The sequence below is a fragment of the Lactuca saligna genome, chromosome 9, assembly GCF_052625555.1.
Source record: "Lactuca saligna cultivar CGN05327 chromosome 9, ASM5262555v1, whole genome shotgun sequence".
Classification (NCBI taxonomy): Eukaryota; Viridiplantae; Streptophyta; class Magnoliopsida; order Asterales; family Asteraceae; genus Lactuca; species Lactuca saligna.
Window position 1 is genome coordinate 135,272,860 of NC_136425.1, and position 72,089 is coordinate 135,344,948.

The 72,089-nt window shown below is 39.3% G+C and overlaps 1 protein-coding gene across 1 annotated transcript; it reads left to right on the forward strand.

Moving 5' to 3' along the window:
- The first annotated feature begins 35,072 nt into the window (after positions 1 to 35,072).
- On the forward strand, positions 35,073 to 35,978 carry LOC145016734 (uncharacterized). Its single transcript, XM_078974965.1, has one exon. The coding sequence runs from the start codon at positions 35,073 to 35,075 to the stop codon at positions 35,976 to 35,978; it is 906 nt and encodes a 301-aa protein (XP_078831091.1).
- The last annotated feature ends 36,111 nt before the right edge of the window (positions 35,979 to 72,089 follow it).

Here is a 72,089-nt window from a genome sequence, read left to right on the forward strand (position 1 = left end):
GGATCCTTTGTCAATGAACAGCCAGAGGTTTTCAGTATGGTTTGACATTGTGAGGTGAGTTTTCCTCACTATACGTAGAGGTCGATGGCACCAAGGCATGTCCATTGGGTTGATAACCTGATATTGTTGATATGCTGAGTTTGGAATACATATGCGTGCAAGTCTTGATATGCTAATATGGTATATTTGTAGCACTACTTGTCTTGTTGTCTGTTTATTTGTAAATGATATTATCTATTATATGTTGACATATTGTGTGGGTTGGGTTGAGGTTGTACTGCTCCATGTTGTTGCCAACAAACCCTAGAGCATACAAAATATAAGCTGAGGTCCAGCGACAACATTACAGACTCATACTAAGGGTTCATGAGAAATGTAGATACGAGTTGAGGGCCAGGAAGCGCATGCCATACTCATGCTTAGGGCTAAGTGGTATTCAGACAAATGACTAATCAGGCAGGGTACCAAGCCCGACATAAGTTGTGGACCTATTCCATGCTGTTATTATACTTGTGTTATTTGTTTTGTATTGGTATTTTGGCGGAACTCATTAAGCTTTGGTCTTATAGTTTTGGATTATGTTTCAGGTACCTTAGAGGATCGCGGGAAGGCGAAGGCGTGATCATGCACCTCCTCATGTTTTTTGTTCTATGATTTTGGGATTTCTCTGATATTAAATTTATTTTGAAAACAATTTCTAGACAATGATGGGTTTGGAATTATTTAAAAAAGTTTAAAATTTTCAAGAATTTTATGAATGTTAGACTTTGTACAATCTCGCCTTCACCTTCCCATTATCCTTGGAAGTATCTGAAACCATAAACCAAAACTGTAACCCAAATCTTAGTGAGTTTCCCCCCAAAATACCATACATAACCAAACGGATAAACGAGAAATGGGCTTAATCAGTCATCAACTAGAATGCCAAACTATACCAGGTTTGTTGGATTGACCGCCTTAACCTAACTTCTTATCTCAAGCCTCCATGCCTACAACATATAGCCGGCCCGTACCAGGTATATTGTCCTACAGCACAAAGCATGACCGCTTCAACCCAAACAAAACACAACATGTCGACTTGAAAATAATCAAGGATCATGTATGCACATAACACAGACAAACATCAATCATATAGCTCACTACCGCCCACTAGTCCTCACATAGCATACAATCCTGCTACCAACTAAACTCCATGAAATGTGTAACCATAGGTAACCTTAGTTGAGATAGGCACCTGAACATGTGATCCTAATCTTTACCCACAATCAAACAAGGAACAGGAAAGAATGCCTAGCTCAAGAGGTCTTTAGCTATCCTACATGACCATAGATAGTCCCTAGGTACTCCACTATATGATAACCATCAAGTACAAATAGCATATAGTTCTACAAATCACTACAGCAATGAAACATACTCGATATCAAGATATAGATCTAATAGATGACCACAACATAACTACATACAAAATATCAACAATCCATGGAATACATGACCGTATATAATTAGAGGTGAGATAGACACCCAGACATGTGATTCTACTCTAAAACCACAACCAAAAAAGGAACAGGTAAAAGAGCCTAAATCAAGAGTCCTCAATTTATCTGACATGACTATATAAAGCCACTAGGCGTCCCTCTACTAACATATAACCAAACTAATGGGCCGACATTGATTCCTTTGACCCACGGGTATAGTAAGGCGAAACTCACCTCGATATGCGTGTAGGTCACCACCATTTTAATGAAACACTCTACCAACTTCAACTCACTTCCAATTACATATAGGAAGATACTTGATTCAATACCCAATCACAGGTCATAGTTATTTGTAACAGTGACTACCTCACATGAAATGATGATTAGTGTTCCATATAAAATGATGATTAGGGTTAAATAAGGACACTTCACCCATTAAGGACTTATACACCTAAGAGTAGGACAAATTAAGGTTTGACCTAGTCATTCTCAGGTATAATAATAATCCAAGTAATAGCCCAAACAGGTGCATTTAGTTAATTCATTAAGTCCAATACTACATTTAGTTAATCATAAGGAATTATCGAGTACAAATTAAAGTCCAACTGACAATTCAACATGGGTCCCGTAAAAACTCCAAAACTAGGGTGTCTTGCCACGATGCATTCCTTCAATTTTTTTGGGCTTAAGTCTAACTACCACCACGGTCAGTGGTGGTCAACGACGATGGTACCGCTACAGCGACCACCTCATTGTGATAGTAGTGGTTTTCGAGTGATAAATCCATAAACCAAACACACACACACACACACTAGCACCTAAAAACACACAAAGACACCCAATACAACCACCCCATGGTGGTGGTGGTGGTTTTCTTTAGTTTTTCTGGGTAAGTAACACCCCTATACAACATACAACTGAAAACACAAACTCATGTGAAATACCCACAAAGACATCCACCCTTGTAGTGGAATGCGTCTTTCGGATAAACAACAGCAAAAGGGACAACCGTTCGGAGCGGCGATGGAGGCGGGATGCAGTGTGGCAACAAAAGAAAATAGAGAAGGTGGGAGGGTGTTGCGCCTTAATTGGAGAAAGGAAATAGAGGCCACAAGGTTTCTATTCTTCCCACCTCCCTAACTGTCACAAAGTGGGGCATCTTCTTCGTCAGCAGTAGGAACATCAGTGGTCGCTCGGTGGTTCTAAGCAGTATCGAATGGTGATGGTAGTGGTTGGAGATAGGTGGGATAAGGTGGCGTCTGATAAAACATTAGGTTTAGGGTTGTAGTGATCTAAAAGACGAGAGGGCAAGGACAGGGTTGTTGGGTTTTAGTCTCGCCTCCATCTTTCAAACTTAATTTTTTTTATTAACTTTTAGCCCCCCCCCCCCACACACACACACACACATAGACACACCACCACCACAAAACATTTTCAGATCAAACCCAATAATTACCAAAAAAAAAACCACAAATTCCACGATTCTATTCATATCTAGTTTGAAAGTTACACTTTAACCCCTAGTTTCTAGAATTTATAACATTTAATTTCTGACAGTGAACACCCCATCGAATTAATACGACATTAGGGATAAATTAAAAATTATATAAATATGTATCGAGGTTTAAAGTTAATTTTTGAAACCGGATGTTACAATTCTTCCCCACGTAAACTCGATTTAGTCTTTGAAACCTATCTCGATCTGACCATTAAAATAACACAAGTACATTTCATATGCTCCCAGGATTAATATAACCTAGTAGATTATACCAAACACTCCGAAGAAAACGTTTACAATATGGCCAACTCTAGTCTCTCTTACAAACACGCCACTAATGACTATATATATATATATATATATATATATATATATATATATATATATATATATATATATACGAACCAAAAACCCAAGGCCCAAACCCGATACCCAGACCGAAATCACATGAGATTTAGGTCTAAGCTACAAATAAATCCATGGGTTTTATGGCCTTAGACCGAAAACTAAAAAAGCTATGAAAAACAAAGTATGAACCAATATTCTAGACCCAACACACTAGCTTGGCCTCAAATTGGGTTTAACCAGGTTCTAACTAGGCCAAGCTTGGTGTTAGTTTGAATTCTACTTTTTTTATGTTCTCCGTGATGGGTATGCTAACAAGTCCCTTAGGCTCTTAGGCGTATGCGTCGGCTTGGTAGTGTTGCCATTTGAGCTTATATTACAACATGTGTATGTTTGAGAATATCTCTATCATTTGATAGACTTTAGGCAACATTGTCAATGTGTGTCAGATCCATCGCGAGACGGTTCATGACGCCAATTTTACCTTTAAAATCCCTATTTTCCCAAGACCTTTCACCTTTACCTCCTTTCTTTTCTTTCTTTGTATCGACCCATGCATTTTATGAAAAAAAATTCAACCATTCATTTATTCTTGACGATGAACCGTTGTGGTAGAGTCCCTACGGTAAAGGAATTCCAACTTCCGCTATATCGATTTGCTTTCGCACCGGAGCATAGTGTGATGATTCCAGTGAAGGGGTCATCAATCTATGACCATCCTCATGGGAAAGTGGGGGTCCTTATTTCTTTATTTGAAGCGGGGTTACTCCTTCCGACATCTAACTTTTTCGATATGATCGTCTAGCACTACAACTTTACTGTTGACGAATTAACCCCAAGTGCTTTCAATAAGCTAGTAGGTTTTGAACTGATATGTCAGTCTCTAGGTTGTATACCCACTTTTTGGGATTTCAGTTACTTTTTATGTTCAACTACGAACTTCGGTGTTTGCACTCTAGCGAAAAGGAGGGGCATTCGTCAATTGATCTCTGAATAGGATACTACGAAGAAAAATTAGCAAAGGAAATGGCTTTGGTTAACCGAAACCTTATAGGGCATGGATTTCGTAAAAGACGAGACTTTCCATACCATTTTCAAAAACTGTTCGGGGATAACCGAACTCTTGGAAAATGGCTAACAAACATTACTGTCATTGGGGAGAACTGAGAAGATTTCATTCTTGACGCAGTCGGTATGAGTGCCTCATGGAGAGCACATAGGAAGATGGTGCAATTGTTCATCATAAGATGCGCTATTCACTCATCTCCTTCTCCCCCCCCCCCTTTTGTTTTTAAAAAATAAGAACAAAGTATCTTACTGGTTAGTCAATTCTCATACTTAGTGTTTGTGTTCGCAGGAGCTGAATCCAAGATTTCCTTGGCGAAGGCCCTGCACGTTAACTATTGGGGTAAGCTTTTCCACCGAGAGATTGATCTTGTGGAGGCTCTTCCCCCTCCGGTATCTAAAAAACGCATGCGGGGGATCATTGGATTTCTCTCAGGATAAAAAATGTTGGTTCTGGCGGACCCGCATCACCTTCCCAGCCGGTTGTTGGAGTCGTTTCCCTAGTTTGTTTTCCTCCCTATGCTTCTTTTGATTTTCCTATAAGAGTGCAAGCGGGAAACGGTACTACCCTTTTTAACAAAAAACAAAGTTTGCGTGTGGTGCAATCAACGGACGAAGAGACTGTATCCGATGATGCAAGCCTTCGTCCTCGCAAGATGCGAAAGATGGTGTCTATGCCCAAGCTTCTTGGTGGTATTAGGGATATTATTAGTGATAAATTTGTTGTGCCTGGGCAGAAACAGATAGCGGTGGTGCCTAGTTCTTTAAAGGAATCACCTTCACCGTTTACTAGCATCTTCTCATTTAATCTTGGTTCCAACTCTGTGCTTGGGGGTGCACTGGGAGCATCGGGATATTCTTCCCCATCGGAAAAGCCTTCCATGGTTGATGAAATGAGAACTGTGTCTCACACCATGGTTTTCAGGCTTATGCTCCAAGTTGGGTTATTACTAAGGATTCCTTACCGTTGGGAGACATCACTGCTAAAGAGTGGAGTAGCTGTGCTCATCCCCCGACAAAAATGAAGTTGTATGCGGGCAAATCGGGCACCCACATGGCTGGTGACCTTCGATATCCTATGGCCCAGGCTTCTGCCTTTATGCTGCTGACCGGGTTTGTCGTTTTAGCATAAATGAAGTATAGTTAAAAATTTTGCAAGGTGCCATTTATGGCTTAAGATAGGAACTCCATGATTCAGAGGCCCAACGCTGAGTACTGTGAGAGAAAAATTGCATCATGGCCTGTGAGAAGGACACTATGGAAGATCATGTGACAACTTTGATGGCCAAATGGAGCGGCTTGAAAATCAAGCGAGTTCTCTCACTCGAGAGAAGGGTGTGCTAGCGAGTGAGTTGGCCAGGTACCAACGTCGACTGGCTCATTCCTAGGTTGATGGTGCTATTGCCCAAGGCAGTTTGCAATGGATGTTGGAAAAGGGGGTGGTTTGAGTAATTTATAAAGTTATTTAGAGCGCGGAATTTACCAGCGGGATCCAAGGTGTTTGTAAAGAGTGTGAGGCCCTTGGGTTTGAAAATGGGAAACAACTAGGTGGTTGTTCCATAATTTCTGGGGAACCTGAAGCGTCGAATCCTTGCCGTGTCGCGAGTAGAACCAAAGAGGTGGATATTGCTCTTTCATCCCTTGCTGAGACGGATTTTGTGGGCCTCTTTCGACTGGGGGAGCTGGATTAAGACAGCCTCTACCAATTTTGTCGTAGGCCAGGTCCAAGAAGCTGTTCCTCGGACTCTGATGACTAATTTTAGTTTTTCCCTTCTTTTTATCATGTAATGTATTTACATTCCCATGTATTATATGTGTAGTGAAAGATAATGGTTGTTGACAACCAACAACTGTGTATTTTGCTTTGTATTTGGCATTGACATGTTCTCTTGTATATATATATATATATATATATATATATATATATATATATATATATATATATATATATATTGAATTGACTTGTGGCATCTTTAGGCTAGGGCTATTCGACATTTCTACTATAATTCTTTTATGCACACTCCCTTGTTCTAGGGTTCGTGTTAAGCGGTTAATGTGCGCTTCAGAAGTTGTATAACCGCTACTATTAACTTATATTTCACTTGTGTGTATGTTTTAATCAAGATTTTTATGAATCTTTTGGAACCCTGTTTTCTGTGCCATTACTTAAGATTTATACATTCTCAGCTCTGAGATGGTATTGGCAAATTATAGCTAAAGATTATAATTCTTTAAGACCAATGGTTACATCTTTGCATAGATTTTTCTCAAGTAGCATAGGTGATCAGCCGTTGTTGATACTTGGAAAATATACACAACCCCTTTACCGTTTGTTTGTGCAATTGGTTAAACAATATTCTGGAAAGCTCTTTCAAAGATGAAAATTATATTAAATCTTAAAAAAGAATGACATAAAACAATGGACTCTGAATGTCTAAGTATCAGGGGCATGCCCGGTCTTCGTGTCGGCACCTGGAGTATGGTTTTCCTGTGCGGAGTTTGACCATACTCCTTTTTCTCAACCCTCGCTTTATTTTTGGTTGAGTGTTCTGCTATGACTACCATGCCGTGATTTTGCATCTTTTCCTCATCTCATAAAAGTATTTCTTGATAAGTTCGGGTTTCCTTTTGTTTCCACCACTAGGTCTCCACGTGAGAGAGTTGAATTTCTTCTTTCATGCTCTACAGCCACTTGCACTTACCCTTCTTTTGGACCCAACGCAAGCTGCGACCATGGGAAGCGCCTATTCTTGGACGGGTGAGAATACCACCTGCGCTTTTATGCACGCCTGCAATCTTGTTTTTTACACTATCATTTGGGGTGTCGTTTCGCTCATCAGAGGCCCTGGTTGGTTCTCTTCTATAGGAAAACTTGTGTGTTAGATGGAGTAGCACCCCGCCTCTATATTTGTTGTTCTTGGAACTTAGCTCTTTCATCCCAGGGGGTTTTGTTTCATCTTTGACACTGGTGAAGATATGGTTTGGGTCCCACGTCCCTCTTTGGCTTGGCATAGCTTAGCCATCGATTGTGGGCTAGATTGGTGCCCTTACCCGCGAGTAGGCATTTCCTTGCTTTGTGGTTTTCTTTATGTACTTTGGCTGGGCCATCTTTGGGTTATTGTTTGTTTCTTTCTGTGGAAGAGATGTTGAGAGAAATCTGAATACATCTCTTTGCCTTTTCCAAGACTCATGGACCAACATTTCATCTGATGCATACCTCCGCTGTGGATTCCCCACCTTCTTGTAACCTTCAATTTGACACAATTGTGTTTCTTGCTTTGTTTCCCATCGGGTACTACATCCATTATGTGTCCTGGTTGCTATAACTGTTACCGATCTGTCACTCGTGCTGAATTTGAGAATACCATGGAGAGTAGATGAAATCTCCTTTAGCTAAAAAGAGAAGACCTGTATAGTAGAATATTGTGTTCAGATGGATGGGTAACACCTGAGAATTCGAGTACCCTTGTTATCTGTTTTGCACCCATCATAACTGAACAATGTAAATGGGAGCATAATTGTTCCTACTTTCCAGATGCCATGACCAGTGAACCCAATTAGCGGGCACTAGTGCGGTGGCTGGAAGTGTTTTTTCCATTCAATTGGTAACCGTTGAAGAAAGTGTTCATAGATCATGTTGACCCTGCTTCCGTTATCAATGTACACATGCTTAACACGGTTTTGGCTAATGAAATCGATGATGTGAAATGGGTCATTTAGATCCTAATGTTTTGGCTTGGGGTAACTCATTGAAAAGGCTATGTTGAGTATGTTTTGATGGTATACCTTCACGCCTTCGTGTTGGCTCAGGTGATTGTAGCATGGGTAGGGCTCGGTGATGGTAAGCATCCCTGTCCTCTTTTCATGGTCCTTTTTGCCATCCTTTTGAATTTTAGGCTGGTGTTTATCCTCATCAAATTTTGCTCTAAGCTCTTTTGTTATGTCAACTATGTTTCCAACTAGTTGTTTCTCATCGATCTCCCACTTCAATACCATGCATTCGGTGGTATCATGAGTTTTGCTCATATGATAATCACAAAACTTGGTCTTGTCCTTACTCTCTTTTGTTAGAGTTTTGTTGATTTCATGAACATCTGTATTACCATTCCTGTTTTCATATTTGTTGAACGGTCTATACCTCCTTGACATGTGTCTGGAGTTGCGATTGTGCCTCTGTTAGTTTCCATCTTGCCTCCCTTGTTGGGTTGAGCTCGGTCAGGACGCCTCTTCCTCTTGTTTGATGTATGTGTTGGCTACAACTGTGATATTAGCCTCCTTTCGCTCTTCCCATCAATTTGTCTCGGGTATTTTTCCACAAGGAACTTGAGCTCGTCCTTGGATCTGGGGACTGTCCCTTGCATCTTCTTGGATAAGGGTCCAGGAAGCAAACCTTGGGCGAAGGCGTCCGCCACCACAAACTCTTCATGCCCTAGAACATTCAAATTAGCTAGTGTGAATGAATCGTAATAGTCACAAATAGACTCTCCTTCTTTTTTCTTACATGCCATTATATAGTTAGCATCCCCTTTTCCTTTCCTTAATTGTATGAAGTTTTTAAGGAAAAGGCATTTCAGTTGCTCAAAACTCGAGATACTACCTGGCCTCAGAGACTTGAACCACTTGCATGTGTTTCATGTTAAGGTGCATGGGAATTAAGTGTAGGTGAAGCGATGATCCATCTTAAGAGATGTCATCGTCCACTCATAGTTATCGATGTGGTCATCTGGGTCTATAGTATCGTCCTACTTTGGCATGTTCGGTATCATCGCAGTGTGTTGAATCTCGTATTGAAGATGTTCATGGCTGAAATTGGAGCTTGCGCTTTGCATAGGGTTGTCCATATATGAGTACGACATGCCACCATAGGCCATGTGTTGTTGCGTCTGGGTAGGGTTCGCGTACATCTGGTTATGGATGGCCGCCAGTGAGATGTATAGTTGATATTGTTTTAGGTTTAGTGGCAAACCGAATTATTGGAATGTGTATTGCCTTGTTGCGACTTTGTATGGGTTTACTCTTGTGTACTGTTGCGTGGACAAATTGAACAGCTGAGTGGCCTCCAGGAAAGGGTCAAATTCATGTTCTACTAAGAATTGAACGTTGGATCCCTGATTGGTCGAGGTATGTATGCATGTAACTTGCGGCTGAGGCATTTCTGGGAATGAAACCAGGGTCTGTTGTATGAATGGGTTGAAGATCAGTGGTTGCTATACGAATAGCGGCACGTGAGGCAAGCCTGCCATGGTGGCGTGTGGATAGACAATTAGGGAATATTGTGGCTACGGTTGAAAATTGTGAGGGATCCAAGTTCTGGTGCCCAAAGTGTATGGAATGGTTTGTTGCTGCGAAACAGGTATCTCTGCTTGTTGTGTTGCGATAGTCTGTGGAGTTCTTGTTACGATTGCTAGTTGAGGAGTTGGGTTAGCTATTGGGTATCATAGACTGCCTATGTAGGTTGCCACTATTTCAGCTGTAGAGATGGATGGTGTCTATGAGACTGATGTGCGATTTGAAGCATGTTCTTCGTGGATGGAAGTTTTCCCTCCATCTAACAGTTGCATTGGATGTAGCAGACTTGGGATCTCACCTGCCATCGTTGCTCTTTGGGTTTACTTTGTGGATGTATCGTTCTAGAGATACGTCTAGATTGTGCCAAATGTTGTGATATGTTGGAGATGCTTGAATTGAGATTGTGGGTGAGATTCAAGCTAGTTCCTTCTCCTAGTATTAGTTTACAAAATATAAAGATTATTGTTAGTCAACATCCAGGAGGAATCCCCGGGACGAAGCTCTGATGATCAAGTTAGAATGCATTCTGAGAGAAATAAGAGTAAATTTTAGGAAAAAAGAGTTGTGACCCCTTTTTGTGAGGAAGATGGATTCTTTTATACCTGGTCGTGAGGCGTGTGCCTCCTATATGTTAAACATTCCCTCGTGAGGTGTGACGTGGCGGACCCGTATTGAAGGATCCCCCGTCACACCTTTTTCACTCGTCCCCTCATTGGCTAGAGGGGAATCTTTGATATTATTATGATTGTGGCTATTGTTAGTTAGGTAAGTGGAACTCTCTGATTGGTCCACATTTGTTGGTGTGTTATTCTCAAGAGAAGAGGGTAAGGCATAGTTTTGCTCCTTAAACATCATACCAGTGACTCCGCGTTGGCGAAGGCCTGACCTTGGCCTCAGATTGGGTTTAACCAGGTTTTGACCATGCCAAGCTTGGCGTTAGTTTGACTTCTCTTTTTTTGACGTTATCCCTAACGGATACGTTAACATCCATCTTGAACATGCTGAAGTACTAGGTCATTTTAGGTTTCTCTGAAGTAGCAAACTTCGGGAAAAATAGTGCTCTCTCAGTGAACAACTTTGTCATCTAAGTCACCAACTCTGTCCCTTGCCTCAGGTCCAGATACCCCTGGGATAATCTCTCTCTCTTTTAACCAAAGGAACATATATCGAGAGAAGCATATCAAAAAACTGTTCCCATGGCACATCAGCTCTCTAATCTAGAGTGTATAAACCAGTAACCAGTCTCTACCAATTCTTCGCTATAGACTGAAGAAGGTTCACAGCGCACTTGACCTTCTGGTCAGCTAGGAAGGAACAAGTAAAGAAACATCCCTCAACATCGGACAGTCACCTCATGGAAATGTTTGGGTCTTGGACTCTATCAAATGTCGAGGGCTTGGTATTATCAAAGTCCCGATACAGGAAGGCTCTCCTCCCGCCAATCCCCGCAGTAGAGACGGTCGCGGTAGCAGCAGCAACAACCTCTGAAAGTTCGCCATATCGGTCATTAAAGAAGTCCATCATGGAAGTCTTGATAGACCTAAACAACTCTGGTATCTTCCCCAATCAACAAAACCCTAGGGTTTATGACTTCCATGTTACGCGTATAGGTCCTATGCCTCTAGTACTACTGACCCACACTACCTTCCGTACCTACCCATATTTGTCTCAAGAGATCATCACAAAAAGAACTAACAACACAAACTAGAATACACATACATCCTATTCTCACTTCCTACAGAAAGGCTAGACGTTCCTCAACTAGTCGGCTGCTTGCATATATCTAGTTATATAAAGTAAAAGATGTGACAAAGCATGCATTGCTTTTAAGTTATTTAATAATCTACACCATGCTTGTAAGAGACATGTTCTTTGCTTTTTTTATTATTTGATTCATGCATGTAATAGACATGCTTTTACTTTTTCTCTTTTTTCTACATTAGATGGAGGATAAAAAGAGAATACTTTCAAGAATTTGGAGTTAACATTATGTGTCTTTTCCTTCTTCATTTGTGAAGCAAAACAAAGAGCTTCTTGAGCTCCCAATGCTACCAAATTTTCATGGTTTAAGCCCTCCCTCTCCTTTTTTCTTTTGCAATTTGGTGCTACAACCGAAGGCATAAAGTGTTAGTTCTCTAGAGACATATTTTGGAAACCTAATAAATTTCCTCTAGATAGAATGAGGTTCTCGTTGGGAGATCCATTATTGATTTGCACACCCCTCCTGGCTAAGAAAGAAACGTAGGTTCAGGCTATTGATCAAAATATATGTCTTAAAGCTTAAGAACAATATTTTAAAAGTGTTATACTAGCATATATGATGGTTTTACTCTTGCTTGGTGGATACTTCTAGAGAGCTTCTATTTTAGAGTTTAAATCCATCGTCCTCAACTTCCTACCAACCAAAAGGAATCAAAGTCTTCAAAGTTTGTAACGCTTTCCTTTCTATGGTTCTTTTTATCTTTCAAGGTCTTAAAAAATGATCATTTCGTAGGAATAAACCTAGTCTGATTTTTATTTAAATCTCAAGTCTTTTGTTGCTATGTTTATGTTTTTGAAACAATTTTTTGAATAAAAACCCAGAAATTGGTATCAGAGTCATTTGTGCACGATTAGTTAGATTATTTTTTAAGTTGATGAAATCCTTATTTTTTGAAACATTGATTGTTTTCTCTTTGTAAGAAAGGTTCATACATATTTTCTATGACAACTTTAAAACCTTTATAATTGTTATTTTTTGACAAAATATATAGATACATCTTTTTAGTCATAAAAGTAGTCTGAGAAAAACAAAGAATTGTTTTATATAATTTTGAGTATATAAATGTGTATGATGCACATAAACTAGCCAATTGCCTTTGTATTGATGTTTTTGTTGATTTGTAGAAAACCCGGTTGTAATATTTATTTATTCATATAGTATATAATAATTAAATAGATTAGTTTTTTTTCATTTATTTTTTGTAAGTAATAGAATAGTTTTTAGAAATAGTTTGTTTCTAAAAAATGTAATAAAAAATGAAGATTGAGCCATTTTTTGAAAAACAAAAGCTAATTTTCACAATTGTGAAGTGTGCGCGGAAAATGTAACCTTTCTGCAAACTATTGCAAAAGGCGTTGCTATTGGCAATTTCCATTGGAGTTGTTGGGCCTAATACAACCTTTTTTGCAACGTTTTTTGAAATGTGTTGCATGCTATTGAATTATTACTTTCGTGAAGCTTTTTCAACCTTTTGCAAGCAATAGGTGTTTTCTCAAGTAGTAGCTTCTACAACAACATTACGAGAAGATTTTTGGTCCTATAAATATCTCTTTTTGAATGGGCTAGGCATTTTGTGATGCCTCACCAAATGTAAAATTTTGTTAACTTATCAAAATCCAAATCTTATTTTATAAAATGAAGTTTTATTGAAATGTTTACAAATGTACTGAAGTTCTCAAATCTAAGACTTAATAATAGCTATTAATATTTGATCGTGTCAATTTTATAAAATGAGATTTAATAAAACAACATTTGTAAAATTTGAGTTTTTTTTTCATAAAAGAAGACTTTATAAAGTATACCATGGTTTATTGGCTGCATGCAATAACCATGATATAATATCTTTTTTAAAATAGAATTATCAAAACATCAAAGGCCACTTACAAACCTCAAATCTATGCAATTATTTTTAAAGAACACTCACACATCTCTTGTCTGTAATAGCAGGATAAAGGATACCTAACCGCTTAGTTATATCTTTTGATGGTCGGGGTGTTTTTGAGATTTCTATAACTAGGTTATAGGTTGATTACACAAGTTTTTCAAATTAGATGATATGATCGGAAATCTTTTTGTGATAAATGATACCATAGAAAGAGAGTTTCAAGGGAGAGATGGTATTAAACATGTCTAATTAAATTTTTTATTATCCATCCCATAAATGTAGGAATTATATAGTTAGATATATTGATAATCGACTCTCTTTATTTGTTTTGCAACTTGAATGGGATAAAGGATACCTAACCATTTATTTGTTTTGTACATTGGATCCTAGACTTTGATAATCAATGTTTTTGGAAACTACAAACGTATTATTTATTAAATATTAAATATTAAAAATAATAATGAATTTTGTTAAAATTTTGTAGATAAAAATAATCCACTCTCGTTACCATGAATAATCTATGCATACGAGTCACGTACTTCTAGTAGTACTGGCCCATACTATCTTCAGTACCTACCCGTATTTGTCTCAGGATATCATCAAAAAATCCCTAACAACACACACCAGAATACACATACATCCTGTTCTCACTTCCTACAAAAGGCTAGACAATCTTCAACTAGCCGGCTACTTACATAAGATGGAGGATAAAAAGAGAAGACTTGCGAGATTTTGGAGCTGTCATTTACGTGTCTTTTCCTTCTACATTTGTGAAGCAAAACAAAGAGCTCCTTGAGCTCCAAGGGCTACCAGATTTTAATGGTTTAATCCCTCCCTTTCCTATTTTCTTTTGAAATTTGGTGCTACAAGTGAATGCATAAAGTGTTGGTTCTCTTGAGACATATTTTAGAAACCTAATAAATTTCCTCTAGATAGAAAGATGCTCTCGTTGAGATATCCATTAGTGATTTGACCACACCTCCTTGCTAAGAATGAAAGGTAGGTTTAGGCGATTGATCAAATTATATGTATTAAAGTTGAAGAATAATATTTTACAAGTGTTATAATAGCATATATGATGGTTCCATTCTTGCTTGGTAGATACTTCTAGTGAGCTTCTATTTTAGACTTTAAAGCCATTGTCCTCAACTTCCTACCAGCCAAAAGGAACCAAAGTCTTCAAAGTTTGTAGCACTTTCCTTTTTATGGTTGTTTTTATCTTTCAATGTCATGCAAGATGATCTTTTGGTGGGAATAAACCTAGTTTGATTTATATTCAAATCTCAAGTCTTTCATTACTATGTTTATGTTTTTCAAACAATTTTTGAATAAAAAACCCAAAAACTGGTATCAGATCCATTTTTGCACGATTAGTTAGATTATTTGTTAAGTTGATAAAATCTTTATTTTTTTTAAACAAGGATTGTTTTCTATTTGTAACAAAAATTTATATATATTTTTTATGAAAATTTTAAAATGTTTATAATTATTATTTTTCGACGAAATGTTTAGATACATCTTTTTAGTCATAAAAGTAGTTTGAAAAAAACAAAGAGTTGTTTTTATATAATTTTGAGTATATAAATATGTATCATGTGCATAAAGTCTTTGTATTGTTGTTTGTGTTGATTTGTTGATAAAGTGGATGTAACATTTATTTATTCATATAGTATATATAATAATTAAATAGATTAGTTTTCTTCATTTTTTTTTAAGTTATAGATTAGTTTTTAGAAATAGTTTATTTGTAAAAAATATAATAAAAAATGAAGATTGAGCCATTTTTTGAAAAACAAAAGGTAAATTTCACAACTTTGAAGTGTGCGCGGAAAATGCAACATTTTTACAAACTGTTGCAAAAGGTGTTATTGTTAACAGTTTCCATTGGAGTTGTTGGGCTTAATGCAACCTTTTTTGCAGCCTTTTATGAAAAGTGTTGCATGTTGTTGAATTATTACTTTCATGAAGCTTTTTAACCTTTTGCAAGCAATGGGTGTTTTCTCAAGAAGCAGCTTCTACAACAACGTTACTAGAAGATTTTGGTCCCTTTAAATATCTCTTTAGGAATGAGCAAGACATTTTGTGATGCCTCAGCAAACATAAAATTTTGTTAACTTATCAAAATCCAAATCTCATTTTATAAAATGAAGTTTTATTGAAATGTTTACAAATGTACCAAAGTTCTCAAATGTAAGACTTAATACTAGCTAATAATGTTTGACGATGTCAATTTTATAAAACAACATAGTTAAAATGTGATATTTTTTCATAAAAGAAGATTTTTTAAAATATATCATGGTTTATTGGTTGCATGTAATAACAAGGATATAATATGTTTTTTAAAATAGAATTATAAAAACATCAAAGGCCCCTTACAAACCTCAAATCCATGTAATCATTGTTGAAGAACACTCACAGAACTGTTGTCTGTAATAGCGGGATAAAGGATACCTAACCGCTTAGTTTTATCTTTTGATGGTCGGTGTGTTTTTGAGATTTCTATAACCAAGTGATAGGTTCATTACACAAGTTTTTGAAATTAAATGGTATGATCGGAAATCTTTTGTTATAAAGGATACCATAGCAAGAGAGTTTTGAGGTAGAGATGGTATTAAACATGTCTAATTAAATTTGTTAGTAGCCATCCCATAAATATAGGAATTATATAGTTCGATATATTGATAATCGACTCTCATTATTTGTTTTGGAACTTGGATAGGATAAGGGATATCTACCTATTTATTTTTTTTGCTACTTGGATCCTAGATTTGATAATTAATGTTTTTGGAAATTACAAGCGTATTATTTATTAAAAATTAAACATTAATAATACTAAACGAATTTTGTTAAAATTTTGTAGATATAAATAATCCACTCTTGTTACCATGAATAATCATTTCTTTGAATGACTTGATAAACCAATAACATTGAATAGATACAACTTAATTGAGTGGGTTCATGTATTGAGAGAAATCCGTGAGAGGTGTGAAATTGTAGACACTTAAAGGTAAAAGGTCCTTGTCGTAAACAATTTTCCTTGAGCAATAGATCTGAACGTGATACCAAGTAAAGGCATCATTGTCATGTTCAAGTTACTTCAAACATAATACAAGAAATAGTGATTCCTGTCCTCCAGGAAGTCTTGGATAATTTAGTTCTATATTTGATGATATAAAAAGTTAAGTAATATTCCAATAAATAAAGTGATATTTGTTTTAAACTTTTTCAAACATAATGCAAGATAGAAAACAGTCACTGTGTGTGATCTAAGAAGCCTATGTTTTATGGACTAAATATATTTAAGCCCATGAAATCCAATAATAACCACATAGATGGATCTTGTTTTATTTGTAGAGAAATTGGATACCAGAAGAGAAGAAGCAATGCTTCTCTTATTTGAAAAAACAATGTTTAAAAGAGACTAGTAGTTCATGTATCTAAAAGATAGTACTTGTACTTTTCATATAACTCTCAAATACTTGGTATTGAAATGTTAATCTAATTGTAACACTCTAAAAATTCAAGCCAATTTAAAATTTTCAAAAACATCCCAATTTCATTAATTTGTTACAAAAAAGTTTTCAATACATTTATTAACAGAGTATTCCAAGAACCAAAAGCATAAACATGAGGAGCGGTATGATCACGCTTTCGCCTTGTCACGGTCTCCTGAAGCACCTGAAAAACATTAAACCACAACTTTAAGCCCGAAAGCTTAGTGAGATACCCCCAAAATACCAACCACATATACCACGCATAACAGATCATAACCGAACAGAACATCCATGCATTTCGAGTCTACTGTGTGACTGATCCGCTACACCGGGCCTTCAGTCCACCTAGTCCACCCTCCGAGTCTAGCCATGTCCCTTGAGTCTGTAGTGTGGTTGGTCCGCCTGCACCGGACCTTCAATCCTCCTGGTCCACTCTCTAAGTCTACAGTATGACTGGTCCGCCAGTACCGGGCCTTCATTCAGCCTGGTCCACTCTCCGAGCGTCGGCACGTTTGCTCCACCCTCGTGGGGCCTACAGCCTATCCAGACTGCTCGTTGGGCCTTCGGGATAACCGGTCCACCCTGGGTATGTTGGCCTATAGCACAAAGCAGGACCCGCCTCAACCCAACCCCAGTCAAACAAGCATGCACATAAACATACAAACATATAAGAATTCACATCCAATCAAACCGATCTAGCAGATCACATAACATAACATACTCTAAACAGACTACCGACTTAACCGGTCACTAGCATAGCATCATCCTATATACCAGGATACCGACCTTAACTAGGTCTCTAACATATACCATCCTAACTACCAGGATGCAAACATAGAAAAGCAACAACATAACACGATACCCGAATTATAATCCGATAAAGGGCCGGCCTTGCTGCCTTAGACCCTATTGATATAGTGAGGATAACTCACCTTGCAACTGCTGATTGAAAAGATAAGATCATGCTGCTCCAACCTCCAACATGAACTCCACCCCTGATAATACAAAAAGATTGAACCCAATAAACACCAATAATTACTAAAATGCCCTTGGAAGTCAACTGGTCAACTCTCGGTCAAAGTCAAAGTCCTCAGTGAAGGTCAAACTTCCTGACTGACTCTGCTCGCCGAGTCAGCCTGGTGACTCGCCGAGTCCCCCAACACTGAAAAATCCCATCTCAACTCACTGAGTCATCCCTTGACTCACGGATTCTCAGCTTAACCAGAAAAGGCTTGAACCTCAAGACCAGACTCGCCGAGTCCAAGAACAGACTCACCAAGTCCAAGGCTATCTTCAACCAACTCGCCGAGTTGTTCTTCCAACTCGTTGAGTTCCTGCCCACCTTCATGCAACTCGCCGAGTACACCCTTGTGACTCGCCGAGTACCCCTAGATCTTAATCCATAAAGAAGCTTTCTAGGCCATGCAGACGATCCAAACCATATATCTACCCTTCTACAACCATCCATCACGTAAAGTGGCAAACTTTACGTGAATCCAAAGAGATCTAAGCATATAATACTTTACAGTTAGGGTTTGGGACAAAATGCCTTCACCAATCACTCAAGAACAGGGACTTTAATGCACTCTAGACCTTCTCCAGTCCAGATCTGAGGTAGCAACCCCATATCTAACCTCCAAACTCGAAATATCACAATCTATTCTTTCCAAATAATCCAAAATGATGAATCTAGATGCATAACAGCCCAAGCTACAAAATAATACCTCAAAAGGAAGATCCAATAGAAGAGAAATTTGAATCCTAGAAAAGCCCCTTTCTCCAAGCCTCTTAACTCTCCAATATCTCTTCCAATATCTCTTTTCCAAGGTTCAAATGCTCTCAAATCACTTAAAAACGCGCATTAGGGTTTTCTGGACTTCAAGAGAGGGTAAAGAGGCTGGGGAGAGGGTATAATGTCCTTTATATAGGGATCTTCCTCCGACATTAGGGTTTTCTCCACACAACACCAACTCGTCGAGTCCAGCCGCCGACTCGCCGAGTTGGCCACTTAACACGCAACCAGAATCGTGACCCTACTCGCCGAGTTGCTTTTTCACATTTACACTTTCAACCCTGAACATGCACTCCTGAACTGGGGATGTTACACTAATATTCGTAACTTGCTTGTAGATATTTATATAAGAGTAACTAGTTGAGCACAACCAAGTTGAAACTACACTCTCGGAGTTTAGTTCATTGTTTATGCTTAGAGCATAAATTACTTGTAATATAAAAAAAATGTCTGTTTTGGAACATGTATAATTTAAATTTAGCATGTCAATATATATATATATATATATATATATATATATATATATATATATAGATCCGGTAAGAAATTTTTTTTGGTAGGAAGGTAAGAAATTTTTTTTCGACTTATTTTCTTGGTAAACAAAATAAATGAATCATTAGATGAATCAATAAAAACATGATTCACAAAAAAAAAAACCACGAAAAAAACATTTCGATGATTCATTTTTATGATGATTTTGTTGATATTCACTAAAATTATCATAAAAGTGATTTTTTCTAGATTTACCTAAAAGTGAATCATAAAAGTGTTTTTTCCGGATTTTTTTTATTGTGAATCATCTTACTTTTGAATCATCTAATATTTATTTCATTTTTTCCTAAGAAAATATGTATATAAAAAATTTCTTACCTTCGTACCAAAAAATTTCTTCTTATTTGATCTTGAATATATATATATATATATATATATATATATATATATATATATATATATATATATATATATATATTGATTTATTTAAATGTTCGCTTATAAAGTAAATATCAATATTTTAATAAATAAAATTAGGTTCTATATGCAAGCACTTTTGACTTAAACCTGTTTTAAATTGAACTTATCTATAACACTATTATCTTTATTATATAAATGAAATATACATATGCCAACTTCAAGAAAGGTATCTTTGAAGTCAAATAACATAGTTTATTTGACATATGTGAATCTTATTTATATATAAAGGATTTCTAATCACATTTTCACTAAATTACAAAGAAAATAATTATTAAGGAACTATACACTATGGTGTATGACTTCGTTTCTAATGAATGTCTAAGATTTAATACAAGATACCAAATCAACTTTACTGACAACTACAGTAGTTATAATTATATTTACATGGGCAAGATGTGACAAAGAGCTTGCCATGTCGTGGGGTGCTCAAATGATCAATTGTTTGTCCTTAGGTGGCCATGATGTGGACAAGAGCTTTCCATGTTGTGGGGGCCATTGAGCTATTGAACATTGACTTCTGTTGACGTTGACAGTTGACATTTTGACCAGTTTGAATTTAGGTCAAAATTGTAGGAATTGGGTCATTGATAAAGGTTTCATCTTGTTTTAGCACTAGTCGGTTTACGGGAGCGATCAACACAGGGAGTGAATGGTTTTTGTGTTTCCTTGTGTTTTCGATTTAGGTGAGTTTCCTCACTATACTATGTATTATAGTATATGTCCTTGTATGTTAGGGTATAGTAGAAGTGGTGTGCTGGTTACAATACTAGTAGGTTATAATCATCTACTAGAGTGCCCTAAAGGTTGTATGTAGTCACGTAGGATAGCTTGAAAACTCTTGATTTAGGCTTTCTTTCATGTTCCTTATTTGGATGTGGTTCTAGAGTGGGATCTCCTGTTCAATTGTCTATCTCACCTCTGGTTAGATATAGCTATGAATTCATTAGAGATCTGCTAGTAGTCGCTTAGTGTGTTGTATGAGGCCTAGTATGCGGTGGAAAGATGTTAGACATATAGACTAGGGTAGATAGTTTTCTATGCATATATGTTTACTTGATTGTATGTTTGTTTCATATGTCGTCATACTGTGGTGGGGTGGGTTGAGGCGATCTTGCTTTGTGTTGAGGGCCAACATACTCAGGCGGGACAGCGGTGTGCAGTAGGACTGTGGTGGGTCTATTGTATGCTGAGAGAAAGTAAGAGATATAGGAGTCCAGGTAATTATAGGCCTTACCAAGTGGGCCGGTCATATTGTAGGCTCAAGAGTTATCCAGGCATGTTATAGTGCTTATGAGGCGGGATAGAAAAACTAAAGGCTCATGTTTGTGAAAGCATTGTATGTATATTGTGGTGTGTGGTATTTTCGGGGAACTCACTAATCATTAGATTAAAGTTGTGGATTAAATATTTTTCAGTTACCAAAGGTGATCGTGGGAAGGTAAAGGTGTGACTTTACACATTCATCCGCAGCCATGGAGATTCCGTGTTTATTATATTACTCTGATTTTTAAAAAAATTTCTCTTGGAACAAATGTTTTTTTTTTAATTCGGATTTTATAAATGTGAAGTTTTACCTACATTTAAAATGAGAATTTTGTTCTGAAAATTGGATGTTAGAAGTTGGTATCAGAGCCCTAGTTTTAGGGCTTTGGAGGAACACGTGTGTGAATCAAAAATCAAACTAGGATTTGAAAATTTTTACAAAATGCTTTTGAAAAATAAATTTTAATAAAATGGTTAGGTCACAGACATGGGCTTGGTCTCTTATAATGTTCATGATTGATTGTTGGCTTGGGATTGTTAACATGGATCTCTCACTCGTCCTCGATTTTAAAAAGAGATATGATGTGTACAGTCAACCAGAGCCCAAAAAGGAAATCTATTCCCAAAAAAAAACCTACTTGTTATTTATGTTGAATTTGAACTTGTTGATATGTAAATTTGTTAGTGGTTCAATCAAGCACACAAGACACAATATTTACGTGGTTCAGTCAAGCACACAATTTGTTTGGAGGGGAGTATTCTTTATTTTAGAGCTCTAAACGCAGGGGTTACAAGTACAATTACATAGCGATTCGCCTATCACTCTAGAATTCAAGATACAAAAATGACCTAGCATGCATCTATATTTATACTTGAGGGATCAAACCTAAAAACCCTAATAGGCTAAGCCCATTGTACCATAGGCCCATGAAGGCTGTCAAGCAATCACAATTTGCCATGCATCGTCTTCTGGAATATTCTTGAGCATTATCATCTTCTATGCATACTTTGATCGACATGGCACAACAAAGGAATCAATATGGCGCATCTTGTACCAAGATGGTCCATGAAGGCACGACACTTTATTCATGGCTCAACAGCAACCCTAGTTAGTGCAACAGGGATGTGGTACAAGAGCAACAAGTATGGCGCACAACATCAATCTTGGAGCAACAACATCACCACGAGCAGCAGGCACATGCATGGCTCAACAAGAAAACTGTTGGATAAGGTGTCTAAGTCCATAACTTATTTGGTATATACTTGACCCGACCGGCATGGTCCATTTGGGTTGCATCTCATCCAAACTATTATGGATAATTTTATGAGAGTTATACACATATGTTTATTAATATATTATGAGTTATAATATATTAATATGAAGTTACGTTATTTAATTAGTTTTAGTCTTAAATTAATTATGAATTAATTTAGAGATTAAAAGGAATACTAATTAAATTATGGGCTATTTGTTTTATATAGTGTGGGCTAATACTTATTTGTTAATGGGCTAGGCTTATGTGGAAGTCCATGGATGATCCATGGAGCTTTTAACCCATGGATCCTTGGAAAAGGAAAAGACATGGGTTATTAGGGTTTCACCCTAACCATGCACACTATATAAGCATGCTTATGGAGCATGAAATGAAGCCTAAAAGGGAAAACTAGTGAACTAGTGTGTGTGTGCATGTGTGTGGCCGATAATACAAGAGTGTGTATACTCTCTCAAAGTTTTCCAAGAGTTTGTGGTGTTTGTGATTCCATTTGAGGCATTCACACTATTGGTGCTTGGCCCTCAAACTCCTAAGAACCCAACTCACCAAAAGGTATGTAATCTCTTCTAACTCTTTTATGTTGAAATGTTCCCCATACCATGTTAGATAGGTTATAAACCTTGGAAAATTATTATTTTGCATGTATTTAGACAAACATAGATCCAAGGTTTATTAGGGTTGCATGCACACTTAGGAAGTGTTAGATTGCTCAAAACCCAACAGTGGTATCAGAGCCTAGGCTTGCTTGTTTGATACTTGATGCAAAATAGTGAAAAAAGTCGAAATCGTTGCTGTCTGCATGGTGGACTCGCCGAGTCCATTGGGGGGACTCGGCGAGTCCAAGGCAAAATTCAACCTACTCGACGAGTCAGTTCATGCACTCGACGAGTAGGATTGAAAGAATGTAGAATCTCGACTTTTGCTGCTGGAAATGGACTAGAAACATTACCCTAAACTGTTTTGGTGTTATAAAACTTATTTTAGTTGGTGTAATGGTTGTTCTAATCCATTTACAATAGCATATATCAAAATTCCATGATTTTATGTGTTCATATAATTCTTGAATTTTTGATGATCATGTTCATGTTCTTATGAATTTAGAAAATGATAGGAATTATTTGCTGAATTGTTTAGGATTAATTCTTTATCATTTATGTGTTTTAATGGAGTCCATAATTTGTCCTCAAGTTATGGATTACCAAAGGTCACTTTCATTTAACACACACTTAAAACACATAAGTTACATGAAAATGAAGAGTCTTCATTTTTATGAACCTTTAATTCATAAGTTATGAAATGAAGAGTTTTGCAAAGTTACAAAACTTGCCCTCAAGTTTTGGAATTTGTAAAGTTTCACACACTTTAATAAACTTTAATTCCAAACCTTAGAGTTTTAATAGTTAAAATTCAACCCTTATACTATTTATAACATAAATGGTTAATTATTATATATATGTATAAGAATAAGTCGTTTTACCGTTAGTAGGCCTCATTCACGAAGCCGGTCTATAAGGTGGGTATAAGGTTGTTGCCTATAAAATGGCGACTTAATGGGTGTATACTCTCACCCACCGCTTGCTTGATCGGTGGAGGGTCGTTAGCCGAACGGGTAGAACAATGACTTTAAATCCTCATTAAAAGTATAATGAATATTATAAAATAACTAAACTTTTTTTAATTCCCAATCTTAGTTATTTTAGGAAAATGTGAACATGGTGCTAGTCCATGGAATTCATACTTTGTACCTTACCAAGTCGTTGGTGGAGCGTGTGTGGTTAACCGGCACACTAACTAGGACTAGTAAGGATCACGAAGGGTGACTTAATGTTTGTCATAGATCAATGGAGCGTGTGCGGTTAACCGGCACATTGATTAGGTGATAATATTAAGAGTACCAAGTGAATTAGCATGGTTATTCACACCTTGTTTTGTGATCCTCGGCATCCCAGTCACAAAACTTGAAGGGCACAATCGAGATTGAAACATGCCATTGAAAAGTTCAATGAATCTCAAAAGAATCTAGGAATTTCAAATCCAATTAAACCTAATAAATCATTTCATTTTCATGGTGGAAATTGGTGAATCGTCATTCACCTACCTTTCAAATATATTATTACTTAGATTACGATATCCCTCTTCTAAGTGTAATATATTGTGATTGGATCCTAGCCTTAATATTACATTTGGGTGTCTTATTAAGGATCCTAAATATCTAATCTAAACTACTCTCTTCTTTCAGATGTCTTCCAACACTAATGCTTCAGGCTCTAACCCAACTGGTTCTTTCTCTCTCATGAATCTTTGTGGGAGGGTCATCTTTGATGGTTCCAACTTCATGGATTGGATTAGGAACATCAGGATGGTTACTCATTACGAGGACAAGGAATATGTCCTCGATAAGGAGTTAAAGGAACTTGATGAGTCTACTGCTACTCCTGAGGAGATCGTTGAATTCAGGACTCATGAGAGAGATGCTACTAAGGTGGCATGTATCATGATGGCCACGATGACAGCCGAGCTCCAAAAGTCGTATGAAGATTTCTACCCTTTTGAGATGCACCAAGACCTGATGGAAAGGTACCATCAGAGTGCTCGTCAGGAGCGGTATGAAATAATCTCCTCCATAATAACTACCCGCATGAAGGACGGTGAATCCGTCACGGGCCACATGCAAAAGATGCAAAGGTATGTGGACCGTTTGCTGAAGCTGAATGTTAACATCCCCGAGGAGTTGGCAATTGACATCATTTTGCACTCCTTGCCTTCTTGTTATGATCATTTTCGAATGACATATCATATGAACAAGGAGGAAGTTACCCTCAGCAAGCTTCAAGGACTCTTGAAGACCGCTGAAAGCGGTCTTAAGGGTAAAGCGGTTGTTACCTCTACTACTCCTACTCCAACATCTACCCCTGTTTTAGCTATTGGGCAAGGCAAAGGGAAAAAGAGGAAGCACCCTTCGAAGGCTACCAAGGGAAAGTCTCTTGAAGGCTCCTCATCAAAGACTAAGAACGGTTCTGTCACTCCTTCTGCCATTCCCAAGGATGCTGAATGCTTTTATTGCCATGAAAAGGCACACTGGAAGTGAAACTGCCCTAAGTACTTGCAGGATCTAAAGGATGGGAAAGTGAAACCCACCTATGCAGGTATTTACACTATATTGTCTAATTACTCAACATATTCTAACTCTTGGGTGCTTGATACAGGATGTGGTATTCACATATGTTCTGATTTGCAGGGCCTAAGAAGAAGTGATGATGTGGAGCAAGGGAAGATAAACCTAATTATGGGGAATAGGAAGGCTTCACCTGTTTCCAAGATTGGAGTTTATACTTTGTTGCTTAACAATGGGTTAAAATTAGATTTGAATAAATGTGTGTACTCATCTGAAATGGCGAGGAATATTATTTCTTTTCATGCTTTGTACAAACAAGGTTTTACCTTTTCGTTTGATAATGAATGTGGTGGTATTAATGTTTTCTTTAATAATGTGTTTTATTTTAAAGAATTACCTTGTGATGACGTGTATGAAACTGTGTCGATTGTAGACAACTTAGGAAATAATGTGTTGTATATTGATTCTTCTACTAGCCTAGATAAAGCATCATTGTGGAATTGTCGTCTTGGACATGTAAACAAGAAACGCATAGGCCAACTCCAAAAGAGTGGAGTCTTGGAATCATTTGACCTTAAATCAGATGATAGTTGTGAATCTTGTCTACTTGGAAAAATGACAAAATCACCCTTCACTGGAACTTGTGAGAGGGGTGAGGGTTTGTTGGACCTAATACATACTGATGTATGTGGGCCATTCAAAACCGCCACAAGGGATGCTAATCGGTATTATGTGACTTTTATTGATGATTTTAGTAGATATGGGTATGTCTACTTAATCAAACATAAGTCCGAAACCTTTGAAAGGTTTAAGGAATTCAAGAAGGAAGTAGAAAATCAATTGGGCAGGAACATTAAGATGCTTCGATCCGATCGAGGTGGTGAGTATCTTAGTACCGAGTTCCTTGACTATCTTAAGGAGTGTGGGATTGTCTCACAATTGACTCCTCCCAGGACACCACAGCTGAATGGTGTAGCTGAGAGGCGTAATCGAACCTTGTTGGACATGGTTCGCTCTATGATGAGTCGAGTTTCGTTACCAATCTCTTTTTGGGGGTATGCCTTAGAGACTGCCGCCCATATCCTTAATCTAGTCCCTACAAAGAAGGTTACCAAAACACCTCATGAGATGTGGACTGGGAAGGTTCCCAATTTGGACCACATCAAAATTTGGGGTTGCGAAGTCTTCGTGAGGCGCGAAACTCATGATAAGCTTGAACCCTGAAGTGAAAGGTGTATTTTCATCGGCTACCCACAGAAATCCTTCGGTTACCTCTTCTACAGACCCAGTGAGAATGTGGTCTTTGTAGCACGAAGAGGGATCTTTCACGAGAAAGAATTTATAAGCCAAGGAGACAGTGGGAGGCAGATTGATCTTGAAGAAATTCAAGAATCAATTGGTGAAGGAACCTCAGACACTAGCAATCAACCTGAGGAGGAAACTCCTGTTGATCCAGCTGACGAGTCTGTACCTCCGAGGCGTTCCACACGGGTTAGGAACACACCTTCGTTTTATTATGGTTTTTATATTACTACGGAAGGTGATACGTTTATTAGTGATAGTACACTAGTAAATTTGGATGAACCTAGCAGTGTTAAGGAAGCCATGGCAGGCCCGAAGTCTGCTAAATGGAAGGAGGCTATGGACAGCGAGATACAGTCCATGTATGACAATCAAGTTTGGAACTTGGTTGACAATGTACCAGGCCGTAAAACAGTCGGGTGCAAATGGATCTTCAAAAAGAAGACAAACATGGAAGGAAAAGTGCATACTTATAAGGCTCGACTGGTTGCGAAGGGTTTTACTCAAACTCAAGGTGTTGATTATGATGAAACCTTTTCGCCGGTAGCAAAGATTAAGTCTATTAGGGTTGTGTTAGCCATTGCAGCATTTCATGATTCTGAAATATGGCAAATGGATGTCAAAACCGCTTTCCTTAATGGAAAGTTGGCTGAGGATGTGTACATGAATCAGCCAGAGGGTTTTGTCAATGCAGAGTACCCTAATAGAGTATGCAAGCTTGAGAAATCCATTTATGGATTAAAACAAGCATCTCGTAGCTGGAATCTTTGTTTTGAAGAGAAGGTAAAAGAGTTTGGCTTCTTGAGAAGCGAAGATGAGTCTTGCGTGTATGTCAGAGCTAGTGGGAGTATAGTTAGCTTCTTGGTACTGTATGTGGATGACATACTACTCATAGGAAATGACATGCCAACCTTGCAGGAGGTTAAGTCCTAGCTTGGGAAGTGCTTTGCTATGAAGGACCTAGGGGAGGCTACCTATATCCTAGGGATAAGGATATTAAGAGAAAGGAGTAGAAGACTAATTGGACTTAGTCAGAGTATCTACTTGGATAAGGTGTTGAAAAGGTTCAACATGGAGAATTCCAAGAAAGGAGATTTACCGATCCAAAGCAATACCAAACTGAGTAAGACTCAGAGTCCGAGTATAGAGGCAGAGATAGCTGAGATGAGCCAATTACCATATGCTTCCGCAGTTGGCTCGATCATGTATGCTATGACTTGTACCCGTCCTGATGTGGCATTTGCTTTGAGCATGGTCAGCAGGTTTCAAGGGAACCCTGGCAAGGCTCATTGGACCGCGGTAAAGAACATTCTCAAGTACCTACGGAGGACTAAGGATTGGATCCTTACCCTTGGTGGTTGTGATGACTTGAAAATATTAGGGTATAGTGATGCTGGTTTTCAGACTGATAGGGATAATTTCCGCTCTCAGTCGGGCTGGATCTTTACCTTAAATGGAGGGGAAATTTCTTGGAAGAGTTCCAAGCAGGAGACGGTGGCTGATTCGACTTGTGAATTAGAGTATATAGCAGCGAGTGAAGCAGCGAAGGAGGCGATATGGCTAAAGAACTTCATCGGAGACCTTGGAGTTGTACCAGCTATTAAGGAACCTATAGAGATTTTCTGTGACAACAATAGTGCGGTTACCTTAGCCAAGGAACCAAGAGATCATGGCAGATCCCGGCACATTGACAGAAAATATCACTTCATAAGACACAAGATTGAAGAAGGACTCCTTGTGACAAGGAGGATATCGTCGGATGAGAATCCTGCAGATCCCCTTACGAAGGGACTGACGAGGGTTACGCATTTTCAGCATGCGAGACGCATCGGGCTGAGGGACGATATTAGTTTTACAGATTAGATAGTTTTCCTGAAACTTGTAAAATGTAATCGACGTTTGATGATGAATAAAATTTGTGATTTATTTATGAGTAAAGTGTTACTATCATTGTCAATTATTTACTATTGTTTCAGGTTTGCATGTTTTGACTTCCAGAATAATTAATTTATTCAAACCTCCACAATCGATCATACATCGGAAGTAGGTATGAATCAAGATTGTCATGAATTGGGTTTGTAGATGCCTTAAAGGTGTTTAGACATGGCAAGGGTTGCTACAACATTCATGAGTACTCATAAGTTATGAGTATTGGTATAAACCCACGCTCACTTGTATCACTTCATGGAATTTATCTCGAGTGATCGTGAGACGATAACATCATATAAATCTTTAAACCTAGAGATATGAGTTGTTACCTATGAGTTGGTTGTGCATTGATTGCAAGTAAACACATCAGTAACTTGATGTTATAAAACGTGCCTTTGTGTACAATTCAATAAGTAGTAGAACAAGCATATCAGTCAAAGTTTATCTGTTCCTTCTAGAAATAGAAGCGATATCTGGGCCCCTCGATGATTTTGTGTTGACCCATGTACCAGACCTGGTCAAAACTAAACCGATGTGTTCAGTGAAGTTCTTCGTCAAACAAATCGGAAAATCGAGAAACAACTGCTAGACAATAAGCAAGACATAGTTCCATGTGTTTGTCCGGCTGATATCATGAGAACAGAGGATTATGTGATCACTTATCTAAAATGGCGCTTCATAGTTCAACAGAGTCTTCATTGTTCGAGGGAGTATTCGAGAGCTACGATTGTTGGTTGGTTCCTGAAGTTATAGGCAAATATAGTTATTAGACTTATCCAAGTGGGAGTCTGTTGGATAAGGTGTCTAAGTCCATAACTTATTTGGTATATACTTGACCCGACCGGCATGGTCCATTTGGGTTGCATCTCATCCAAACTATTATGGATAATTTTATGAGAGTTATACACATATGTTTATTAATATATTATGAGTTATAATATATTAATATGAAGTTACGTTATTTAATTAGTTTTAGTCTTAAATTAATTATGAATTAATTTAGAGATTAAAAGGAATACTAATTAAATTATGGGCTATTTGTTTTATATAGTGTGGGCTAATACTCATTTGTTAATGGGCTAGGCTTATGTGGAAGTCCATGGATGATCCATGGAGCTTTTAACCCATGGATCCTTGGAAAAGGAAAAGACATGGGTTATTAGGGTTTCACCCTAACCATGCACACTATATAAGCATGCTTATGGAGCATGAAATGAAGCCTAAAAGGGAAAACTAGTGAACTAGTGTGTGTGTGCATGTGTGTGGCCGATAATACAAGAGTGTGTATACTCTCTCAAAGTTTTCCAAGAGTTTGTGGTGTTTGTGATTCCATTTGAGGCATTCACACTATTGGTGCTTGGCCCTCAAACTCCTAAGAACCCAACTCACCAAAAGGTATGTAATCTCTTCTAACTCTTTTATGTTGAAATGTTCCCCATGCCATGTTAGATAGGTTATAAACCTTGGAAAATTATTATTTTGCATGTATTTAGACAAACATAGATCCAAGGTTTATTAGGGTTGCATGCACACTTAGGAAGTGTTAGATTGCTCAAAACCCAACAAAAACAAGATGGGTAAAGAGGATAACAAGATGGCTGGAGAGCATCACTTTTGACCCATCTCTTCATCATGTGGCTCAACAAGGACCCCTTATTGATCCAAACCTCTTCCAAGTGCTCCAAACTCCTTGTAGGTGCTCCAAACCCTCTTGTACACGATCCATCCCTTTGGCACGTGATCAGTTCCCTTGTATTATGATCCATTCCTCTCTTAGAAGATTCGTTCCTTTTTCACATGCTTCATGAACTCTAAGTTCTCCATTGAGGTTCTAGTACACCAAATGCTTCATGAACACGATAGAAAATGCACCGAATGCTCGAGTCACATTTAACAATCTCCACCTTGACTTGAGCATCCTCTGAACTGCACCTTGAATAAGAACTTCCTCTCCCTTCCTGCGATTTGTCCTTGAAGGGACCTGCCTTCAGTGAACACCAACCAAGTCCAGGAAAAGCTTGAATTTATTCGTGGGCAATGAATTTGTCAACATATCTGTTGTGTTAACCTCAATATCAATTTTCAGTATTGAAAACTTGTATACTTCCAAAATACCCCAAATGAAATTCAGCCTGACATCAATGTGCTTCGTCTTCTCATGATACACAGGGTTCTTTGCAAGACTCAAAGAGCTTTGACTATCACAATACAAGACTGGTTTCTCCACCTTCTGACCAACACACTGAATAAGCCCTTTCAACCATATCTCCTCCATTATTCCTTCCATCATAGACATGTATTCGGATTCAGTTGTAGATAAAGCAACGGTATCTTGTAACATTGACTCCCAACTGATGGCACATTTAAATAAAGTGAATATGTAGCAAGTCCATGATCTACGCTTCAATAAGTCACCAACATAATCAGAGTCATCATATCCCACCAAGTCACTCTTCGTATTTGCTCCATACACAAGGCAAACATCCGTCATTCCCTTCAAGTATCGCAAGATCCACTTTACAGCTTCCCAATGAGTCTTCCCTAGATTACTCGTAAACCTGCTAACCATACTAATTGCATGAGCCAAATCCGGTCTAGTACAGACCATAGCATACATGAGACTTCCAACAATACTAGAGTAAGGAACCCTGGTCATGTACTTCCTTTCTTCATTAGTAGTGTGTATAGTGCTTATACCAAGTTTAAAGTGAACCGCCAAAGGAGTTCCAACTGGCATGGACTGATCACAGTTGAAGGATTGCAGAACTTTCTCAATGTACTTTTGTTGAGAAATATACAACCTTCGTACTTTTCTATCCCTTTGTATCACCATCACTAGTATATTCTTTGCTGCTCCCAAATCCTTCATCTCAAACTCATTCTTCAGGGTTTCCTTGAAGTCATTTATACCAGCCATGTCTTTGGCTGCGATAAGCATATCATCAACATATAACATCAACTATATGAAGGAATCTGGTGACAATTCCTTTGAGTAAACACAATTGTCAAGCTGGTTCCGAGTGTAGCCATTCTAGATCATGGAGGAATCAAATCTCTTGTACCATTTTCGTGGAGACTGCTTCAAACACACAAGCATTTCTTGAGCAAACATATATTGTCCTTCTTAGCATCAAGGAACCCTTCTAACTAGGACATATAAATCTTCTCTTCTAAATTTCCATGAAGAAATGCATTTTTCACATCAAGTTATTGAAGCTCTAGATCAAAAGCACTCATCATGGCCAAAAGAACCTGAATTGTCTTGTGCTTCACGACCGTTGAGAACACCTTGTGATAATTAATTCTTTCTTTTGAGAGAAACCTTTTGCCACCAACCTTACCTTGAACCTACTGATAGCTTATTTTATTTCCTTATTTTTATTAGTTTATTTTAGATTTTTAGATCTTTTTATCATTATTGCATTGTATTTTATTTATTTTTCTTTTAGTATGGATCGTACCGGGTGCTTGTTATGTTGCATAAGATATTTTGTAGGTTTTTCGGTGCTTCTTGCGGTTGCGGGTTGATTAGAGACGGGCTTACTGGGCTCCCGAGGCATTATTGGGCTTGGCGGAATCAAAGAGGAGGAATTGGGTTTTGAAAGTTATTGGTTTAGATTATTTGGGCTTGTGAAGATGGATCATAAAATTCAAATTTTGGGCTTGGAGCATCCATTTGGTGGCTAAATGGTGATTGGTGCATTTCAAATTACATGGACAAGGAGGGGGGACCAAAGGAATCTTTGGTAGTGGAAGGGTGGAGTGGCTTGGTGGACCAATAGCATTACAGCAACATTTGCGCGGGTGGCATTTTCGTCGCGCGGGTACTCGCGCAACTGCCCAGTTTGGGCATTTTGGTCATTTGGCTTTCCATAACCCATGGGGATCAGATCTAGAAGCTCATTCACGATTTTCCACCATTAGAGACCTGCAAGAGGCGATTTTGGGAGCTAGAGATCATTTCCTTTCATCTTTCCAAATCTTAGGTAGTTTCTTTATGCAATTAGTTTATTGTTCCTGTTACTTGGTTGCCATGAGTGGCTAATACTCTTATTTGGTTAACTTTGGCTGAAAACCAATGAATGTTTGTGGGTTTTGAAGGATTTATGTTGATTATCAATTTATTCCATGTTTATGATTCTAGTTTGCAATTCTTATGCTTATTTGATACTTTGATCATGAGCTTAGTGTTTGATTGAGCAATAGTTGATTTATTTCATTGATTTTGCATTGGATCATTGAATTCATCTAGAACAAAGGCTTTATGATGGTAGAAATCATCTCTAGCTTATGAATCATATCTCCTTTATGGATGTGTAAGCATTTGACATCCTCTAGAAATTGGGGATTCCTTCATTCTTAAGGCTCATTGATTTCTTGGGATTAATTGCTTCAATTGACCCTTGATCTTAATTAAGAAGGTGTGTTGTGGGCTTCCCCAACCTCCATACTACATATGAGGAATCTTGGCATATCATGCTTCATGATTGCTATAACCAATTTGGGATGAAGGATAAGCTTTGTATTAGATCCTAATGATAAACACAAAAATGTTCATTGTGTTGAATTGCCTAAGTTAACCAATTATTCCCAACCTTTGAGCATCTCATCAACTTGCTTAATTGCAAGGTTTTTAGTTATTCAAATATCTTAGTTTTCAAGTAATCAAACACCCCCCTTTTATTTTAATTGTAGTTAGTTAGTTTAATTTCACTAGTTTTATTAAATTGCATTGGTGATTGAATACAACCATTTCCCCGAAGATCGATACCCCTTTTTACAATTATATTACGTTTATTTAGCAATCAAAGGGTGTAATTTGCTTGGTGGGCTCGACATCCCAACCAAGTTTGGCGTCGTTGCTGGGGAAATTGGTTTTTGTTATTTGATTGTTTATGCCTAGGTCTACAAGAACCGGTGAACTACTCTACAATCCGGAAATTGAAAGAGAAGCAAAAAGGTTGAAAAAGTTAGCCAAATAAGCAAAGCAACAACAACTACTTCAAGCTTCTTCCTCTTCTCCACTAATCAACATAGAAGATCAACCAAGTTTGGCGTCATTCCTTTGAATACATTCCGTTTGAAAACCATATAGCCATGAATCACACTCCACCTCATAATCACAACCCAAACCTAATCAATCAAGATGCCAATACCCCACCCCATCAACCAAGACAACAACCACAAGAACCTCTCATTGATATGCCACCTTGGAATCAAGCCCCTCCTCAAAACCAACCCAATTATCAACCACCACCACAACTACAAAACCAACACTTCCACCAAAACAACCAACCTCAAAACAATGCTTTTCAAGTTCAACAAGTACATTACCCAAATCAACCCAATTACCAACCCCCTCCAATGTACCAAATCCCAATGTACCCACATCAACAACCTCCTTACAACCAATACCCTAACTACCAACCCTATCCACCACCAATCTACAATCCCCAACAATACCCATATCCACCTTACCAACAACCACCCAATTACTTGCAAAAATATCCCAATAACCCCAATCCGCCCAATCCTCCTCAAGAGTTGACACTTAGACAAATGATGGAAACGGATGTTACTCATACACCTCTTGCTATTGTTTATCCCGCAAACCGCCGAGGGATTGAATTGAAGTCAAGTTTCATCCATCAACTTACCAAGTTCCATAGGTTGGATAGAGAAGATCCTCAAAATCATTTGAAGTTCTTTCATTTGAGATGTGTTAGCATGTTGCCCGACAATGTGACATTGGATGATTTCAAGTTAACCGCATTCCCGCTCACCTTGGAAGACAAAGCTAGAGAGTGGTTATTCAACCTACCACCGGGATCTATTCACACATGGGAAGAGTTACTCAAGGCCTTCAATAGAAAATTCTATCCCACCTCCCGGATATCAAGCCAACGAAGTGAGATTTTGGGGATTCGTCAAGGGGAAAATGAAACATTTCATGATTTTTGGGAGCGCTTCAATAATTTGTGTACAAGTTGTCCTCAACACAATATACCCGAACAACTACTTCTTCAACAATTTTATGAGGGTATGAATGAAAAAGATCGGAGGATGATTGATGCTTCAAGTGGTGGTGACATCTTCAACAAAACCCCTCACGAGATCCGATTACCTTTTGGTACCATTTCTCAAAATCAAAGGAATTTTGGGACTCGAAATGACATGAAGAGAAATTCTACACAAGTGGTTGGTGAAGTTAGCAACACTCAACATTTGGAATCAAAGCTCTTGGATTTGACTAATGTGCTAAGTAAAATGGTGGTGGGAAGTGGTCAACAATTGATGGTATGTGGTATTTGTGCAATGACGGGTCATTATACGGATAAGTGTCCCACACTTGGAAGTGAACCGGAAGATGTGAATGCAATGGGCGGATATCATAGTCAACCAAGACCCATGGGATTTCAAAATAACTTCAACCCAAATTGGAGGAATACCCAAAACAACCCTTATCCACCAAAGCAAAATCCACCAAATCTTTTGATGAGACCCCAACATCCACAATACCAATCCCAAAAACCTCCATATCCACAAAATTCTTATAACCCTCCACATTACCAACACCCTCCACAACAAGGTCAATCAAGTGGTAACCATTAAATGAGCCTTCAAGAACTTGTTACTTCTCTTGCTCAAAGTCAAACCCAATTTCAACAAGAAACCAAGAATACTTTCTCCAACATTCAAGCACAAATTGGAGACTTGGCAACCGCTCTCAACAAGATAGAACAAAGGGGTAAACTTCCATCACAAACCGAGAAGAACCCCAATGTGAATGCCATCACCTTGCGAAGTGGGAAAACACTTGGAGAAAGTCAACCTAAAAGAGTTTCAAGAGAAGAAGAAGATGAAGTGATCATAGTGGAACCTCCAAAAGTTGTGGTTCCTCCAAAAGAACCGGTTGTGCCAAATGTTGATCAACCCGACCCTTCCAACAAATCCATCAAACCATTGGTCATACCACCACCTTTTCCATCCCGTTTGGCTTCCTCAAAGAAACAAGAGGAAGAGAAAGCGTTTCTTGAGACTTTCCGAAAGGTTCAACTCAACATTTCACTATTGGATGCCATTAAGCTAATCCCACGTTACGCCAAATTTCTTAAGGATTTGTGCACCAACAAGAGAAAATTCAAGACAAATGAGAATATTCAAGTAAATGCAAATGTATCCGCGGTCATCCAAAAGAAGCTTCCACCCAAATGCAAAGACCCGGGAATGTTTGCTATACCTTGTACCATTGGTGTTTTACATGTTGAAAGTGCCATGCTAGATCTTGGAGCCTCAATCAATGTCATGCCACACTCAGTTTTTCAATCTCTCAATGTTGGACCTTTGGAAGAAACTGGAGTCATTATCCAATTAGCGGACAAGTCAAGTGTATTTCCAAGAGGCGTGTTGGAGGATGTACTCATTCAAGTTAATCAACTAGTATTTCCTGCGGATTTCTATGTCATTGACCTTGAAGAAAAGACTCCTTCCAAGTCATCTATGATTCTCCTTGGATGACCCTTCATGAATACCGCTCACACGATTATTGATGTCCACAATGGGAAGATCACCATGGAGTTTGATGGAGAGACCATTCACCTCAACATCTTCGAAGCAATAAGATATCCTATCAATATATCTCCAGTGTATCGAGTTGATGTGATTGAGCCAATCACCCAACAATTATTCGAGTTATCAAATGGGAATCTTTTGAAAATGGTCCTTAACATGAGTCTTGAAGGTGAAAGTTTGAACAATACCTTGGATATGTATACATTGGATTCCGAAGTCGAAAATATTGTGAAGGCTTTAGAAATTACTACTTCCACAAGGAGGGATGTTTCTCAAGTTGCCTTATCTCATTCTCCAATCAAGATGCCACCTTCCATAATCCAACCACCCACACTTGAATTGAAAGCTTTACCTAGCCATTTGAAATATGCTTATCTAGGTCAAGATGGGACTCTACCGGTGATTATCTCTCCTCACTTGAAAGACTTTGAAGAAAACCAATTGATTGAAGTCTTGAAAGAGCATAAAGAGGCCATGGGGTGGACCATAGCGGACATCAAGGGGATAAGTCCTAATGTATGCACTCACAAGATACTCATGGAAGATGATTACAAACCTAGGAGGGAAGCCCAACGGCGATTAAACCCTCTCATGATGGAAGTTGTCAAGAAGGAGATAGTCAAGCTACTTGATGCAGATATGATTTATCCAATTTCTAACTCCAAATGGGTTAGTCCGGTGCAAGTGGTTCCCAAGAAAACGGGAATCACGGTTGTGGAGAATAACAAAGGTGTAATGGTACCCACTCGAGTTCAAAATGGATGGAGGGTGTGCATTGATTATAGAAAGTTGAATTCAAGCACGCGGAAAGATCACTTCCCTCTTCCTTTCATTGATCAAATGCTCGAGCGATTGGCGGGGAAATCGCATTATTGATGCCTTGATGGATACTCGGGTTTTCACCAAATACCCGTTGCCCCCGAAGATCAAGACAAATCAACTTTTACATGCCCCTTTGGCACATTTGCTTACAAGCGGATGCCATTTGGATTATGCAATGCTCCCGCCACATTTCAAAGATGCATGGTGAGTATCTTCTCCGAGTATGTTGAAAGTATAATCGAAGTGTTTATGGGTGATTTCACCGTGTATGGCAATTTGTTTGATGAATGTTTGGGTAACCTTAAGAAGATTTTGAAAAGGTGCATAGAGAAAAAGTTGGTGTTAAACTTTGAGAAATGTCGCTTCATGGTTAATCAAGGAATCATTTTGGGACACATCGTCTCCAAAAAGGGCATTGAAGTTGATAAAGCCAAAATTGATGTCATCCAAACCCTACCTTACCTAACATGTGTTAGAGAAGTGAGATCTTTCTTGGGTCATGAGGGATTCTATAGAAGATTCATCAAAGATTTCTCTAAGATTACACGACCAATGTGCCTTCTTCTTCAAAAAGATATTGATTTTGACTTCAATGTTGCATGCCAAGAAGCCTTTGGCAAACTTAAATACTTGCTCACTTCCGCACCAATAATCCAACCTCCAAATTGGGAGCTTCCATTTGAAATAATGTGTGATGCAAGAAATTTTGCTATTGGAGCGATCTTAGGTCAAAAAGAGGGCAAAGCATCACATGTCATCTACTATGCTTCTAAAACATTGGATAATGCTCAAGCCAACTATTCCTCCACTGAGAAGGAACTTGTAGCCATTGTATTCGCCTTGGAAAAATTCCGGCAATACCTTCTTGGGACAAAATTAATTGTATATTCCGACTATGTCGCATTAAAGTATCTCATGACCAAGAAAGATGCCAAACCACAGTTGATTCGTTGGATTCTTCTTTTACAAGAATTCGACCTTGAGATAAAGGATAAAAGTGGTGCCGAAAACCTAGTTGCGGATCACTTAAGTCGGTTGAATATTGGTGATTCTTCTTCTCCTATCCTTGATGAATTCCCGGATGAGCACCTCTTCCATATCTCAAATTCCATTCCATGGTATACGGATAATTTCAATTACTTGGTTACTAAAGAAATTCCTCACGCCTTTACCAAGCACCAAAAGGCCAAGTTGAAGAGTGATTCCAAATACTACGTATGGGACAACCCTTATCTTTGGAAACATTGTCCGGATCAACTAATACGGAGGTGTGTTCATCAAAATGAGGTCGAGATTTTGAAATTTTGCCATGAATATGCATGTGGGGGACATTTTGGTCAAAACAAAACCATGCGAAAGGTGCTTGAATGCGGACTCTATTGGCCAACAATGTCAAGAGATACCTATCTATTTTGCAAGAGTTGTGATAGATTTCAAAGAACGGGTACCATATCCATGAGGCATGAGATGATTCAAAGTCCTATCCTTATTTGTGAAATCTTTGATGTGTGGGGAATCGACTTCATGGGTCCCTTCCCCGTTTCGTTTGGTTATACTTATATACTCTTGGCAGTTGATTACGTTTCAAAGTGGGTTGAAGCAAAGGCTACACGACATGATGATTCAAAAACTGTAATTGACTTCTTGAAGTCAAATATTTTCGCAAGATATGGTGTACCGAGAGCCTTGGTGAGTGATAGGGGCACTCATTTTTGCAATAAAATGATGGAATCAATGACAAAGAGATATGGTGTCACACACCGGATATCAACCACTTACCATCCACAAACAAATGGCCAAGCCGAAGTGTCAAAAAGAGAAGTCAAACAAATTCTTGAAAAGACCGTCAACACTACCCGAAAAGATTGGAGCTTAAAGTTAGAAGATGCTTTATGGGCGTATTGGACCGCCTACAAAACTCCAATTGGTATGTCTCCATTCCGCCTTGTTTATGGAAAATCTTGTCATTTACCGGTGGAATTGGAACACAAGGCATATTGGGTGGTTAAAAAGTGCAATTTCAATCTTGAAGAAAGTGGAAAGCACCGAAAAATGCAACTTCAAGAAATCGAGGAGTTGAGAAATGAGTCTTACGAAAACGGAAGCATCTACAAAGATAAGACGAAAGCATTTCATGACAAGCACATCACTCGAAAACACTTTATTTCGGGCCTAAAAGTTCTTCTTTATCATTCACGCTTAAAGCTATCCCTGGGAAAATTGCGATCTCGATTGCACGGACCTTTTATTGTCATAAAAGTGTTTGATCATGGTGCGGTTGAAATTAAGAGTTTAGAAACAAATCAAATATTCAAAGTGAATGGGCACCGCTTGAAACCATTTTATGAAGACTTTGATACGGGAGAATTCGACAACATAACATTGGAAATACCAAATTACGAAAGTTGATGGAAGCGGAACTATGTCTTGGCAAAGACGTTAAATAAATGCAATGTAAATCAATAATGTCCGTTTGAAGTTTTGGGTGTTTCTACATTTGAAGTTGGCCATAAAAATAAGCATATAGAAGCCTTCCAGTGATTTTGGTGAAGTTTGAAAAATTCCAAAAATTTGACTTTTGCGCGGGTGCCCGCGCAGTCTTTGCGCGACCAACCCCAGCCGCGCAGGTCCCGAGTTCCAAATTACACAAACAAGGGGTGCAAACTGATTGTTGCGTGCGGCCAATACCCACCCGTGCAGGACGTTTGCGCGGCCAAGACTAAATCACTTTATTTATTGTGCGGCCACCTAATTGAACCCAAATTGCTCATCCCACCCGGATAGCCGCCCCACGTCCTCTCCATGTACGATAACCCGACCCATTTATCACCCACCCTTATAACCCCTTTAACCAGTCGGACCCTTCTTTCACCCTTTTGCCTCCCATCAACGAACAGTCCCTGCTACTCCCTCCACCATCGACTCCGCCGTCCACCACCGATCAGTGCTACCAGCCGAGCACCACCAAAAGCCACCGCGCACGTCTTCCGCGTCCACCCAGCTTCTTCCACCGGCCAGCATTCTACTCCAGCGCAGTCGTCCTCCCCGTTCGCGTTTACTTTTCGTCGCCGGAAAAGCGAAGCTCCACCGCTGTCACCTCCCCGCTACTCCTTACGCCGGCGCTCCACCAGCACCACCTTCCCCACCTAATTCCGCCTAAACCCCACCCTTTTCAACTCTGAAACCGTCACTGGCCGCCACCCTTCTCTTCCTCGCCGGAAAACCGAAAAACTGTAGATCCCGACACAACCTTCCATCCAATTCCAAAAATTCTTGGGGCAACCTGTACCAAACACTCCACCACATACCGATCTACTCTTAATTTGGGAAAATCTTATCAACGGAAAACCAAGCCCCACCACCGGCCGCCACCACCAATTTTCTCCAGAAATTTCAAAATTTTTGCTTCTCACCGGAGATTCAAAAGACTTAATTTGTGGGCCAAAAATTCAAGCTTGGGGTGCGGATTTTTGCGGAATTCTTTCGGACTTCAACACACAAAGTTGGTAATCCCTTTTAATTTATTGCATTCAATTTCTAATTTTACCAGACTTGCGCTATGCATTAGGTTAAATAGAATTAGTCTTAGCTTGCCTTGAATTGATTGAATTGAATTGCATTGTGCCAAATTGCCAATTTGGAATGTTACCCGATTTTAATTATTTGATTTGAGTGGATTGGTGTGAGGCGAGTGTGAGGGATAATCTTGTTTAAGTTTTTGTCTTTGCTAGGTTTATTCGCAGGTACATTGGCAAGGGATAAGACCATTCACGCATCTCATGGTTCTTCGTGTGAAGCTCAATCCTCGGGGCCATCCAAGAAATTGTCCACCGACCATGTTGATCGTGATGGGAACCTTACCCTCACGAGTTCCCAAAGCCGAGAGTTCAAATCCAACCTTCAAAAGCGTGCAATCCGCGCCACAAAATTTTACCACCAAGATTCTATGATCAACTCGGCCTTGACCACCACTTGCGACAACTATTTTTCCACATTGGTTGGCACCAGTTTCTCGATCTTTCTGCACGTACCTACAAGCAGCCCACAATCGAATTCCTCTCCACCTATGCCCGCAATGACACGGCGAGGGTACTCACTTTCAAACCCCAGGTTCGGCAGCACCAACTCAAGTACAAAAAACTCAAAAAGATCATGGGCACATATGAAATCTACAACTCCAACATCTACAGCTACCAATGGACTCAATTCAAAAGCTTGCCCAACGTAGACTTTTGGACCCAAATCACGAGCCTGCCCAAGTTCAATCCCAGTCGCCAAAAAGACCCGTTTATAGTACATCCTTGCTGGAGAATTGCCCACCGGATCCTATCCACATTTATCTTTGCTCATCACGAGCCGGGACAAATCAACACCGTTGAGTTGTATTTTCTCTATTGCATGTTGTGCCACCGTTAGTCTTTACCCGATTTCGCCACCTTCTTTTTAGACAAATGTGACAGCCTCAGGATGAAGATCACTGGTGACATTTGTATTGGAGGTCTCATTACCCTCATTGGTTTGGGTATGGGCCTTCAATTTTTAGCATCTGAATATGAACCAGTGGATGATCCACCTCTTTACCTTCTCGATTGCATTACTCTCATGCAGATGGAATTAATTCTACCTCATCCTAATCCTCTTGGACATTTCTCTTGGCTAAACCATGTCAAGGACCCAGTTTACATCTTACCCAATCCAGGTATCTCCACCTTCACCACCAATGACCCCGAAACATGGTTTTTGCCTCAAGACTTGCCAGAAGATGATGACGCAACCGCACATGATGACATGCAGGTGGATCCTGACAATGCTGATAGCCCATTCGAGGTCGAAGACCATTATGATCTCCCAATCCGCCAGCTACCTCGACCTCATCCAACTCAAGCCTCCGGGTCACACTTTCAGCCCTCGCGAGAACACTCCCAGCCACAGCATGACTACCACTCATACCAGCAACCCAATGAGCCCGACCCTGCACACGAATTTCCTCTTGATATTTACAGCCAGCTTGCTTCCTTGCGCCTCCAGGGAAATAGAAACACCGCAGCCATCCATCGCATAGAGGAACAACAAGCACGCACCCACACTTACATGAAGGACCTATGGTATCATTTTCGGCCCGAGGACAGTTATCCTCCTCACGGGCCTCCTCCATCTTGATCCCAGTATAATCCTTCCTTACTCTCATCCTAAGCATTAAGGACAATGCTTAATTTTAAGCTTGGGGTGAGGTAATCTAATCTTTTATTTTTATTGCATTTAGGTTGTATATAGTTGCATTTAGAGTTAGTCATTTAGGGAATTCATAAAAATTGTATAAAAAATTCAAAAATATTGCATATTTTTTTTTCTTTCTATTCTAATTTTCATACTTTTTAGATGCATTCTAGTTTAAGTTCATGCATTTTTGTTCTCTCTTGTCTTCTCATCCCTACAGGTACCATAGCGTCGAGTCATAAGTATTGAATCATAGATTGGTCCTGGGTCTTGATATGGAATTCCTTGTATTTGATGAATGGGGCACGTTGTGAGCCTCATAGACCACTTTGAGACCGCTTGTGTGGGGGTCAGGTGCAGGTAGCTTGATTGGGTCTTGTGCGGAGGGATGTGGTTGGTCATGCCAATGTGTGCGAGCAAAGACTAGCCCGGTAAGGTATTTTGAAGACATTGAAGATCTTGAAGACTCGCATCTTGGTTTTGGAGGGAGTACCCCTTAGTACTCCCGAGTCTCGTCAGAGCCTTGTTTAGTTAGATTCTCACCGCCTTTTTAGGATAGGTTATCATTCTTCTAGGGGTCTAGAGTAGATAGTTAGATAGATTTTCTTTATCACACCTTGCATTGAGGTGCTTGATGAACTTTGAAATGGGTCCCCCAGTTCACATCTTTTGGGACCAAGTCTTTTCGGTAACACCCAATTTTAAGTCATTTCCCACCCTTTTTAGTTGATCTTGGCACATTGTCAATGATCATTAGGTGTTTATATTGGCCTCCATCTATCACTCAATTTTCACTATTGGAGTCCTATGTTACTTGGTGAAAATCGTTAGACCTTCCAAGAAGCAACACAAAGAATGAAGAAATTTGAAAAAGTGAAGAAAATAAGAGCCTATTAAAGATGATTCAAGAAAAGCAACAAAAACAAAGAAGAAAAAAAATGAAGAAAAAGAGCAACACAAAAGAAGAACAAGATTCCAAGTTCAAGACTTATGTTTTATATCTAGTTTGAAAAAAAAAAAAAAAAAAAAAAAAAAAAAAAAAAAAAAGTAAAAGTGGATGTCAAGCAGCAAATGTGATTGAAGACCCAATAACAGAAGTTCAAGATTGAAGATTTAGGTTGTTAGGTTTAGATTTAGGTTAAGTATAATTTTTATTATTTTATTTTATTTTTGATTTTTGGTGAGAAAAGGCCCCGACGATGAGACGGTAGACTGTAAAGGACAGTACAAGGGAGAAGCCTCTGAAACCGGATGTTTTCCCGGAGGCCGTGCTGCAAAACCCTATTTCGTTATTATACACTTTGGCCTGACAAATGTAGGAATCATAGTGTGTGAAGAGGCGCCTTTCCTTCGTGCACTATGGTCTACATTGGTGATTTAAAGTGCTCCCACTAGGCGCATGTCTGTTTCCTTTGTCTTGCACACCGCGACCGCATCCAGCTGTGATCTATTCGCCCATCAAGTGGTTGAGAATGTGGTTTATGGCTCTAAATCGGGGAACATTTTGAAGATGCGTAGGTTCCATGAAGGACTAATTCTGACCATGTTGACTGACCTGACAAATGTAGGAATCATAGTGTGTGAAGAGGCGCCTTTCCTTCGTGCACTATGGTCTACATTGGTGATTTAAAGTGCCCCCACTGGGCGCATCTCTGTTTCCTTTGTCTTGCACACCGCGACCGCATCCAGCCGTGATCTATTCTCCCATCAAGTGGTTGAGAATGTGGTTTATGGCTCTAAAGCGGGGAACATTTTGAAGATGCGTAGGGTCCATGAAGGACTAATTCTGACCATGTTGACTGATGTTGACCAAGTTCTATGGTATCTTTCTTTTTCCTTTTTAGATAGTTCATCCGGAGCTCATTTTTAGTCTTGTTCTAACTTGAGGACAAGTTAGGTTTAATCTTGGGGTGATTTGATAGCTTATTTTATTTCCTTATTTTTATTAGTTTATTTTAGATTTTTAGATGTTTTTATCATTATTGCATTGTATTTTATTTATTTTTCTTTAGTATGGATCGTACCGGGTGCTTGTTATGTTGCATAAGATATTTTGTAGGTTTTTCGGTGCTTGTTGCGGTTGCGGGTTGATTAGAGACGGGCTTAGTGGGCTCCCGAGGCATTATTGGGCTTGACGGAATCAAAGAGGAGGAATTGGGCTTTGAAAGTTATTGGTTTAGATTATTTGGGCTTGTGAAGATGGATCATAAAATTCAAATTTTAGGCTTGGAGCATCCATTTGGTGGCTAAATGATGATTGTTGCATTTCAAATTACATGGACAAGGAGGGGGGACCAAAGGAATATTTGGTAGTGGAATGGTGGAGTGGCTTGGTGGACCAATAGCATTACAACAACATTTGCGCGGGTGGAATTTTCGTCGCGCGGGTACCCGCACAACTGCCCAGTTTGGGTATTTTGGTCATTTGGCTTGCCATAACCCTTGGGGATCAGATCTATAAGCTCATTCACGATTTTCCACCATTAGAGACCTGCAAGAGGCGATTTTGGGAGCTAGAGATCATTTCCTTTCATCTTTCCAAATCTTAGGTAGTTTCTTTATGCAATTAGATTATTGTTCTTGTTACTTTGTTGCCATGAGTGGCTAATACTCTTATTTGGTTGACTTTGGCTTAAAACCAATGAATGTTTGTGGGTTTTGAAGGATTTATGTTGATTATCAATTTATTCCATGTTTATGATTCTAGTTTGCAATTCTTATGCTTATTTGATACTTTGATCATGAGCTTAGTGTTTGATTGAGCAATCGTTGATTTATTTCATTGATTTTGCATTGGATCATTGAATTCATCTAGAACAAAGGCTTTATGATGGTAGAAATCATCTCTAGCTTATGAATCATATCTCCTTTATGGATGTGTAAGCATTTGACATCCTCTAGGAATTGGGGATTCCTTCATTCTTAAGGCTAATTGATTTCTTGGGATTAATTGATTCAATTGACCCTTGATCTTAATTAAGAAGGTGTGTTGTGGGCTTCCCCAACCTCCAAACTACCTATGAGGAATCTTGGCATATCATGCTTCATGATTGCTATAACCAATTTGGGATGAAGGATTAGCTTTGTATTAGATCCTAATGATAAACACACAAATGTTCATTGTGTTGAATTGCCTAAGTTAACCAATTATTCCCAACCTTTGAGCATCTCATCAACTTGCTTAATTGCAAGGTTTTTAGTTATTCAAATATTTTAGTTTTCAAGTAATCAAACACCCCCCTTTTATTTTAATTGTAGTTAGTTTGTTTAATTTCACTAGTTCTATTGAATTGCATTGGTGATTCAATACAACCATTTCCCCGAGGATCGATACCGCTTTTTACCATTATATTACGTTTATTTAGAAATCAAAGGGTGTAATTTGCTTGGTGGGCTCGACATCCCAACCAAGTTTTGGCGCCGTTGCTGGGGAAATTGGTTTTTGTTATTTGATTGTTTATGCCTAGGTCTACAAGAACCGGTGAACTACTCTACAATCCGGAAATTGAAAGAGAAGCAAAAAGGTTGAAAAAGTTAGCCAAACAAGGAAAGCAACAACAACTAGTTCAAGCTTCTTCCTCTTCTCCACTAATCAACATAGAAGATCAAGTTCATACTTCAAGTGATACCGACACCGAACCGAGTTCTAAAATTGGTGGTTATTCCTTTGAATACATTCCGTTTGAAAACCACATAGCCATGAATCACACTCCACCTCATAATCACAACCCAAACCCAATCAATCAAGATGCCAATACCCCACCCCATCAACCAAGACAACAACCACAAGAACCTCTCATTGATATGTCACCTTGGAATCAAGCCCCTCCTCAAAACCAACCCAATTATCAACCACCACTACAACTACAAAACCAAGACTTCCACCAAAACAACCAACCTCAAAACAATGCTTTTCAACTTCAACAAGTACATTACCTAAATCAACCCAATTACCAACCCCCTCCAATGTACCAAAACCCAATGTACCCACAGCAACAACCTCCTTACAACCAATACCCTAACTACCAACCCTATCCACCACCAATCTACAATCCCCAACAATACCCATATCCACCTTACCAACAACCACCCAATTACTTGCAAAAATATCCCAATAACCCCAATCCACCCAATCCTCCTCAAGAGTTGACACTTAGACAAATGATGGAAACGGATGTTACTCATACACCTCTTGCTATTGTTTATCCTGCAAACCGCCGAGGGATTGAATTGAAGTCAAGTTTCATCCATCAACTTACCAAGTTCCATGGGTTGGATAGAGAAGATCCTCAAAATCATTTGAAGTCCTTTCATATGATATGTGTTAGCATGTTGCCCGACAATGTGACATTGGATGATTTCAAGTTAACCGCATTCCCGCTCACCTTGGAAGACGAAGCTAGAGAGTGGTTATTCAACTTACCACCGGGATCTATTCACACATGGGAAGAGTTACTCAAGGCCTTCAATATCAAATTCTATCCCACCTCCCGGATATCAAGCCAACGAAGTGACATTTTGGGGATTCTTCAAGGGGAAAATGAAACATTTCATGATTTTTGGGAGCGCTTCAATAATTTGTGTACAAGTTGTCCTCAACACAATATACCCGAACAACTACTTCTTCAACAATTTTATGAGGGTATGAATGAAAAAGATCGGAGGATGATTAATGCTTCAAGTGGTGGTGACATCTTCAACAAAACCCCTCACGAGATCCGATTACTTTTTGGTACCATTTCTCAAAATCAAAGGAATTTTGGGACTCGAAATGACATGAAGAGAAATTCTACACAAGTGGTTGGTGAAGTTAGTAACACTCAACATTTGGAATCAAAGCTCTTGGATTTGACTAATGTGCTAAGTAAAATGGTGGTGGGAAGTGGTCAACAATTGATGGTATGTGGTATTTGTGCAATGACGGGTCATTATACAGATAAGTGTCCCACACTTGGAAGTGAACCGGAAGATGTGAATGCAATGGGCGGATATCATAGTCAACCAAGACCCATGGGATTTCAAAATAACTTCAACCCAAATTGGAGGAATACCCAAAACAACCCTTATCCACCATTGCAAAATCCACTAAATCTTTTGATGAGACCCCAACATCCACAATACCAATCCCAAAAACCTCCATATCCACAAAACTCTTATAACCCTCCACATTACCAACACCCTCCACAACAAGGTCAATAAAGTGGTAACCATTAAATGAGCCTTCAAGAACTTGTTACTTCTCTTGCTCAAAGTCAAACCCAATTTCAACAAGAAACCAAGAATACTTTCTCCAACATTCAAGCACAAATTGGAGACTTGGCAACCGCTCTCAACAAGATAGAACAAAGGGGTAAACTTCCATCACAAACCGAGAAGAACCCCAATGTGAATGCCATCACCTTGCGAAGTGGGAAAACACTTGGAGAAAGTCAACCTAAAAGAGTTTCAAGAGAAGAAGAAGATGAAGTGATCATAGTGGAACCTCCAAAAGTTGTGGTTCCTCCAAAAGAACCGGTTGTGCCAAATGTTGATCAACCCGACCCTTCCAACAAATCCGTCAAACCATTGGTCATACCACCACCTTTTCCATCCCATTTGGCTTCCTCAAAGAAACAAGAGTAAGAGAAAGCGTTTCTTGAGACTTTCCGAAAGGTTCAACTCAACATTTCACTATTGGATGCCATTAAGCTAATCCCACGTTACGCCAAATTTCTTAAGGATTTGTGCACCAACAAGAGAAAATTCAAGAGAAATGAGAATATTCAAGTAAATGCAAATGTATCCACGGTCATCCAAAAGAAGCTTCCACCCAAATGCAAAGACCCGGGAATGTTTGCTATACCTTGTACCATTGGTGATTTACATGTTGAAAGTGCCATGCTAGATCTTGGAGCCTCAATCAACGTCATGCCACACTCAGTTTTTCAATCTCTCCAATTAGCGGACAAGTCAAGTGTATTTCCAAGAGATGTGTTGGAGGATGTACTCGTTCAAGTTAATCAACTAGTATTTCCTGCGGATATCTATGTCATTGACCTTGAAGAAAAGACTCCTTCCAAGTCATCTATGATTCTCCTTGGAAGACCCTTCATGAATACCGCTCACACGATTATTGATGTCCACAATGGGAAGATCACCATGGAGTTTGATGGAGAGACCATTCACTTCAACATCTTCGAAGCAATAAGATATCCTATCAATATATCTCCAGTGTATCGAGTTGATGTGATTGAGCCAATCACCCAACAATTATTCGAGTTATCAAATGGGAATCTTTTGAAGATGGTCCTTAACATGAGTCTTGAAGGTGAAAGTTTGAAGAATACCTTGGATATGTATACATTGGATTCCGAAGTCGAAAATATTTTGAAGGCTTTAGAAATTACTACTTCCACAAGGAGGGATGTTTCTCAAGTTGCCTTATCTCATTCTCCAATCAAGATGCCACCTTCCATAATCCAACCACCCACACTTGAATTGAAAGCTTTACCTAGCCATTTGAAATATGCTTATCTAGGTCAAGATGGGACTCTACCGGTGATTATCTCTTCTCACTTGAAAGACTTTGAAGAAAACCAATTGATTGAAGTCTTGAAAGAGCATAAAGAGGCCATAGGGTGGACCATAGCGGACATCAAGGGGATAAGTCCTAATGTATGCACTCACAAGATACTCATGGAAGATGATTACAAACCTAGGAGGGAAGCCCAACGGCGATTAAACCCTCTCATGATGGAAGTTGTCAAGAAGGAGATAGTCAAGCTACTTGATGCAGATATGATTTATCCAATTTCCAACTCCAAATGGGTTAGTCCGGTGCAAGTGGTTCCCAAGAAAACAGGAATCAAGGTTGTGGAGAATAACAAAGGTGTAATGGTACCCACTCGAGTTCAAAATGGATGGAGGGTGTGCATTGATTATAGAAAGTTGAATTCAAGCACGCGGAAAGATCACTTCCCTCTTCCTTTCATTGATCAAATGCTCGAGCGATTGGCGGGGAAATCGCATTATTGTTGCCTTGATGGATACTCGGGCTTTCACCAAATACCCGTTGCCCCCGAAGATCAAGACAAAACAACTTTTACAAGCCACTTTGGCACATTTGCTTACAAGCGGATGCCATTTGGATTATGCAATGCTCCCGCCACATTTCAAAGATGCATGGCGAGTATCTTCTCCGAGTATGTTGAAAGTATAATCGAAGTGTTTATGGGTGATTTCACCGTGTATGGCAATTTGTTTGATGAATGTTTGGGTAACCTTCAGAAGATTTTTAAAAGGTGCATAGAGAAAAAGTTGGTGTTAAACTTTGAGAAATGTCGCTTCATGGTTAATCAAGGAATCATTTTGGGACACATCATCTCCAAAAAGGGCATTGAAGTAGATAAAGCCAAAATTGATGTCATCCAAACCCTACCTTACCCAACATGTGTTAGAGAAGTGAGATCTTTCTTGGGTCATGAGGGATTCTATAGAAGATTCATCAAAGATTTCTCTAAGATAACACGACCAATGTGCCTTCTTCTTCAAAAAGATATTGATTTTGACTTCAATGTTGCATGCCAAGAAGCCTTTGGCAAACTTAAATACTTGCTCACTTCCGCACCAATAATCCAACCTCCAAATTGGGAGCTTCCATTTGAAATAATGTGTGATGCAAGAAATTTTGCTATTGGAGCGATCTTAGGTCAAATAGAGGGCAAAGCATCACATGTCATCTACTATGCTTCTAAAACATTGGATAATGCTCAAGCCAACTATTCCTCCACTGAGAAGGAACTTGTAGCCATTGTATTCGCCTTGGAAAAATTCCGGCAATACCTTCTTGGGACAAAAGTAATTGTATATTCTGACTATGTCGCATTAAAGTATCTCATGACCAAGAAAGATGCCAAACCACGGTTGATTCGTTGGATTCTTCTTTTACAAGAATTCGACCTTGAGATAAAGGATAAAAGTGGTGCCAAAAACCTAGTTGCGGATCACTTAAGTCGGTTGAATGTTGGCGATTCTTCTTCTCCTATCCTTGATGAATTCCCGGATGAGCACCTCTTCCATATCTCAAATTCCATTCCATGGTATACGGATAATTTCAATTACTTGGTTACTAAAGAAATTCCTCACGCCTTTACCAAGCACCAAAAGGCCAAGTTGAAGAGTGATTCCAAATACTACGTATGGGACGACCCTTATCTTTGGAAACATTGTCCGGATCAACTAATACGGAGGTGTGTTCATCAAAATGAGGTCGAGTCAATTTTGAAATTTTGCCATGAATATGCATGCGGGGGACATTTTGGTCAAAACAAAACCATGCGAAAGGTGCTTGAATGCGGACTCTATTGGCCAACAATGTCAAGAGATACCTATCTATTTTGCAAAAGTTGTGATAGATGTCAAAGAACGGGTACCATATCCATGAGGCATGAGATGATTCAAAGTCCTATCCTTATTTGTGAAATCTTTGATGTGTGGGGAATCGACTTCATGGGTCCCTTCCCCGTTTCGTTTGGTTATACTTATATACTCTTGGCAGTTGATTACGTTTCAAAGTGGGTTGAAGCAAAGGCTACACGACATGATGATTCAAAAACTGTAATTGACTTCTTGAAGTCAAATATTTTCGCAAGATATGGTGTACCGAGAGCCTTGGTGAGTGATAGGGGCACTCATTTTTGCAATAAAATGATGGAATCAATGACAAAGAGATATGGTGTCACACACCGGATATCAACCACTTACCATCCACAAACAAATGGCCAAGCCGAAGTGTCAAAAAGAGAAGTCAAACAAATTCTTGAAAAGACCGTCAACACTACCCGAAAAGATTGGAGCTTAAAGTTAGAAGATGCTTTATGGGCGTATCGGACCGCCTACAAAACTCCAATTGGTATGTCTCCATTCTGCCTTGTTTATGGAAAATCTTGTCATTTACCGGTGGAATTGGAACACAAGGCATATTGGGCGGTTAAAAAGTGCAATTTCAATCTTGAAGAAAGTGGAAAGTACCAAAAAATGCAACTTCAAGAAATCGAGGAGTTGAGAAACGAGTCTTACGAAAATGGAAGCATCTACATAGATAAGACGAAAGCGTTTCATGACAAGCACATCACTCGAAAACACTTTATTCCGGGCCAAAAACTTCTTCTTTATCATTCACACTTAAAGCTATCCCTGGGAAAATTGCGATCTCGATTGCACGGACCTTTTATTGTCATAAAAGTGTTTGATCATGGTGCGGTTGAAATTAAGAGTTTAGAAACAAATCAAATATTCAAAGTGAATGGGCACCGCTTGAAACCATTTTATGAAGGCTTTGATACGGGAGAATTCGACAACATAACATTGGAAATACCAAATTACGAAAGTTGATGGAAGCGGAACTATGTCTTGGCAAAGACGTTAAATAAATGCAATGTAAATCAATAATGTCCGTTTGAAGTTTTGGGTGTTTCTACATTTGAAGTTGGCCATAAAAATAAGCATATAGAAGCCTTCCAGTGATTTTGGTGAAGTTTGAAAAATTCCAAAAATTTGACTTTTGCGCGGGTGCCCGCGCAGTCTTTGCGCGACCAACCCTAGCCGCGCAGGTCCCGAGTTCCAAATTACACAAACAAGGGGTGCAAACTGATTGTTGCGTGCGGCCAATACCCACCCGTGCAGGACGTTTGCGCGGCCAAGACTAAATCACTTTATTTATTGTGCGGCCACCTAATTGAACCCAAATTGCTCATCCCACCCGGATAGCCGCCCCACGTCCGCTCCATGTACGATAACCCGACCCATTTATCACCCACCCTTATAACCCCTTTAACCAGTCGGACCCTTCTTTCACCCTTTTGCCTCCCATCAACGAACAGTCCCTGCTACTCCCTCCACCATCGACTCCGCCGTCCACCACCGGTCGGCGCTACCAGCCGAGCACCACCAAAAGCCACCGCGCACGTCTTCCGCCTCCACCCAGCTTCTTCCACCGGCCAGCATTTCTGCTCCAGCGCAGTCGTCCTCCCCGTTCGCGTTTACTTTTCGTCGCCGGAAAAGCGAAGCTCCGCCGCTGTCACCTCCCCGCTAATCCTTACGCCGGCGCTCCACCAGCACCACCTTCCCCACCTAATTCCGCCTAAACCCCACCCTTTTCAACTCCGAAACCGTCACTGGCCGCCACCCTTCTCTTCCTCGCCGGAAAACCGAAAAACTGTAGATCCCGACACAACCTTCCATCCAATTCCAAAAATTCTTGGGGCAACCTGTACCAAACACTCCACCACATACCGATCTACTCTTAATTTGGGAAAATCTTATCACCGGAAAACCAAGCCCCACCACCGGCCGCCACCACCAATTTTCTCCAAAAATTTCAAAATTATTGTTTCTCACCGGAGATTCAAAAGACTTAACTTGTGGGCAAAAAATTCAAGCGTGGGGTGCGGATTTTTGCGGAATTCTTTCCGACTTCAACACACAAAGTTGGTAATCCCTTTTAATTTATTGCATTCAATTTCTAATTTTACCAGACTTGTGCTATGCATTAGGTTAAATAGAATTAATCTTAGCTTGCCTTGAATTGATTGAATTGAATTGAATTGTGCCAAATTGCCAATTTGGAATATTACCTGATTTTAATTATTTGATTTGAGTGGATTGGTGTGAGGTGAGTGTGAGGAATAATCTTGTTTAAGTTTTTTTCTTTGCTAGGTTTATTCACAGGTACAATGGCAAGGGATAAGACCATTCACGCATCTCATAGTTCTTCGTGTGAAGCTCAATCCTCGGGGCCATCCAAGAAAATGTCCACCGACCATGTTGATCGTGATGGGAACCTTACCCTCACGAGTGCCCAAAGCCGAGAGTTCAAATCCAACCTTCAAAAGCGTGCAATCCGTGCCACAAAATTTTACCACCAAGATTCTATGATCAACTCGGCCTTAACGACCACTTGTGACAACTATTTTTCCACATTGGTTGGCACCAGTTTCTCGATCTTTCTGCACGTACCTACAAGTAGCCCACAATCGAATTCCTCTCCACCTATGCCCGCAATGACACAGCGAGGGTACTCACTTTCAAACTCCAGGGTCGGCAGCACCGACTCAATTACAAAAAACTCAACAAGATCATGGGCACATATGACATCTACAACTCCGACATTTACAGCTACCAATGGACTCAATTCAAAAGCTTGCCCAACGTAGACTTTTGGACCCAAATCACGAGCCTGCCCAAGTTCAATCCCAGTCGCCAAAAAGACCCGTTTATAATACATCCTTGCTGGAGAATTGCCCACCGGATCCTATCCACATCTATCTTTGCTCGTCACGAGCCGGGAAAAATCAACACCGTTGAGTTGTATTTTCTCTATTGCATGTCGTGCCACCGTTGGTCTTTACCCGATTTCGCCACCTTCTTTTTAGACAAATGTGACAGCCTCAGGACGAAGACCACTGGTGACATTTGTATTGGAGGTCTCATTACCCTCATTGGTTTGGGTATGGGCCTTCAATTTCCAGCATCTGAATATGTACCAGTGGATGATCCACCTCTTTACCTTCTTGATTGCATTACTCTCATGCGGATGGAATTAATTCTACCTCATCCTAATCTTCTTGGACATTTCTCTTGGCTAAACCATGTCAAGGACCCAATTTACATCTTACCCAATCCAAGTATCTCCACCTTCATCACCAATGACCCCGAAACATGGTTTTTGCCTCAAGACTTGCCAGACGATGATGACGCAGCCGCGGATGATGACATGCAGGTGGATCCTGATGATGCTGATAGCCCATTCGAGGCTGAAGACCATTATGATCTCCCAATCCGCTAGCTACCTCGACCTCATCCAGCTCAAGCCTCCGGGTCACACTTTCAGCCCTCGCGAGAACACTCCCAGCCACAACATGACTACCACTCATACCAACAACCCAATGAGCCCGACCCTGCACATGAATTTCCTCTAGATATTTACAGCCAGCTTGCTTCCTTGCGCCTCCAGGGAAATAGAAACACCGCAGCCATGCATCGCATAGAGGAACAACAAGCATGCACCCACACTTACATGAAGGACCTATGGTATCATTTTCGGCCCGAGGACGATTATCCTCCTCGCGGGCCTCCTCCATCTTGATCCCGGTATAATCCTTCCTTATTCTCATCCTAAGCGTTGAGGACAATGCTTAATTTTAAGCTTGGGGTGAGGTAATCTAATCTTTTATTTTTATTGCATTTAGGTTGTATATAGTTGCATTTAGAGTTAGTCATTTAGGGCATTCATAAAAATTGTATAAAAAATTCAAAAATATTGCATATTTTCTTTCTTTCTATTCTAATTTTCATACTTTTTAGATGCATTCTAGTTTAAGTTCATGCATTTTTGTTCTCTCTTGTCTTCTCATCCCTACAGGTACCATAGCGCCGAGTCATAAGTATTGAATCATAGATTGGTCCTGGGTCTTGATATGGAATTCCTTGTATTTGATGAATGGAGCACGTTGTGAGCCTCACAGACCACTTTGAGACCACTTGTTTGGGGGTCAGATGCAGGTAGCTTGACTGGGTCTAGGTGCGGAGGGATGTGGTTGGTCATGCCAATGTGTTCGAGCAAAGACTAGCCCAGTAAGGTATTTTGAAGACATTTAAGATCTTGAAGACTCCCATCTTGGTTTTGGAGGGAGTACCCCTTAGTACTCCCGAGTCTCGTCCGAGCCTTGTTTAGTTAGATTCTCACCGCCTTTTTAGGATAGGTTATCATTCTTCTAGGGGTCTAGAGTAGATAGTTAGATAGATTTTGTTTATCACACCTTGCATTGAGGTTCTTGATGAACTTTGAAATGGGTCCCCCAATTCACATCTTTTGGGACCAAGTCTTTTCGGTAACACCCAATTTTGAGTCATTCCCCACCCTTTTTAGTTGATCTTGGCACATTGTCAATGATCATTAGGTGTTTATATTGGCCTCCATCTATCACTCAATTTTCACTATTGGAGTCCTATGTTACTTGGTGAAAATCCTTAGACCATCCAAGAAGCAACACAAAAAATGAAGAAATTTGAAAAAGTGAAGAAAATAAGAGCCTATTAAAGATGATTCAAGAAAAGCAACAAAAACAAAGAAGAAAAAAAATGAAGAAAAAGAGCAACACAAAAAGAAGAACAATATTCCAAGTTCAAGACTTATGTTATATATCTAGTTTGCAAAAAAAAACAAAAAAAACAAAAAAAAATGGATGTCAAGCAGCAAATGTGATTGAAGACCCAATAACAGAAGTTCAAGATTGAAGATTTAGGTTGTTAGGTTTAGATTTAGGTTAAGTATAATTTTTATTATTTTATTTTATTTTTGATTTTTGGTGAGAAAAGGCCCCGACGATGAGACGGTAGACTGTAAAGGACAGTACAAGGGAGAAGCCTCTGAAACCGGATGTTTGCCCGAAGGTCGTGCTGGAAAACCCTATTTCGTTATTATACACTTTGGCCTGACAAATGTAGGAATCATAGTGTGTGAAGAGGCGCCTTTCCTTCGTGCACTATGGTCTACATTGGTGATTTAAAGTGCCCCCACTGGGCGCATCTTTGTTTCCTTTGTCTTGCACACCACGACCGCATCTAGCCGTGATCTATTCGCCCATCAAGTGGTTGAGAATGTGGTTTATGGCTCTAAAGCGGGGAACATTTTGAAGATGCGTAGGGTCCATGAAGGACTAATTTTGACCATGTTGACTGACCTGACAAATGTAGGAATCATAGTGTGTGAAGAGGCGCCTTTCCTTCGTGCACTATGGTCTACATTGGTGATTTAAAGTGCCCCCACTGGGCGCATCTCTGTTTCCTTTGTCTTGCACACCGCGACCGCATCCAGCCGTGATCTATTCGCCCATCAAGTGGTTAAGAATGTGGTTTATGGCTCTAAAGCGGGGAACATTTTGAAGATGCGTAGGGTCCATGAAGGACTAATTCTGACCATGTTGACTGATGTTGAACAAGTTCTATGGTATCTTTCTTTTTCCTTTTTAGATAGTTCATCCCGAGCTCATTTTTAGTCTTGTTCTAACTTGAGGACAAGTTAGGTTTCAGCTTGGGTGATTTGATAGCTTATTTTATTTCCTTATTTTTATTAGTTTATTTTAGATTTTTAGATCTTTTTATCATTATTGCATTGTATTTTATTTATTTTTCTTTAGTATGGATCGTACCGGGTGCTTGTTATGTTGCATAAGATATTTTGTAGGTTTTTCGGTGCTTGTTGCGGTTGCGGGTTGATTAGAGACGGGCTTAGTGGGCTCCCGAGGCATTATTGGGCTTGGCGGAATCAAAGAGGAGGAATTGGGCTTTGAAAGTTATTGGTTTACATTATTTGGGCTTGTGAAGATGGATCATAAAATTCAAATTTTAGGCTTGGAGCATCCATTTGGTGGCTAAATGATGATTGGTGCATTTCAAATTACATGGACAAGGAGGGGGGACCAAAGGAATCTTTGGTAGTGGAATGGTGGAGTGGCTTGGTGGACCAATAGCATTACAACAACATTTGCGCGGGTGGAATTTTCGTCGCGCGGGTACCCGCGCAACTGCCCAGTTTGGGTATTTTGGTCATTTGGCTTGCCATAACCCTTGGGGATCAGATCTATAAGCTCATTCACGATTTTCCACCATTAGAGACCTGCAAGAGGCGATTTTGGGAGCTAGAGATCATTTCCTTTCATCTTTCCAAATCTTAGGTAGTTTCTTTATGCAATTAGATTATTGTTCTTGTTACTTTGTTGCCATGAGTGGCTAATACTCTTATTTGGTTGACTTTGGCTGAAAACCAATGAATGTTTGTGGGTTTTGAAGGATTTAGGTTGATTATCAATTTATTCCATGTTTATGATTCTAGTTTGCAATTCTTATGCTTATTTGATACTTTGATCATGAGCTTAGTGTTTGATTGAGCAATCGTTGATTTATTTCATTGATTTTGCATTGGATCATTGAATTCATCTAGAACAAAGGCTTTATGATGGTAGAAATCATCTCTAGCTTATGAATCATATCTCCTTTATGGATGTGTAAGCATTTGACATCCACTAGGAATTGGGTTTCCTTCATTCTTAAGGCTAATTGATTTCTTGGGATTAATTGATTCAATTGACCCTTGATCTTAATTAAGAAGGTGTGTTGTGGGCTTCCCCAACCTCCATACTACCTATGAGGAATCTTGGCATATCATGCTTCATGATTGCTATAACCAATTTGGGATGAAGGATTAGCTTTGTATTAGATCCTAATGATAAACACACAAATGTTCATTGTGTTGAATTGCCTAAGTTAACCAATTATTCCCAACCTTTGAGCATCTCATCAACTTGCTTAATTGCAAGGTTTTTAGTTATTCAAGTATTTTAGTTTTCAAGTAATCAAACACCCCCCCCCCCCCCCCCCCCCGTTTTATTTTAATTGTAGTTAGTTAGTTTAATTTCACTACTTCTATTGAATTGCATTGGTGATTGAATACAACCATTTCCCCGAGGATCGATACCCCTTTTTACCATTATATTACGTTTATTTAGCAATCAAAGGGTGTAGTTTGCTTGGTGGGCTCGACATCCCAACCACCTACAGGTTCAACTCCTGGCATCCCTTACTTCTTCTTAAAGATCCACTTGCATCCCACTAGCTTTTCTCCCTTGGATAATGGAACAATATCCCATATTTCATTCTTCTCTAACGATTGCTTTTCTTCATTCATGGCCATCAACCAGTCATTTGCTTCTTTCCTCGCCACATCCTCTTTATACGATTGAGGATCCTTGGTGTCAATGTATTCTTTAGTTGCTAAAGAAAAAGCAATGAAGTCAAGTTCATCTAAATTCACACATCCCACATATCTGTCAAGTTGTCGAATAAACCTCTTCGATCTTTTCCTTGCTATGGATTCCTATCCATCATCTTTCTCGAAATCAACACAACTATATGAAGATCACATGTGACGCTCTTGGGTTTCATCTTGGCCAGGTTGTTCATTCTGGCCTTGCTCTTTGTCACTTATCATAACTCTATCTGGAGTTTGAGATACAGAATCCACCTTCTGTCTAGCACCTTGATCTTTGTTCCCTGCTTGACTTGTCTCACCTCCTCCCTGGTTACCCATGGCAGATTCATAAAAGGTCACATCTCTACTCATGATAAATTTAGGAGTTCTTCCTTCTTCTGTACACAACAGTCGATAACCTTTTACTCCTAGCACATATCCTAGAAATATGCACTTCATTGCCCTTGGCTCAAGTATACCATCATTCACATGAGCATATGCGGGGTATCGAGATATACGTAAACCATAATAGTTAGAGGGTTTCCCGGACCATACCTCTTAAGGAGACTTCAAGTCTATTGCAGTTGATGGTGATCTATTCACCATATAGCATGTAATGTTAACTGCTTCCGCCCAGAATTTCTTGGATAAGTTAGCAAATATCCGCATGCACCTTGCACGCTACATGAGTGTTTGGTTCATATGTTCTGCCACTCCATTTTGTTGTGGTGTGTGCTGTATAGTGCAGTGCCTCACCATAGCTTATGCCTTGCAAAAGTTGTCAAATGGAGCATTGTAGAACTCCAACCCATTGGCTGTCCTCAGAGTCTTGACCTGTTTTCGTGTCCTTTTCTCAACCATGGTCTTCCACTCCTTGAACTTCCCAAGCACCACATCCTTCGTCTTCAGAAAGTACATCCAAACCTTCCTTGAATAGTCATCAATGAACTTCAAGAAGTATTAGCATCCACCTTGAGACTTCACTGGTGCAAGACCCCACAGATCTAAGTGAACATACTCTAGGATTTCCTTACTAGTGTTTTGACCGGTACCAAACTTCACTTTACGATGCTTTCCCTTAACACAAGCTTCAAATTTTTTTATCTTTCCAGTAGCCTCTCCACCAAGCAGGCATTGTTTACTCTTAGAACTGACATGCCCTTCTCACTTATGTTCCCCAACCTACGATGCCACAACTATGTCTTGTCATCACATTCCTTTCAGGATTGGGATATAGCCACTGTTCCCATAGCCATACTTCCTTCTAGGATATATATCCCTCCACGATTCATTTTCCCTTTCATTATAACCATAGAGGCTTTATTCACTTTGACCTAGTCACCTTCACCAACGTACCTCATCCCATTATTAGCCATTGTGCCAAGAGAAATTAGATTCTTCTAAAGTTCTGGAACATACCAACAATCTAACTTCATGACCATGCCATCATGTATCATGATCTGCAACATGCCACTACTTTTGATACTGCTTACCCAATCATCACCCATCTTTATTGTGCCATCCCACTCTTTGAAGGAGTTGAACCAGTGCGGTGCCTCACCATAGCTTATGCCTTGCAGAAGTTGTCAAATGGAGCATTGCAGAACTCCAACCCATTGGTTGTCCTCAGAGTCTTGACCTGTTTTCCAGTCCTTTTCTCAACCATGGTCTTCCACTCCTTGAACTTCCCAACCACCACATCCTTCATCTTCAGAAAGTACAACCAAACTTTCCTTGAATAGTCATCAATGAACTTCAAGAAGTATGAGCATCCACCTTGAGACTTCACTGGTGCAAGACCCCACAGATCTGAGTGAACATACTCTAGGATTTTGTTACTTGTGTGTTGACCGATACCAAACTTCACTTTACGATGCTTTCCCTTAAGACAAGCTTCAAAATTTTTTATCTTTCCAGTAGCCTCTCCACCAACCAGGCCTTGTTTACTCTTAGAACTGACATGCCCTTCTCACTTATGTTTCCCAACCTACGATGCCACAACTATGTCTTGTCATCATGTTCCTTTGAGGATTGGGAGATAGCCACCGTTCCCATAGCCATACTTCCTTCTAGGATATAGATCCCTCCGCGCTTCATTTTCCCTTTCATTATAACCAGAGAGGCTTTAGTCACTTTGACCTAGTCACCTTCACCAACGTACCTCATCCCATTATTCGCCATTGTGCCAAGAGAAATTAGATTCTTCTAAAGTTCTGGAACGTACCAGCAATCTAACTTCATGACCATGCCATCATGCATCATGATCTGCAACATGCCACTACCTTTGATATTGCTCACCCAATCATCACCCATCTTAATTGTGCCATTCCACTCTTTGAAGGAGTCAAACCAGTCACGATTAAACTTCATGTGATAGGATGCTCAAGAATCCAAGACCCATTCATTAGTAGAACTTGGTGTACACACAGTCAGTACATCACCACCGTCCCCTTCATCTGAACTTTCCTAAACCATAGCAGCACTATTATTGCTGCTTGATTCACTCTTGGACTTCCTATATTAGGATAAATATGTTGCATCATGGGCTTTATTTGTATTTACCGGATTGGGCTTGTCCATCCGTGTTTTGTTAGGGTTATGTAGTATATATAGTGCATGCATATATGCATTAGATAGTCTTTAGAGTTTTTATCACTTTTGATTATCGTTCTGTAACCATAAAACACCTCCACAGCAGAAGTTCTTTGTCGAGCTCTTCTGGGTGTTTAAGTTTAATCATTCAGCATTGTTTGAGCCATTCCTGTGTCTTGTTCTTATTGCTTTATTTACTGTTTAGAATATATTGATCCTACTAGAATATTAATTCCAACAATTGGTTTCAAAGCAAGAGACTGTGTAACAAATACACATTCCTTCTGTTTGAAGAATACTATAGGTTTTCCGCTTTTATCGAATATATAAGAGCCGTCATTTTCTTATCGACAGAAACTGTTGTTTTTTGATAAAACCCTATTCTCAAGTTTATAGGTCAGACTCTAACAGTTTCAAGGAAGGCTCATCATGTCTCAAGACGACGTACAATCTAATCCCATCAACATCTCCAACAGCATTAGATCTACTACTAGAGTGCCCATTCTTTACATGCAAGATTACGAAGTATGGGCACATCACTTTAAGATTATGTGGTTGGATTTGATGATAACGGGTATCTCATCTGGGAAGAAATTACGTTGGGTCCATTTGTTCAGTCTGGAACAAATACAACTATGAAAAGTCAAAAGGAGTACAAAAAACTGATAGAAGACGAGAACAAGATTCCTTAGGACGAGAAAGATAAATTATTCTGCAATGTCAAGGCGTTAGGAATGATCATATTCGCCATACAAGTTAACACCTTCTGGCTAGTGAGTTCATGCACTACAGCAAAGGAGATATGGGATAGGCTGAAAGAACTCTATTCAACAGACGAGTATCTAGAAAACTCTATTCAAACTCTGCTTCTCTCTGAGTTCGGAGCATTTGCACAAAAACCTAAAGAAACCTTGCTTTAGATGTTTGATCGATACAATCACCTGCTTAGCAAGATGAGAAAGCATGGTATTTAAAGGAAGGATATTGAACAGAAAGTCACTTTCCTGAACGGTTTAAGACCCGAGTGGATGGTGGTTGTCTTAATTGTGAAAGCGCATGAACAATTCAAGGCTTATTCACTAGCGAAACTTATGGGAATTATAAAGTCACATGAAAGTAGAGTGTCAAAAGAAGTGAAGTGTGTCTCTGGTGTCGGCTTGCTTGCTCTTATCTCTAAGAACAAAAATGTGATTGAAGAAGAAGATGAAGATGACATGTTCGAATGTGATCTTACTAGTGACTAGTATGCGATGATGGTGTCGAACCCAAAGAAGTTTGCTCGGAAGAAACTCCCTGTCAATAAGAACCAAAACTGGCAAGGAAGCTATAGTTCAGAAAAGGTAAAGGAAGAGTCTAAGAATACATCTCAAAAGGAGGATGAAAAGAACGAGAGAAAATTGGTGGGTGACTCAGGGTATGATTGCAAAAACTGTCATGAAAAGAATCATTTTGCCAAGGACTGCATGTTGAAAAAGTTAGCCGAGAGAAGAGAGAGTGAAAATGATGAAACATACCATGTGAGAAAGCTTGAAGAAATAAAGAAGAAGAAAACTAGTGTTGGTCCAATGAATGCCTTGATTGTTCAAGAAAAAGTGATTGATGACGAATTTTGGCGGGGTTGAAGTGTGGTCCACGTATTCGGAGGATGAAGAGGTGAAAAGCCAACACACGGTAGAGCTTTTGTGACGAGACAAGAAAATGAGAAACTAAATGGAAGATTTCGGATGGTGATGGATGGAATAACAACCGAGAATGATCATAAGGAACCGAATCTCCATGAAGAAAAATATTTTACACCCAAGCCTGTCAGTGAAAAGATCAACGATTGCGATCATTTGATCAAAAAGTTACAATCCCTTCTTGAATCTCTTAAAATTCCTGCAATTGAGTATGAAAGGGAATTAAATGAACTAAAATTCAAATTTAATAATCTAAGTGGAAGTCTCATGCAAACTCGCTTAAAAAATTCTAACCTAACTGACCAAATTAGCAGGTTGTCAACGAAGAGTGAGGAGAGACGAATATGGATTGAGCTAAAGGAAAAGGAGTTAGTTAGGGCTAGGGATGAAATAATTTATTTACAATGAGACAATTTGAGATTTTTAAAACAACGTAATGTTTTTTTCTTAAATGCTAAATGTTTAAATACTAATATCACGCAATTTCATTATGATTGTGAAAGAGGGAAAAAGGTTCGTAAAATGATCTTGCCCTTCCTTGAGTTTAAGGAAGATGAGGTTATTGTTGAATGTGAATCAATCATGTCCTCGGAAGAAACTTCCATTCCTTATAAAATAGGTCTGGACAAAATTGAAACTTTCAATTATTCTATGGAACATCTGAGTTTGATGATGAAAGTGATATGAGCGAGATCTCAGTGGAAGACGTAATAGATTGCTCATAATTTCTGAGGAGTGAAATTGAGACTGAAAAACCACTTATATTCGAAAACTCAGTTGAATATGCTCGCTTGTCGGATAACAAGTTGAAGAAAATCAAAGAAAAGGCAGTGGTCTACCAAAAGGTACAAATGGTTCCAAATCAAGTCTATGCTGTTAAAGGAGTATCTGAAAGACAAACAGTGGAACTGAGAATTTTGGTAGATCAAGACAATGCTGGAGGATGTGACGATTACTTCTGGTCAGCTCCTATTGATAATGCAGATGAAACTATTGTCTTGTCATAGAAAACATCATGGAGGGTGAAAGGTAGATACGTTCCAGAACCCATAAATCTCCTATTAATAATGTAGATGAAACAGTTGGCTTGTCAGATGAAACTGTTGGATGGTCAGCTCCTATTGATAATGTAGATCAAGTTTCGCCGAACCAAGCACAAGTGGAACGAAAGAGATACCAGAAGAACCCAAAAAGAAGTTCCATCCAGGCGTGACTTATAAGGAAAATCCAAATCCAAAGCCAAGACCAAGCTTCAATATCCATGAATCTCAAAAACAACTAGCCGATCAAAAGCACCAAAGAAATCAATGGTGCATGAAAAACTTGAATGAGAGAAAACACTTTTGGAAGTCTCAAAATCCTGACTTTGTCCAAATCAAGAAGGATGCTCAAGCTGGTAATCAATCATACAAGGTAGTTAGTCAGTTGAACCGAAAGCCAAGTTTCATTCTAAACTCCTTTTCCTCTAAGAACCGAACCTCCAGTTTCGGTCCTCAAAATACCAAAGTTCATAACCAACATCCCAATTTTGATCCTAACTTCGTATCCTAGAGTCAAATCTCCCGTCTCGGTTTGAAACACAAGGATAAGAGCCGAACCTCTATTCGTAGTTCGAATCACAAAAATAAGGGTCGACAATCATATTTCGGTCATTCTCACCAAACACACGAGAAACATTCCTTGAAAGATGTTAAAGGAAAAGGAAAGCTTGACTATGAGACAGATAACACCACTACGAAAAAGTCAGTCGAACCTAGGAATCCAAAGACAATTCTTGCTAACAAAACACCATTTAATACAGCTAAATTTAAACAACATAAAAATAAAATAAAGGTGTACACTATCAAACGCAAAGATGAAACCATTTTAGTTAAAAGAACATATTTGTTTGATCTTGCAGTTGTTATTCCTTTTTCTATGAAAAATTTACCAGAGCCCAAGAAACTTTGGGTTCCTAAATTTGTTTAAATTTGCAGGTGTTAAGTGATGAGCAGTTCGACGATGAATGGTATATTGATAGTGGTTTCTCACATCACATGATAGGAAGGAAGGAAGAGTTAAGGGAGTTTCGATCCTTAAAAGATGGTGGATGTGTGAACTATGGAAACAACTTATTTGGAACAATAAAAGGATATGGTATGATAACAAATGGTGAATTCTCAATTAGAAAAGTTGCGTAGGTGGAAGGTTTGCAGCACAACCTCATCAACGTTTCGCAACTAGTGGTTGGAACTAGACTGAAAGTGTTGTTTGATGATGAGGGATTAGAAATCGTTGACAAGAACATGAAGAAAGTTATGTTGAAGTCTCCACGCAAGGGATAGATGTATCCTCTCAATCTCAACCCGATCAAGGTTAAACCTTTGATATGTCTACTGGTTAAAGCAAAATCCGATGAAAGTTGGTTATGGCATAGACGACTCTCGATCTAAACTTTAATGATATCAACAAATGGGTGTTGGGTGATCATGTTTGAGGTCTCCCACCTTTGAAATTCGATAAGGAGCACCTTTGTGCAGCATGTGAGATGAGCAAGCAGAGTCGAAAGAGTCATCCCACGCGTATCAATACAAAAATCATTGAACCTCTTGAGCTTCTACATATTGACTTGTGTGGACCTTCGCCTAATTAAAGCATCGGTGGTGGTAAATTCACACGTGTAATTGTAGATGATTTTTCATGCTTCACCTGGATTTTCTTTCTTAAACAAAAATCGGAAGCAACTCCACAGAAAAAAGGAATCGTTGGATGAAAGAGGTGTAGCTCACAATTTCTCCTCTCCTTAAACTCCACAGAAAAACAGAATCGTTGAAAGGCGAAACCGATCTTTATGTGAAGTTGCATGCACGATGCTATCTTTCGGTTCACTTCCTCTGTACTTCTGGGTTGATGCCATCGCATGTGCTTGCTACACTCAGAACTGAACCCTTCTCAAAAAATGATTCACCTTAACCCCATATGAGATCCTTAACAATAGAAACCCAACATCAAATTTTTCAATGTGATCGATTCCAGATGTTTCATCTTTAACTCCAAGGAGAAATGAAACAAGTTTGATGTCAATGCAAATGAAGGGATATTTATTGGGTATTCACTGACCTCAAAGGCATATAGGGTTCTAAAAAATGATCCAAGCATCTCGAAGAAACCTACTATGTTACCTTTGATGAAAATTGTGTTAAGAAAGATCAATCAACCGACAGCACTATACTATATATCCTCCTTGATACTGGTCTAGTCTCAACTCCAATTTCAAACTTGTTTTAAGACACACAAGGTTATTTGATGAACCATAAAAGGCCATCAATTCAGAAGTAAATGCAGCCGAAAACAAAGTTGATCATCTGAAGAAAATCATCGATGAAGTTGTACATGTCGCTGAAACCAATCCTCTTATAGCAGCCGAGAGTCAACCCTTTGTTTCCAACACTGAAGAACAGCATGTCGAGGGGGCACACCAAACTCCATATCAAGTCGATGGGTAGCATCCAACAGCATGGAAAATTCCCTCTCCAACCGAGGGGGAGCATTCCACTCTAACTGAGGAAGAAATACCTGAACCTGATGTTGGATATACTTCACCATTTAAGGGGGAGAATAACAATACAAACGACGAAGATGATGAATCAAAAATCGAGGAAGAGGTCAATGCAAAATTGGATCCGGCTTACGATTCGAATTATCCTTCCTTGATTAAATTGACAAGGGATTACCCCAAAACACAGATCATTGGTGAAACATCAGAAAGAATTCTTACTCGTTCTCAAATGAAAGCAAAGCCGACTGCATTATTTTCACTATTCAAATTTTGCATGTTTAATTCATTTGTCTCCAAAATCGAACCAAAGACTATCAATACTGCACTTGATCATTCCAATTGGGTACATGCAATGCAAGACGAACTGCATGAGTTCGAAAGGAATCATGTTTGGAGATTGATTCCCACTCCTAAGGATGCTTCTATAACTGAACTAAAATGGGTATTCAGGAACAAGATGGATATAGAGGGAAACATCATTCGGAATAAGGCTCGGCTAGTGGTGAAGGGATACTGCCAAGAAGAGGGAATAGACTATGAAGAGACGTTCGCTCCAGTAGCTAGATTGGAATTAGTGAGAATATTTCTTGCCTATGCTTCTCATAAAAACTTCGAAGTCTTTCAAATGGATGTAAAGTGCGCCTTTTTAAATGGAGAACTGGAAGAGACAGTGTACGTAGAACAGCCACCTGGTTTCATAAATAAAAAGTATCCTGATCATTGCAATGTTCTAGACAAAGCTGTGTATGGTCTAAAGCAAGCACCGAGAGCATGGTATGAAACCTTAACTCGTTTCCTAAAAATGTCTAAGTTTAAACAAGGTTCGGTAAAGAGGGCGAACACTTGATGATTGTTCAAATCTATATCGATGACATAATCTTTGGCTCTACGAATCCTAGCCTAACAGTTGAATTCAGGAAGTTGACGGAGACTAAATTTGAAATGAGCGCAATTGGTCCAACTAACTTTTTTCTTGGACTGAACATTAGACAGGTACCAGAAGGTATATTTATAGATCAGGAGGCTTACACCAAGAACTTGCTACGAAAATTTGGAATGAAGGGAGATTCGAAAGTGAAAGTTCCTATGGCGTTTGGCACGAAATTGACACCATCTCTAGATAAACTGGCTGTAGACATGACACTCTATCGTCAAATAATAGGATCACTCATGTATCTAACATCTAGTAGACCAGATATAATGTTCTCGGTCTGCTATTGTGCCAGATTTCAAGCAAATCCAAGAGAACCTCATATGATAGTCGTGAAGAACATCTTTCACTATCTGAAATGAACCTCATGTCTCGGTCTCTGGTATCCAGCAAATTCCGGTTTCTTTATTCAAGCATTTTCAGAAGCAGATCTTAGTGGATGTGGATTGGATCGAAAGAGCACAACGGGAGGTTGCCAATTCCTTGATGGCAAACTTGCCAGCTAACAATCAAAGAAGCAGACTTGTGTGTCACTTTCAATAGTCGAGGCCGAATATATTGCCGCAGCATCCTGTACATCGCAAGTGGTTTGGATACAAAGTCAGCTTAGAGATTATGGTTTAAGTATGAAGAAGATTTCGCTTTACTGTGAATCTGAAAGCGCAATATGGATATGTGGAAGTTCATTTTGTACTAAGTTACCACTTCATCAAAGACCAAAAATATTGCACTAAGTTACCACTTCATCAAAGACCATGTTGAAGATGGAAACGTGGAAGTTCATTTTGCTCGATCATCAGATCAGCTTGATGATATTTTCACTAAAGCATTGCCTGAAACAAGTTTTCATAGAATACTACATGGCTTAGGCATGATCGAAGCAGAATCTATATCGAAACACCTTTCGTCTACATAAATGGTTAGCTAAGTGTTATAGAATGTGGCTCGGTCTATTTTAGTTTCATGAAAAATAAGGAACCGATATAAGCCGACCGATCAGTCTATTTCAGTTCCGTAATTTAAAGGAACCGATATAAGCTGACCGCTCGGTCTATCTCGCCTCCATACTTTCCAGGAACCAATATTTGTTGAATGCTCGGTTCATCTCACTTTAAAATCTCTAAAGGTCAGTTTCGGTTGTATACGTTAATTACAAATTTTATTATGTTTTTTTTACTAACAAAAACACAAAAATATCCTTTTATTTATAAAGTTTTTTTTATTATTCCAATTTTTTTATTCTTTTTGTGTGGTTTCTTAATTTTTTTTAGGGCTCCAAGACATAGAAAGTTTATGATCTTACAACAAGAGAAGGTATGAAAATTCTCATTATTCAACTAGTTAGGTGTCCCTAGAAGCGTGTTGCTGCATTTAGACCAAAGCCTCAAAGACTCTGAGTAAGGCCTCAACGATTCGATCTATACCTGTCGTTTCTACCCAATTAGAATAAAATTTTCTCAAGTCACGAGCTACCTTACTCTTATCAAATTAGTTAAGAGTTTACTGCTTTGTCAATCTTTAACAGCAGAGGTACTTTTGGTTCTTTAACCACCTAATCCATATTCTTTATCTACTTTCGGTTCACAAACATAACCCTTGAGACTCTCGGTTCTTACCATTGAGGTTTATGGTTACCCAAAATCTGTGTTGATGATCTTAGATGCGTATACCACGTGCTGAGTGAGACCCACAATCCAATACCAATAAGGAATTAACGGTGAATCTTCAAATTCAAGATTTAACTTGTTACCAGTTGAAATCTATTTTTCTTTTTTATGCGAGATATTTATGAAATTATGTAATACCAAGGCGTTTCTTCCCAAAAGGTCTAGTTTTCTTTTATTTTGAGATTTCAATACCTAACCGCTCATACACATATCTCACCTACTTGTTCAACAGACCACATCGGTCTCACAAGTACTTCGCCTGACCTTCGGTCTTACATTAAGTATCAAGGTTCGGTTGGAGATAAGCCACCCTTAGAGCCGATATTTGAAAAGAAGCCTTTCGATGTTTATTAACATACACTTGATCGTATTTTTTCGAGGAACCAAGCATGCACTTCAAGTCTCTCTTGACTTTGAAGGAAGCGATCCGTGCCTGGAATCAACTGCTTTTTATCGGTTTAAGACATCACTCACATCCTATACTAGTTTGATTTATTTCTTTATCTTTGTCACTCTTGCACGAATTCTTTTTTTTATGTTCCACAATACTAATGATCATTTTCAAGTGCATTTTGATTGTCCTATGGGTTGTGCGAGCAGAAAATTAAGTTGACAAGGCATTGTGTGGATGAGAATTTCAAGCACTTAAACAAATAAGGACGGAAATGGGGGCGTGCATTTGCAATGGCTCCTAGCCGCACACGTGATGATGTTTATCTGGGGAAACCAAGCTGTCAAATCCCGCTTTTTTGGGTGACGGTTCAAAGATCGTGTAATCATAACAAAAGATTCTTTCTCTCTCATGGTAATGGTATATAAAGTGTTTCTCACACCCATTATCCTTTCTTACCTTCTTCATCATCTCTCAAATATAACAGGTCATTCTCAACTGCTCATCTTCTTTCATTCAACAATGGCGGATTCATCTTCTCACCATGACCAATCTGCTTCATCTTCTCTACTGGTGATCAAACCCAACCAGAACTTGATCATTGATATGAATCCATTTTTGTACAACTACAACCTCCTCCAGGTTGTTGAATGCCTCAAGTATTCTCCACTAGTTTTAGCACTCTCTCAGGTGGAATCTGTTCCGATGTCTCTGTTATCGTAGGTTTACTCCAGTGCTTCATATGATAAGAACAAGGATAGGATTTAATTTCAGATCTTTAGTCGTAAAACTTCAATTTCAAAAGTTCGATTATGTTCGTTGTTAGGGATTGCATTCGGTGCCTCGGTAATCTCTCTAGATTTTATTACGAAAACACAGCTCTTTGCCATGCTCTATGAGATGGGCTATACTGAGGTCCTAGTTTCATTTTCAAAGTTCAAGAAGTCATGTCTACCACCCCAATGGAATGGGTTATTAACTTTACTTCACAAGAGTTTGGGTGAGAGAGTAGCAGGGTCAGACGGTTCCAACAGGTGCCTCATGACCATTATGTATGGTCATTGCAATGGTCTCAAATTAGACAACGGGTCATTGATTTGGTCTCAACTAGTGCAAAGCCTCAATTCTTCGACCAAGCATTCAGAGATTTCTTGTGGGAGACTTTGCATGATAGTTACGCAACGAGCCATCTCTTCACTAAACATTCCGGTGATGAAGGGCGTCCCTGAGACAATGTTTCGTTGTGTTCCACTCAATAGCACAGTGATGGAGTCTTATCGTAAACTCAGTCCGATTAGTCCTCGTCAATTAATGTGAGAGATGAAGGAAGCTTTGGAAGCTGTGGAAAAACCTTCTAAACGAGGTAAGAAGAAGGATGAAAAGCATTTTGATCCAGAAATGGGTGCATCTTCAAAAGTTGACAAACCAACGAAGGGTGATAAGAAGGAATCCAAGAAGCGGAAATCAGAGAAAGGGGGATCTTCAGCTCGTCCAAAGAAAGTTAAGAAGATGGATAAAAGGCCTACATCAGCTGATAAGGAAGATGAAGCTCATCTTGAAGACTCACCAAATAGAGACACACCTCCTAGGTGTCCAACTCCAACTAATGACCTCCATACCAAGGTACCCACTCTACCTGACTCACCACTGGAGAGTCACTGTTTTAGAATCGGTTGCTTCAATACCTCTTATTTCTACAACACAATCGATTTCTTTGCCAATCCCACCATCACTCGTTCGTACTCCTCCTATTATCACTACTACACCCATTATTACCTTAATCATAACCGATCCACCGGTAAATGTCAATGTATCTGATAAGGGAGGCATTTATTGGTACTGAACCTCCTATTACCATTACACTCATTACACCTACTGCTTCAGATGACTCTAATCTAATTCTTGGAAGTGATGATTTTGAGTATGACTCCACCTACTACAGTCCTTACCGACTCCCGACTGAAGAAGATGTTGTTGCCCCTATTACCAAGGACCAACTTGACAGTGTTCATACGAAACTTGACAAGCTACTTGAATATTATCAAAAGCCTATTGACGTTATCATGAAATCCTTCATGGATACAACCTTGGAGCAATATACTCAATCCATGGATAAGTGCTCAGCTGCTATGGATGATTCTACTTCTCAGTGTAAACAAGCTACTAAGGATGTTAAGGATCTCATTCAAGATTCTAAAATTTTCTTAGAGTCGCTTCAGGGTCATGCCACTTCCAATGCTACCAAGGTAAATGCTTCGGTTGACACTCTAACCCACTCGCTTCAAGGAGAAGAAGCAAGATTTGAAGCAGTTCAAGCTAATCTTCAAACCGAGAATAAATCTCATATTTCATCTATTGATTCTCGGTTAGAGAAACTCTAGGCTGATTTAGCAGCTGAACGCCAATTGAAGACGAACTTGCTAAACAGACTGCTACTGTGGCGGCTCAGAAGGTCCAACTGGAACAAGCAGAAAAGGAAATTGAATTATCGAAGGTTGAATGTGCTTTTTTCAAAAGCTGTTGTGGTGATGTCTTTGGTTAGTGGTGCAAATGAGCCGAGACGAGCCCGAGCCTGGCCAGGCTCGACTCGGGCTTGTTTAAGTTCTAAGAGGCTCGAGCTCGAGCTCGGCTCGATTCGAGCTTCTTGTACTAAGCTCGGCTCGAGCTCGTAAATAATTATACAAGCTTCACTTAGGCTCGGGCTCGGCTCGTTTTTTGTCTGACTTGCCTAAATATTCTTAAGCTTGGCTCAAGCTCGTTAAGAAGCTCGTTTACTAATACCCTAAAAAATAAGAAATTATAATATATAACGGCTCGTTTAGGCTCGCGATCCTAATCGAGTTTAGTGACATAGGCTCGAGCTCGAGCTCGTTTAATAAACGAGCTTAATATTAAGCTCGAGCTCGGCTCGGCTCCTCTAAAATTTTTTTCGAGTCTAGCTTTTAGCGATCCGATCCTAAGTAGCTCACGAGTATCTTGCCTTGTTTGCACCCCTATCCTGGGTATACTAAACAATGTCATTTAATCTCATGATCCCGTCTTGATGCTGACCATCAGGAATCATCTTACTACCAAACTTCTTCCAGCGATTGCACTACTTTGTGAGATGAAGGGTGTTATGAAGCCAATGGCTGCTCTGCAACAAGGGGGAGAAAGGTTGCCAATTACAGTAGAAAAGCCTTCAGGTCAACCTCCTATTCAACCGAAAGTTGTGGTCCAATCTGAATCGAAGGGTAATGAAGCTTCGGGTTCTGATGTTAAAGCAAAGAAGGGCCCATCCACCGATGATAGTGATGAAGACCAACAGACAATAACCGACATTCTCAAAAGAAAGCAAAGAGATTTGGAGTTAAATGACACTCAGAGGATTGTGAGGGAAGAAGATGAGAAGGAAAGGAAGAAGAAAGCAGAGCATGATGCTCTTGACTATAAA

Excerpts from the sequence above, each read along its gene's own strand:
- LOC145016734 (XM_078974965.1), top strand. The coding sequence starts at position 35,073 with ATGAGCCTTCAAGAACTTGTTACTTCTCTTGCTCAAAGTCAAACCCAA.